Below are 72,089 nucleotides of genomic sequence, written 5' to 3'. Positions count from 1 at the left end.
TAGAGCCTACCTTCAAATAGTATCGAGAAATGTAGTTTCAATATTGAAAATCTCTGTGATAGCCTTAAAATATAGTTTCATATTTATTTATAAAGGTTAAAGCTTCAAAAATAGTGTAGATTGACATATCTATAAAAATTTGAAAATCTTGAAAATTGACGGTCCAAAAATGCGTTACAAAATACACTATTTTCAAAACCTGCAATCCATTTTTTTCTTATGTCCATGTATTTTGATGTCAAGATGATCAATTTGAAGATATTTGGGCATTACAACAGCCTCTTCTAGTGAAATTTTTGAGGTAGGCTCAAATTTGATTGTTTAGAGCCTCGACTATGTATAAACTTTTTCCCTTCTTTTTTTGAGAGTATGCAATAGCTATTTCATTAAGGTAATGAAGTGATACAAAAAAAGCAAAACAAAAAGGAAACAAAAACAAAGAAAGGAAGAGAAAAGAAAGAAAGAGCACCATGAAACACAAGTCGGACCCTAGGCACTAGCGGCTTTTACAAGACAGTCAGCTGCTATGTTGAAGCCTCTCTTGACATGGGCGAAAATAATTTTGCGGGAACCAGCACCAGAATGATAGCATCCATAACATAACTATGGTTCCACGACATAAGGTCCAACTGAAGGCACCATTTGATGGTGTTCGCTAAATCTCTGATTGAAGGCACCATTTGATGACGTTCACTGAATCTCCTTCAATAACCACCTTAAGATGATTAGGGGCAAGACGGTCTACTCCCATTTTAAGTGCCCAAAGCTTTGCCTCATTAATCTCACACGCATGCAATCTCCCTTGATAAGACCAAATAGTCGATCCAGAGTTGTCATAAAGAAATCTACCATAACCGTTAACATCGCATCGAACACTACTGCCAAAATTGAGCTTTACCCAGCCCATCGGAGGCTCTAACTAGGAACAATTGAGTCGTCGGCGAGACTTCTCCAAAAAATACAATATCTTATACATAGGAAAGTAAATGTCCTTGAAGAAAGAAAGCACTAGGAACGTCACAAAAATCCACATAATGGACGATCTCTTAATATAATCAATAAGGGAGGGAAGATCTTTGGAGCAACCCTCAAACGTCCTCCTTTCTTTCCAAAGACTCCAGAGCACAACATCAACAACAATTCTCCACAAAGCGATACTCAAAGAGGAAAATGGTGAGGTCCAAATTTGTTGCATCAGTTCAGAGATACCCTCGGGACAATAAATACAGCACGAGATAGTGCTTAGCCAATCCCAAATTCTTTCCACAAAAGGGCATCGCAAGAAATGTGTTTATAGATTATTCTGCATTTTTACAAAACAGACATATGCTTGACAGGCATAACCCCAAACTCCTTAAACTGTCACCAGTGAGCAGCCGTTTGTATCCAAGCAGCCACAAGAAAGATTTCACCTTGCTTGGTGCTTTACAGCTCCAGAACTTTGCAAGGTGGTTGTGGCTCTGAATGAATCGATCCCTGAAGAGCACCTCGTACAGAGACTTAACAGAAAAGGATCCACCTGGTTCCAAAGGCCAGATAATTCTATCACGCTTTGTAGGCAAATAATAGAAATTGTATAAAGATGACAATAGATAAGTATAGTTGTCCACCACCCCTAGGTTTACTCTTCGCATATCAAGCAGTATGTTCCTTACATGTGTCCCTTCCTCCTAAGAGATAAAGGTCGACACCATCTCCTATTTTTGAACAGATCTGGAATAAACAACATGGTAAACTAATTTTAATGGATAATCCCCAAACCATTTGGCATGCCAGAATCTAGAATCTAGTGCTACTCCCATCTCCCACTAACATTCTAGTGTAAGACAAAAATAGATTGCGAACCTGATTGATGTCATGCCAGATAAGTGACAGTGTTGTGGATCTCAAACAACGTCTAGTAATTTGATTAGGGTCACATCCATACTTCCCTGAAATAAATCTATCTCCCTTTCCATCACATCAACATTTCTCTCATATGTGAAGCCCGGGAGTTAAGGAGGGCCAAGTATTATCTCTTTACATATCTTAACCCACTCTCTCATATGTAAATCCCATGAATCAAGGCTTCATGATCGTATTCAAATCAACCAAGCCTAACTTATCCTTCTCTCATTAAAACCAACCAAGCATTAACTTATCCTAGAAACCCAACTCTGTGATTATATCAAAAAAAATCTCAGGTCACACCCAATTCCTAAAAAACAATTAATCTATTAAAAAAATAAAATTTTGATAACCCAATTTTTATTTACATAGGACCCCAAAATAAAAACACGATAAGTGATTCAAGGAGAAACCTGCCTTAGTTTAAAGGGCCTGACATGGTCAATAGTCATTGGAAGCACATTATTATTGGAATTGGAATTGGAACTGATGGTGATTCCACCAATATAACATGCGTAATGTTTTGAAGTATATAAAAGCAAACGAGTCTTTCTAATAATAATGAAGTGCGCCTTAATTGGATTGTTTAAAGTTGCTACACTTTTTTAAGATTGAAACCACACCTTTCTAAAAAAACGACCCTAAAATACGTAGCAATGTCAATATAGGATAGGCGCCGATTTCCCATGAAACAAACATGAGAAAGCAGTCAGGTGTGAATATTCTAAATTCATGTGGGCAACATGTGCAAAGCATCAATGTTACGGTTTCAGGATACTTAAAGTTTAGTCACTCATTTAAATCTATGCAACATTCAATCTACTCAACAAACATCTATCCCTTCAAAGTTCAAACATCCCCACATCCTTAAGAACGGCTTAGGGCTTATTTTTTAGTTAGGGAAAGCCTTGGAATCAGGAGCCATTATTAATGACTCATAACCAGTGTTGGTAAAATCGAACCAGGATGTTTAACCGGACATGGGCCTGGAAGCAATTTAATCGGTCTAACCGGTAAACAGGTCGATTCAACTACTCTAACCGGGCAAGTCTCGAACGATAAAAAAAGAGTCGAAAAAAATAAAAAAGATACAAAAAAAGATCTACTAAAATATGAAAAACATATAAAGAATGTGATTAAAACAAAACACACTCAAATGAAGTTGAAAATTATTGAAAAAAATGGACTTTAACGAATCGATATAGAGATATTTTTTAAAATTTTCCGAAAAAGATGAGAAAATATAAAAGTGAGTATCAATGACCACAATTTTTTTAAATCTTTACCATAATGTAAATAATATTAAAAAATCGACTTGACCAACTCTTTTTTTAAAAGAAAATGAAAAAAATTAAGTTATATACAATATAGATCACTCTTTTTGTACCTAGTAAATGACATATCGGTTAATAGATCTAGTAGGCAACTAAATAATATATGGTGCATTGGTTAGTGGGTTTAATAACAAATTATTTCTTTACAACTTTCAAGTTCGATTCATGTGGGCAAGTAAATTTTTTGAACTTCTTACCAATGTAATGAATTCTTAGAATTGTTAATATTGGTAATGAATTCTTAGAATGGTTAAAATGATCCCCACAAATGTTTATGGTTAATAGATCTAATAGGCAACGAAATAGTATATAGTGCGTTGGTTAGTGGGTTTAATAACAAATTATTTCGAACTTTCAAGTTCGATTCATGTGGGCAAGTAAATATTTTGAACTTCTTACTAATGTAATGAATTCTTAGAATTACGGTTTTGCGAACACTGCTCATAACATACCTGTGTAACTTAGACTTGAACAACCAATCTCTCAATTAGTTCAAACTTTGTACTTTATCTATGAATTTTGCCAGCTAACAAGTAGCTCGATCTACTTCTCTATTTCTTTTGGAAAAACTTACTATACTTTCCCACCCGTATACATCTTTTCTACACTCCTGATCTCAAAGCCGTGAGATGGGATGGACAACTGAGATGACCCCAATTATAATGTCCTGCCGATATACTATTTATTTTTAATTTTTTTTCTACGTAACATTTTGACACCAAAATTGGGGCGTCCACTCCTCTCTTAAACTCACACATCCAAAAATATATAAAAAATAAATATTTTAATAAAATAAAATAACTAAAATACCCCAAAAGTTTAGAGGGTATTTTGGTCATTTTATTTTAAAATGTATTTTTAAATTTTTTTTAGATGTGCCGTGGTGAGGTGATGACACATGCCAAATTTCATTTTCCTATTATTTGTAAAAATAAATTAAAAATAAAATATTATGTGATGTCAGATCTAAGATCAAACAGTCACTAGCTCACTTGCAACATTATAGTTGAAACCATCCACTGAGATAAAAAAGCACGTAGAGTGGGGGATCCACTCAAATAAAAAAGCTGGTAGAGGAGGGAAATCTCCAAGGTATTTCTAGCAATTTTTATTGTGAAAGTACATAATGAGACCATTTACTTTTTACACAAGATGGTCACAATTAATCTGGACCATTGGATGTCAAATCTGGTTGTATTTATTTCATTGACCAAGCTCAAAGTTCAAAAAGAAAAATTATCGAACTCTATAACAAACTTAAACTATCAGATTTTATATCAAATGGTTGTAAGTAATTGTAACCTCTATGTACAAAAGGTAATTGGTTGCATTGTATACAATCCCATTTTTATTACCAATATTAGTAATTGGCAACTCACTTTTATATATATATATATATATATATATGATGCTACGGTATGCCGACGGTCTTACTGGAGAGAATACGCCCAACGACCTAAATTGAATCTGGGCCGATCTGACGCTCACAGATATTCAATAGTATTTGAATTTAATTTTTTCTTCTACAAATCATATTATCTTGAACTTTTTTTTCCTGTGTTCATAAAAATAGGAGAATCTATGAAAAATATCAAAAAAATATTTTACATGAAACAAATTGATAAAAATACCCCCCAAATTTTTTCAAGGGTATTTAGGTCACTTTTTTCATGTAAAATATTTTTTTGATATTTTTCGTAGATTTCTCTATTTTTGATGAACACACGGAAAAAATTTTAGGTCAATCCAATTTGTAAAAAAAACAAATTCAAATTCAAATACAATTGAATATCTGTGAGCGACAAATCGGCCCAGATTCAATCTGGGCCGTTGGGCACATTCTCTACGGTAAGCCCATGGGCGTACATGAGTTTTTTCCATATATATATATATATATATATATATATATATATATATATATATATATATATATATATATATATATATATATATATATATATATATATATATATATATATATATATATATATATATATATATATATATATACTAATACATCTCATGCATCTCACAAATCAAAACAAAAAACCTCAATGGACTTAGTTCCTTTTTCATCTGAGCCTCCTGTGCTCAGCCAACCTTTTTTACCAATACAACCAATGTCTCCCCTAAGATCCACCAATGTACCAGAATATTTTATTCAAAGTCCAAAACATAATACACCAAGTCTTGCTTTGTCTCCAGCCCAAACCCCAAATAAGCCAACCTCCTCAGTACCTAAATCCACTTATATAGATAATGCTTTCCTAGCTGATATTCCCATCGATGACAAACACATTCATATTAACTCACATAAATTAGCTCACATTTACCTTCAAAACCATTTAAACCCAATCAATGGTATCAAAACCCGTGAATGGTATAAATCCGTTTTAATGGAAACAGGATCAGTTTCCATAGTTCATTTCTTTCAAGGAAATACAAACCTGTATGCTTATTCTAAGCTACAGATCAAAAAATTACTTACTTATGAGGATTGGGATAATAACCCCACGCAAGGGAAAAAACTATTAAATACTGAATACCAATACAAATATTTTCGGTATGCTGAATACATTGAAGCCTGGCATAAAGTCTTTTTATACCAGAATCATAATAATACTCATTCAGTTCAAAATGCCTATCCTTGAAAGGTTTCCTAGCTGGTTCCGTCATTGATTCCTTATCTAGGGATCTTCTACCCAAATACTACCAGACAACTTCCAAGCCTTCCAAAATAAATTTGCTGAGCATAATACTTGTACAGATTTGATAGATTACCATCTTTATTTCATGTCCATATATCAAATACCTTGGATTTGCAAATGGGAGTATGCTATTTCTGAAAATAATTCGAATAATTATTCATACATTCCCCGTCTTGGAAAAACAATTAAAATCAAATGGTGGGATATATTTAGCACAGACCCACGTACTTATTCTCTCAAAAGGATTCCTCCATCCTCTGAGGTGTATAATACTTCTGCTCATAATACTGCACCCAATACGATTGACCTACATACTTTCTCTTCTTACATTCAGCAAATGAAACAAGGCTATCCTCATGCTACTATTGCTGAATTAGAACAACAACTCTTTGGAATTTTTGCTGAACCGTCTACAGTACCGGCGACATCAGAAGAAACAGTCCAATCTGGTAATCCCTTACTACAGGATTTCAGTAAAAAACCAGACCCGTAGGCCCAATAATCCATAATATCTTATCTCCATAATATCTTAACTACAACATATCCCAGATCTGATATGACCCTCTTTTTCACTGGATAAGACTTGATATGACTTGCTAAACAGTAAAAGCAAGATTCCTTCGTACGATAAGACCGCTTCATAGTAAACTCTTTACCCTAGTTATCGCCACGTATCAAGACAAGACCCCAAATACAGTGTTACAAGATTTCGTTTTGATTTGACTAAATATTTGTCACATCAATACCTTCATCGATCCTTCATCGACCAATGAGAAACAACCAAGTTCCCGACAAGGCCCCGACATTTCTGCGTCACGACAATAGCCCTTATCCATACAACATCTTTACATCATATCACCGACGCGTCCTCACTCCTTCTCCTTCGGCCATCACCGTCAACCAGCTCACCTGAAGATAAGGATGAATCACATACGCATCCCAGCCGTCCACCTGTTGCACATCGACGCATCCCTGATCCTTCAACAAAGAAAGCAGGTCGAGTTTCAAGGACGCCATACGAGAAGACCTTCTTCATCACATCCCTGAGTCATCTCTTCCTCATCTGTTTTCTCTTTCTCCTTTCTTTACTACTGTAAATTCTCATACAGTAGGTTTGCTTTCATAACAGTCCTATATAAGCAACATACAGTTGGTAACCTCTATTACTCTGTAATTTTAAATGTGTGATTGTAATATCCCTTCTCTTCCCTCTTACTGTCTTTCTGAATGGAGTATCTTCTCCAGTTATTGTCTTTGTAAACAGTGAGTTGCAATATTCTATTAAGTTTTTATATGATCACTCTGTTTATTCTTCATGCAATTTAAAATAGTATTCAGTATTAAAATTAGGAATTCAACGCATACGTCGTAGATTGTCTTAGATATTTCTTTAATCTCTGCTGTCTTTCTAATTGTTTTATTCTTTTATTATGTAGGAATCTTACAACAATTAATCAATTATAATTATACTCTGTTCATGTTCCTACGATAGAATTTTTAAATAGATTTTTAAATAGATTTGTAAGTGGTAATCTAAACTGGTTGATCTCGGCACGTTATGGTATCAAAGCCATACCAGTTCACACTTGTTCACTGTTCATAGTTGGTAGAGGATCATTAGTCTGAAAAACAACTTCATCTTAGGAAATCTAAGAAAATTATCCATTTAAGAAAGTTGGTCCGAGAGTTGGGGTTAGAGACGCTCAGACACCCAGTCTAAAGACCGTTAAGGCCAGAAGAGCCGCTGTGGTCGAAACAGACATAAGAGCTAGTCAAAGATGACTGTCATGATAACACTGATTCGTAACCTACAAATGGAAAATTTTATTAGAAATCTCACATGTAAAGCTGTTAGTCAAACTAATAATACTCTACGAATTAAGAACAAAGAAGAAGTAGTGATAAATGATATTGAAAACCAAATACAAAATCGGAATATACTAAAAGTACCCATCTCTAATATTTATAAAAAAGGAACATTTGATTTAAAAATAGGTTATGCTATAATTAAATGGAGAGTAATAGTATAAATTAGTGTATTAACAACATCACTTTTTGTATACAAGACATCTTGGTTTTGTTCATTTTTTACAGTCCATTGTCGTGTATTATTTAATATTTGTTTTTTAATCGATTCTGGAAGGTAAAAATCCCACCATCCACGTAACCATCCTGTAAAACCACAGATTATGGCTTTTGCTATTTCTTGATCATGGGTTCCTACCATTTTGCATGCAGATGCATACATTGTCATATGTCTCATAGTATCTAAGATTTGATGTTCAGAAATTCCATCTATATTCCAGTTTACTAAGGTTATTCTTGAATAGGAAGAAGTATTAGATATGAAAGCTTCTTCGAATTGGATATCAACAGGTGTTGGTCTTCTACAACATGGTAAGGCTGTTGCAGGTTTCCAATTTTTGGAATATGTAATTCTGTGGATTTCATCTGTATGTGAACTAGATGTCATAGACTGATTAAATGCTTGTTCTCTATTTTCAATTGTATCATTTAGAGATTCATCAAATTCTTCCTGAAGCATTAAGGTTTCATGTTCAGGAACCCTTTCTTTAGCTTTATTTGTAATATCAAGTTTAGATAAATTTGATATTAATTGATCCATTAATGTTTTATTATGATCTCCAATAAGAAATTTTCTTTATTTAATTCGGGATGAGGTTTGAATAGTAATTGTTTTATTCTTTTATTATACAGGAATCTTACAACAATTAATCAATTATAACTATACTCTGTTCATGTTCCTACGATAGAATTTTTAAATAGATTTATAAGTGGTAATCTAAACTGGTTGATCTCTGCGCGTTACGGTCTTTAGACTGGGTGTCTGAGCGTCTCTAACGCCAACTCTCGAACCAATATTATTAAATGGACAATTTTCTTAGATTTCCTAAGATGAAGTTGTTTTCCAGACTAATGATCCTCCACCTACTATGAACAATGAAAAAGTGTGAACTGGTATGGCTTTGATACCATAAGGCGCCGAGATCAACCAGTTTAGATTACCACTTACAAATCTATTTAAAAATCTATTTAAAAATTCTATCGTAGGAACATGAACATAGTATAATTATAATTGATTAATTGTTGTAAGATTCCTATATAATAAAAGAATAAAACAATTATAAAGACAGCAGAGATTAAAGAAATATCTAAGACAATCCACGACGTATGCGTTGAATTCCTAATTTTAATACTGAATACTATTTTAAATTGCATGAAGAATAAACAGAGTGATCATATAAAAACTTAATAGAATATTGCAACTCACTATTTACAAAGATAATAACTAGAGAAGATACTCCATTCAGAAGGACAGTAAGAGGGAAGAGAAGGGATATTACAATCATACATTTAAAATTACAGAGTAATAGAGGTTACCAACTGTATGTTGCTTATACAGGACTGTTATGAAAGCAAACCTACTGTATGAGAATTTACAGTAGTAAAGAAAGGAGAAAGAGAAAAGAGATGAGGAAGAGATGACTCAGGGATGTGATGAAGACGGTCTTCTCGTATGGCGTCCTTGAAACTCGACCTGCTTTCTTTGTTGAAGGATCAGGGATGCGTCGATGTGCAACAGGTGGACGGCTGGGATGCGTATGTGATTCATCCTTATCTTTAGGTGAGCTGGCTGACGGTGATGGCCGAAGGAGAAGGAGTGACGACGCGTCGGTGATGTGATGTAAAGATGCTGTATGGATAAGGGCTATTGTCGTGATCTAGAAATGTCGGGGCCTTGTCGGGAACGTGGTTGTTTCTCATTGGTCGATGAAGGATCGATGAAGGTATTGATGTGACAAATATTTAGTCAAATCAAAACGGAATCTTGTAACACTGTATTTGGGGTCTTGTCTTGATACGTGGCGATTATTGGGGTAAAGAGTTTACTATGAAGCGGTCTTATCATACGAAGGAATCTTGCTTTTACTGTTTAGCAGGTCATATCAAGTCTTATCCAATGAAAAAGAGGGACATATCAGATCTGGGATATGTTGTAGATAAGATATTATGGAGATAAGATATTATGGATTATTGGGCCTACGGGTCTGGTTTTTTACTGAAATCCTGTAGTAAGGGATTACCAGATTGGACTGTTTCTTCTAATGTCGCCGGTACTGTAGACGGTTCAGCAAAAATTCCAAAGAGCTGTTGTCTAATTCAGCAAGAGTAGCATGAGGATAGGCTTGTTTCATTTGCTTAATATAAGAAGAGAAAGTATGTAGGTCAATCATATTATGAGCAGAAGCATTATACACCTTAGAGGATGGAGGAATCCTTTTGAGAGAATAAGTACGTGGGTCTATGCTAAATATATCCCACCATTTGATTTTAATTGGTTTTCCAAGACCGGGAATGTATGAATAATTATTCGAATTCTTTTCAGAAATAGCATACTCCCATTTGCAAATCCAAGGTATTTGATATATGGACATGAAATAAATATAGTAATCTACTAAATCTATACAAGTATTATGCTCAGCAAATTTATTTTGGAAGGCTTGGAAGTTGTCTGGTAGTATTTGGGTAGAAGATCCCCAGATAAGGAACCAATGACGGAACCAGCTAAGAAACCTTTCAAGGATAGGCATTTTTAACTGTATGTACCAGGAATGAGTATTATTAGGATTCTGGTATAAAAAGACTTTATGCCAGGCTTCAATGTATTCAGCATACCGAAAATATTTGTATTGGTATTCAATATTTAATAGTTTCTTCCCTTGCGTGGGGTTATTACCCCAATCCTCATAAGTAAGTAATTTTTTGATCTGTAGTTTAGAATAAGCATACATGTTTGTATTTCCTTGAAAGAAATGAACAATGGAAACTGATCCTGTTTCCATTAAAATGGATTCATACCATTCACGGGTTTTGATATCATTGATTGGGTTTAAATGGTTTTGAAAGGGAACTAATTTATGTGAGTTAATATGAATGTGTTTGTCATCGATGGGAATATCAGCTAGGAAAGCATTATCTATATTAGGGGCTTTAGGTACTGAGGAGGTTGGCTTATTTGGGGTTTGGGCTGGAGACAAAGCAGGAGTTGGTGCATTATGTTTTGGACTTTGAACAAAATATTCTAGTACATTGGTGGATCTTAGTGGAGACATTGGTTGTATTGGTAAAAAAGGTTGGCTGAGCATAGGAGGCTCAAATGAAAAAGGAACTAAGTCCATTGAGGTTTTTTGTTTTGATTTGTGAGATGCATGAGATGTATTAGTATTCATATTCATATGAAAAAGTTGTAATCCGTAAGGGAGTGGCTCTTCAGGTGGAAGAGGTGGTAATGTACGGCCCCCCTGCAAAAATTCACGGGTAATAAAATCAGGTAAAGAGTTAGAAGCACCGTAAAAATGTTCGATGGAGAAATCAAAAGAAGATAAAATAGCTTGCCAACGGGCAAAGATTTGTTTGGAAACGAGATTTTGAACATCCTTTTGCAGGATATCTTTGGCAGCTTTGCAATCAGTACGAATAAGAAAATGTTGATTAAGAATATCACTTTGAAATTTAGTAACACAATGAATAATAGCAAGTAATTCTTTTTTTATAGTAGAATAATTCTTTTGCGTAGGATTCCATGCTTTCGAGGTAAAGTGAATGAGTTGTTATGTGGAATCTATAGATTGTTTCAATATTCCGCCTAATCCTATGTTAGAAGCATCACATTCAATTATTTTAAAGGCAGTTGGATTAAGTAGAGTTAAACAAGGCAATTCTTTAGCTTTCAACTTAAGTCATTGAACAACAATTATATGAAGATCCGTCAAAGGTGGAGGATTCTTTTTGAGTCTATCATATAAAGGTTTTGCATCAATAGCAAGATTTTGATAAAAATCACTAATATAATTTAAACATCCTAAAAATCTTTGAAGTTCGGTTTTATCGAGGATTTTATCAGGGAATTTATCAGCAAATAAAATAGATCTATCAATGGGAATGATAGTGCCTTGATCAATATTATGTCCTAAAAATCTTATTTTTGTTTGAAATAAATTGATCTTTTTAGCAGAAACAACTAATCCAGCATGTTTCACGGTATTGATAAAAGTATTCAGATGTTTAAAATGTTGATCCAGCGTTTTAAAAAACGCCGAGTCGAACCGGAATCGCCCGGTTCGACTCGGAAATAGTGAAAAAGGAACCGGATCGCCCAAAAATCGGAAATCGTCCGGTTCTAGAGAGAACCGGACGATTCTGTACAGTGAATCGCCGATTCACTGTACGGAATCGGCGAGTCCGAACAGTGAATCGGCGATTCCGTACGGAATTTTTTATTTTTATTTTTATTTTTATTTTTTATTTTTTATTTTTTATTTTTTATTTTTTATTTTTTATTTTTTTTATTTTTTTTTTGTAATCCATGATAGATTTTTTTGTAATCCATGATCGAATTTTTTGGTTTTTTGTAACCCATAATAGAATTTTTTGTAATCCATGATCGAAATGTTTGTTTTCTTTTCTTGTAATCCATGATCGATTGTTTTTTTTTTTTTTTTTTTTTTGTAACCCATGATAGAATTTTTTGTAATCCATGATCGAATGTTTTGTAATATATGATCGAAATGTTTGTTTTTTTTTTGTAATCCATGATCGAAATGTTTGGTTGTTTTTTTTTAATCCATGATTGAATTTTTTGTTTTTTGCTTTTTTTGTAACCCATGATAGAGTTTTTTGTAATCCATGATTGAATTTTTGTAATCCATGATCGAACTATTTTTTTCTTTTTTTGTAATCCACGATTGAATTTTTTGTTTTTTTTGTTTGTTTTTTTTTGTAATCCATGATTGAATTTTATGTAATCCATGATCGAATTTTATGTAATCCATGATCGAATTTTATGTAATCCATGATCGAATTTTATGTAATCCATGATTGAATTTTTTGAAAATTTGTGATTTTTTTTGTTTAATCCATGATCGAATTTTTTTTTGTAATCCATGATAGAATTTTTTGAAAATTTGTGATTTTTTTTTTAATCCATGATCGATTTTTTTGAAAATTTGTTTTTTTTTTTTTTAATCCATATTATTCAAAGAGAAAACGAGAGAGATGATGATTCTGAAGCCACCCTATCCTAGCCATATTATTCACATATCGAGTCCCAACAGCAACAGTGTAGGGATGAGCACGAAATACTGTAAATTAAATGCTGAATGGCGGTTCATGCAGGGAAAGAACATATCAATATTCGCATATTCATTCAAAAACATGAAAATTCTTAATGGAGTACCCTCATTTTTTATTGAATTCCTAAAAACCAATATTTATAATGAATTTTAATAATTTTTTCGGATTTTTTTGAAGCTTTATTCTGACCGATTCACCCGATTCCGATCCGGATCGCCTATTCGCCGATCCGGATCACCGATTCGCCGATCCGGATCGGTTTTTGAAAAGCCCGATCCGGGTCACCGATCCGGTTTTTAAACCATTGTGTTGATCTATTGAATCAGAGAATATTAATACATCATCAATGTAGACTATCATAAATTTATGATAAGGATTAAATACATCATTCATTATTTTTTGAAATTCAGATGGAGCATTTTTAAGACCAAAAGGCATGACATTCCATTCAAATTGGCCGAATGGTACATTAAATGTTGTTTTGTATTTATCTTCTTCTTTAATTTGTATTTGTCAAAACTCAGACTTCATATCAAATTTAGAAAAGATGATTGCATTTACAAGTCTGTCTAATAAATCTTTTTTTATTAGGAATTGGATATCTAATCCATTGTAGAACTTTATTAAGAGGTTTATAATTAATAACTAAACAAGGAACTCCTCTTTTTTTTTCAGCATTTTTATTTACATAAAAAGCTGAACAACTCCAAGGAGATTGACTAGGTTTTATGAATTTTTTCTGTAATAGATCTTCTATTTTTGCTTTACATGTTTGTACTAGTTCAGTATTCATTTGAATTGGTCTAGCCTTTGTTGGTATTTTCTTTTCATCAAAATCAGGCTCATAGGGTAAACTAATAATATGTTGCTTCCTATTCCAAAATGCATTAGGTAAATTATTGCATATTTTTTTTTCTATTAATGTTTTAAGGGACTGTATTTTTTGCATTACTTCAGGGGTTTGTAATTTCTCACATATTATTTTATATCGGATTTCTGTTTGTAAAGAACATAGAAAGTGTTCTTTTTGTTTTATAATTGTTTTGACAGTGTTGATTCCTTTGATTTTGGGTTTATTTAGGAATTCAAATTGGATTGGAGTACCATGTATATGTGTTTCTATTCCTGTATGAGTAATTGTCATGAGATAAAGTAAAGTCAGAAAAGGTACACCAAAGATAACGGTTTGACTTAATCCTTTAACCATGATATAAGAGGTTGGAAAACAATGTCCATTATTGCAGATCATGGCATTTGATAATTTATATTTAATATATAATCGACTACCATTAGCAGTGTTTAATATTTGAGTTGTTTTATCAAAATATTTAGTAGGTATTAATCCTTCATTGAGACAGTTTAAATATGTTCCAGAGTCTATTAAGGCTAAGGATTGGAAATCATACTCATTATTGATTACAATTTTGATTAATACAAACCATTTTTTAGTAATTACCTTATTAAGTATATTGACAGATGTAGTATCGTCTTTTTTTATTTTGACTCTTGAAGATTCAAGTGTGTTTTTATGATTATAAGTATGGACTAAATTATTAAATTCAATATCATCATTTTCAATTGCAGCTTTTGAAGCGTTATTTTGTAACTCAAGTATTTGTATCCTATGTTTTAATTGAGATACTTCACTTTTAATATTATTGACCTCTGTTTTGAGGTCGGGTTCTTTATGAAGAACTTCATGCTGGCTGATTCTTTTCATTATAGTAGAAAAATTATATTTATTTGGAGGTTTGATTAAAGCAACTGGTTTGGGTTTTTCTTTAGTTAAATTAATAAATTGTGTGATAACTTGCCCTTTATCATCAGGATCTGATATTTTTTCTATCAGATCGAGAATAAAATTATCTTCTTTTGTCAAGGTATGAAGACTATGAGTTGGAATTCTACTATAACAAGTTGGAGTTTTACTAGAGCATTGTTCGCATGGATCATTATCAGATTCATCTGATGTATCTGACCAAATAAGATTTTCATCTTGTATATTTCCTAGTAATGACATATTACTAATGGATTGAGAGTCTGTATCAGAATTAGTCGAAGAATTATATATTTGTACTAAGTCAAATAGCTTATTTCTTACGGATTCATCTAATATAAGAGTTTCAATTTTTTTCTTGACTTTACATTGGCTTTTATAATGGCCAACTTTGCCACACTTATAGCAGACAGGTAATTTTCTTTTGCCTTTTTTCTTAAAGGCAGAATATTTAGGAGCAAATCGTTTGATAAATTTATCTCTTTTTTCTCTATGTTTATATTTCTTAGAATGATATTTTTCTTTTTGTTTAGATCTATCTATTTTTTTATGAGATTTATGAATTTTATCTTTTTCTATATGGTAGCCAAATTGTTCACAAAAATCGCCTAATTCTTTTCTACCAGTCATTTTTTGTTTATCAAGTTGTTTCTTTAATTTCATATATGTGCATAATGCTAATCCTTCAGCACATATTTTAGCAGATAATTCTCCCAGCGTATATTTAGAATAATTTATTATACCACCATTTTTATTTTTAAGACGTTCTTTTACCTTTTCAGCAAATAAATATGGTAATCCAGCTATGAATTTTTCTTTCCAATGTTCAAGCTGACTATCTTCTCTAATTAATAAATGGGAAAAAAATACATCTTTATACCATTTATAATGGGATAGAGTTGGACATCGTAAATTTGATAAAAGATATTCGAATCTAGATGCTAAGACAGCTGTATTTCCTATAAAATGGAGAGTAATAGTATAAATTAGTGTATTAACAACATCACTTTCTGTATACAGGACATCTTGGTTTTGTTCATTTTTTACAGTCCATTGTCGTGTATTATTTAATATTTGTTTTTTAATGAATTCTGGGAGGTGAAAATCCCACCATCCACGTAACCATCCTGTAAAACCACAGGTTATAGTTTTTGCTATTTCTTGATTATGGGTTCCTGCCATTTTGCATGCAGATGCATACATTGTCATATGTCTCATAGTATCTAAGATTTGATGTTCAGAAATTCCATCTATATTCGAGTTTACTAAAGTTCTTCCTGAATAGGAAGAAGTATTAGATATGAAAGCTTCTTCAAATTGGATATCAACAGGTGTTGGTCTTCTATGATATGGTAAGGCTGTTACAGGTTTCCAATTTTTGGAATATGTAATTCTATGGATTTCATCTGTATGTGGACTAGATGTCATAGACTGATTAAATGCTTGTTCTCTATTTTCAATTGTATCATTTAGAGATTCATCAAATTCTTCCTGAAGCATTAAGGTTTCATGTTCAGGAACCCTTTCTTTAGTTTTATTTGTAATATCAAGTTTAGATAATTTTAATATTAATTGATCCATTAATGTTTTATTATCATCTCCAATAAGAAATTTTTCTTTATTTAGTTAGGGAGGAGGTTTGAATAGTAATTGTTTTGGTACAGGAATGGATGGAGCTGGAGATAAAAGATTTTCAATTCGTACAGTTTGTTTACCTAATGTTTGTAAGTAAAGATTTGTATTATTATTTTGTTCAATTATATGAGGAAGTAAGTCAAATCTTGTGACATCTGAAGTAGTTAATTTATATGGGGTTGCTGTAGTTTCGTATACAATGATTTGAGTAGAACTACTTGATTCCTCGACATCTTTTTCTGAAGGTTGTTTACTAACGCCTTTAATGGTGAGACTTTGTTCTGGAGGATGGATACAAGTAATTTCTTTGCCACTAGTAGTATTAAATTTAGTAAATTGGGATTCAAGAGTATTTACTTCAAAATCAGATATTTTAATATTTTTCTCAGTACATATTTTTTTGAACCAATCAAAGAAATATATTGTTGTTTTCTCTTTTTTAATGAATGTATTAAACTTTATATATATATATATATATTAATGATACTATGAGACCCTCCCACACCCAAGTGTGTAGGACCTCAAAGGATCACCATTAAATTTGGTACAAAGTCAAGTTCCACACCTATGTGATAATGTTTTTAGAGATTTTTGCCAAATTTAATGGTGATCATTTGGGTCTTACACACATGGGTGTGAGACTTGACTTTTTTAGAGATCTGTGTTAAATTTAATGGTGATCTTTTGGGGTCCTACACACATGGGTGTGGGAGGGTCTCATAGGACTATATATATATATATATATATATATATATATATATATATATATATATATATATATATATATATATATATATATATATATATATATATATATATATATATATATATATGGCTTTGTCTAGAGTTAAGAATCCCTCAAAATACAAAGGTTCTAGTTAAAAGGGGTTGTGATGGGTGTATTTGTCAAAACAATCATTATTTTTTTATTAAAAAATTATTTAAATAGGTAACATTACCAGTAGGTAATGACAAATTTGAAATTTTCATAAAAGTACAATGGCATTTTGGAAATTAATGTTTGGAACTTTATTTGTAAAGTGCTCTTGTCCTTTAGTTAAAATTTCAATTTTACCTCTTATAGAGATGACAAAAATTCCCTTTGTCTAGTAGTAACATTTACAAATTTGCCCCCACAAAAGTAACTTTTTTAAAAAAATAGACAACAAAATTAATAAATCCACCTTTTACAGCTCTCTTTATCTTGAACCTGCATAATTTGAAGGGTTGTGAAGTTTAGAATATTCCATATATATGAAAAAAAGCTGGAATTAGCCCATTAGTGTTAAGGGTGGACTCATGTCGTAAAAATAAGAAGAGCCCCTTATTCTATAGAGATTATAAGATACATTACCAACATTAGAGGAAGAGAGAGATAGAATACAACTAAATGAGAAAGAGAAAAAGAGAATATATATATATATATATATATATATATATATATATATATATATATAGAAAAGATGATATTAGCCTACTTGCTCATATGAACATATGAGCCCAACGATCCAGATTGAATCTGGGCCGATCTGACAATCACGAATGTCTGGTAGTGTTTGAATTTTTTTTTTTTTTTTACAAATCCAAATCACTTGAAATTTTAGGTGTGTATTTTTCTCGTCATGACGCACCTAATAAAAATATAAAAAAAATTATCCGTAAAACAAAATGACCAAAATAGCCCCTGAAGAATTTTAGGGGTATTTTGGTCAATTTATTTCTTGTAAAATATGTTTTTGATATTTTTCAAAGATTCATCTATTTTTTATGAACACACGCGTAAAATTTCAAGTGATTTGGATTTGTAAAAAAAAAAATTACAATTCAAATACTACCGGACATCCGTGATCGTCAGATCGAGCTAGATTCAATCTGAGCCGTTGGGCTCATATGTTCATATGAGCTAGTGGGCTAATCCCATCTTTTCCTATATATATATATATATATATATATATATATATATATATATATATATATATATATATATATATATATTAGACTACATTATTAAGCTAGTGTTAAGGGTGGACTCATGTCCCAAAAATTAAAAGAGCCCCTAATTCTATAGAGATTGTAAGACCCATTCCTAACTTTAGAGGAAGAAAGAGATAGAATACAACTAAATGAGAAAGAAATATTTCCATATAATCATTATCAACACTGGTTCTAAGTCTAAATCAAAGAGAGAGAAAGATTTCCATATCTATGCTTATCTTGACATTGCTTCCTATCTCAGTTTGAGAGAAAGAATAACTATTTCCATATCTATGTTTGAAAAAGAGAGATTGTTTTCATATCTTAATTTAAAGCATACGGTTAGTATGAGGGTGAGCCGCATAATGTGGAAATGTGGGTTTACCAATAAATATATTTTTAAATATAATTTAATCCTAATTTTTAAAAAATATATAGTATTTAACATAGATGTCATGAATATAAATAAAATTAAAAATTAAAAATTAAAAATAATAATTATATTAAAAAAATATTTAGACCAGATGAATGCTTTATACCTGTGAACCGACCACGGTCCAGCAAGCATGAAACAATCGTTAGTAATTTAAAAGTGGGACTAGGCACGAGGGAGAGATTCTTTCCACGTCTTAATAACAAAGGCAGAGTGCGCGCACAAAATAGTGCATCTTGTATAAGTAAATCTCAACACGCGCATTTCAAAAACACACCACCACGCCTCCGTTTTCCGTCTCTCATTTCTCAGGCGCTCACCCTTCTCTCTCTCTAACTCCTCTCTCTCTCTAGATTTCACAAAACCAATAATACCCGCGCGCTTACTCTCTCCTCCATTGCACATGTCCCGACTCTATAAAGGCTTCCCTTTCTCAAGCAAAAGACAACCTCCTGTGATTTGATTCCATAAAGAAAGAGAAACACAGGGAGCAATGGACCGCTCTAACAGGCGGCCCTCTACCTCTTGCTTCAGAGGAGTGCTCAGTTCTTACTGGCCCTGCATCATCACCCTTTGCCTTTTCGGTCTAGCCGTTTTTGTCGTCTCCAACTTCCACAAAGGTATACTCTCTCTCTCTCTCTCTCTCTCTCGTCTTTCTCGCTCTTTTTCTGCTCGATTTGGATCGAGCTCCTCTTTCTCTCACTTCATTTCTGTTTTCTCTGAAACTTTTCTCTGTAACCTTTGTGAACAGGTCCAGATACTGGAAAACCGGTACGTTTCCGACTTTTTTTTTTTCTTTTCATGTGGATTTTCTGCTTCTTTTATCTTGATTTTCGATGAATTACTCATTCTTGTGCTGATTATGGAGTCTGTTCTTGATGGCCTATATTCTTTGTCTTTGATTAATTTCTGGAATATAATAGTGTGAATTATTACAAATTGAATGAGGACTAGCTTACTGAGAGTTGTTTTCGAAAGAAGATTAAATCGCTACGAATTCAAATCTTTCAGTGTGTCTGTGATGTTCCGCTACTCTAGATTAGAGGTTGAATTTGATGTTTAAATCTCCAGTGGATGATATGATGCCTGCTTCATTTTTATTTCGTTTTAATCCAAAAACACCAGGTGATTTCTTGATTAACAATTGGGAAAAACTTCTTGGCTATCTTTCATTATCGAGATGTTCTAAAATCTTGCTCCACAGAAAGATCAATAGGGATTACTTGCAAGCATCTTGTGCCATTCTTTTTTTGAGCATGTGCATCTTGTGCCATTCTTAAGAAACTCTGTAGAGAGTTTTGTGGATATATTTGAAGTATATATCAAATTTCTTTGCAATGTTCCTCTTTCCAATCAGCTCTAGATTTTTTTAAAAAACTTTGATCATTTTTCAGAATAGAGCCATTCTTTTTTTTGAGACTCTACATCTTGTGCCATTCTTGAGAAACTCTGGAGAGTGTTTTGTGGATATATTTGAAATATATATCAAATTTCTTTGGAATGTTCCTCTTTCTAATCAGTTCTAGATTTTTTTAAAAAAATTCTGGTCATTTTTCAGAATAGAAATTTTTTCTCATTCCAGTACTGCTGAGTCTTTTTATTTGTGTTAGTGGTTTCCTTACAACGCTTTTTGACAATTACTATTGTGAATTAGGTTGGATAAATTAGCTATCAATCTTAAGGTGCCTTGAGCTCTTTTTGTCTTCTGATTCTCTCGCTAGGTTAATCCTGGCAGTCAAATGTGAACCTTAGGCTCAATCATGTTACCTGCCTGATGTTTTTGCAATCTGTTCTAATTTATGTGTTTTTTTTGGCAACTATCTCTATGTCTTGAATTTCTTGATTGCCTCTTTTGTTGAAGATTTGTTTCTATTACAAGGAAATGATTGCCTCTTGCGTTGAAGATTTATTTCTATTACAAGGAAATATCATTCTGTGTTGATAGCGGAAGCAACAGGTTCATTTGGATGACCATTAGCTGAATTTGGTGCTTACCAGATGTGTGATTTCTCCATTGACTTCATACTGATTTCCACTTGTCAAATGATGGATTAATTATCTAGAAATGTTATTGTTCTACTCAATTTTTATTTATTTTTCTCATTGAATATCATGTTTGGACAATAGTAACTTGGTCTTGTGCTAGCATTTTTTGTATCTCTTCTAGAATTTAGAGCCATTTGTATGTTGACCAGATGCGAAAGCATTCGGATTTTTCTAACAGCTAAAGATCAAGGTTATGGTTCCTTTGTGGTGTGCCTTGGATAACACTTGAATATCTGCTTTATGTGGATCATATGCGGACAAATCAAGGGATCTTTTGAATGTCCATCTGTTTGTAAAAATTGAGTTTCGTTGGATGTTTTGTAGAAGTCGGTCATTCATTTTCCCCTTGGGAATATGTAAGACTTCAAACTCATTAAGAGGGGAGTCGGCAATTGACTTGTTTCTGTGACATTAAGGCATATGGCAATTCTTTAGCTGTTCAATGGTGTTGAGAATGGTATCTCTAGTATAGCCTCTCAAGAATCTTGAGGTAATCTGATGGGATACAAAGATTTCTTTTATTTGGGTTTGCAAGCTAATTACTCTTGTTATAAAGATCTTCACATAAGCTGAAGAATTGTTTTTTAACTGCTTGTGACAACTTCTTGGACTGAAATTTCAGTGAAATCGATTGCTCGATTATGTTCTGTTTGGGGATGTTTGGGGAGGTGGTATGCTCTGACCAAATGGCTTTTCCCTGGGTTCGAATATGAAAAGAAGAATCCCAAACTAAGGCTCATAAGGGTAGCTCTCAGTCATGTTTAGAACTTGGTTCCTCCTATCATATTCCTGGCAAATGAGCTTTGTTTGATTAATCTCAGGAATCATAAAGTAAAAATGTTGTGATATGTTACGCAAGAGAAAATTTGTTGGATATAGTGAACCTCTTCAACACATTAAAACATACCATTTTTATTTCTGATGGAGATAACAGTAAATTAATATGCTTATAATAATTACAAAAACTCACGAGGAGTGAGTAAAGGATGCCCAGATGTTGAAATACACTTATTGCAAACTTATAGAAACTGGTGCTAGGTTTTATAACCCCCCTTGTTCAAGAAGTGAAAATCACTGGAAAGCATATGGAAGAGTAGTGATAAACGTCTTTATTGAGCTATGAATCCCCAATCATTGTGGGAAATAAATTGCTACTGACAATCCACAACTTCCTCTCCCTTTCCCTCAATTGCAAAGAGGCACTTTCTCCATATGTCTTATCCTGTTGTGCAATGTTGGTTTTGTAAATTCACCTTGCTCAGGAAAAGAAAAATCACTGGAAAGCTTATCTAGGAGTGGTGATAAACCTCTTTCTTTCGAGCAATGTACCCCAATCATTAAGGGGAAAAAATTGCTACTGATGATCCTCTACCTTCCACTCCCTTTTCCTCACTGGCAAAGAGGCACTTTCTTCATCTCCCTTCTCCTGTGTGTACAATGTCAGTTTGATGACCATTGAACACTTATTCCATCGTTTTGAAAAGAAAAAAGGTCAAGTTCCTTCTTTCCCATCTTCCATGATCTCATTTTGCTTTGTTTATGTCACAGATTGTAAGTTATTGTAAATTATTGTGATTGCTCATAGTAATCATAAAATGAAGAAGGCAGGTTAATTTTTGGAAGTATTTATTCAATCTTTGTAATTTTACAAACTGTGGTCATCTCTACATCATTTATTTCATAATATTACACTTCATAGTTATATTTAGTAGTCCATACTTTGTCAAAAAAGTGCTTCATACTCCAATTTCCTATATTGAGAATCATGATGGGTTAAAGTATAACAGTTCATGAGAAATTTCAATGGACAAGATTGTATGTCAATTGCCTTATGTTTATGTGCAACTATAATGCGGATCTCGACAGTTTGATAAATTATATTTTGATACTGTTGAGATTTTTGATATTTTGTGGTAGTATATGGCAGAGAATTTGTTTGTTCATAGTTACATCATGTACGACGTAAAACATATGCAAGCATAAACTTTTGATGGTATATAATATGGTCAGAACTTCAGAAGTACTACGTGGGATCTAACATCAACCAAAGACCGTCCTTTGGAGAATAGAAACAAATATGTCTGGCTTCTTCCCTATGTAGGGATAATCATACTGTTCACCATATCCATTTCAATTTGTCGGGCTTCTTCCCTATTCCTTGTTGACAGGATCCATGCCGATGACCAATAAGGCCATGAGATCCCAAAAACATGAGTAGGTGTAATCAGTATGCTCCAAACGTCCTAATCAAACAGGCAAACACCATTGACTGTGTTGTCCTCTGTGACCATTGGTTCAAAAAGTGAAACCCACAAAGTTCTTATTTGTTCGAGGACCCCTGTAATATCTCCCAAGTTACCATATGCCAATATGATGCCTAATCCCCATGGTTACCATCCCTTTGGGTTACTTCTCAAGCTCCCATGGAAGGGGGGGGGGAGGAAATTCAGCTTAAGAACCTTGAATCGAGGGAGGCTGCAAATTTTCAGATTTTCATGTTAAAGAGAAAGGGCACTGAGCTCAACCAGTCGTTCTCCAAGTTGTTTGTGCCATCTTAGCATCAGACGCTGGCTCAAATCAGGATATCTAAATGTAAAGAACAAATTGCAGCCATCAAAATTAGGCAACCTTTATGGAACCATGTGTCCTCTTTCTAGGCATAATAAAATGTGGCAAGAGGCCCAAAGACCACTACAGCTATCCTTTCACAATGCATACCCTAGAGACCCACTGAAGAAATTGTTGTGCGTGCGGAAGCTATAAACCCAATTGGTTGATTTTTGACAAATAAAGTATGAAACACATACAACAAGAACACAAAGATTTATGTGGTTCACCTAAGAAGGGCTACATCCACGGGCTTGGCAAACATAAATCCACTATTCCAATGAAAGTTACATCAATGATTTTGGAACAAACCTCAGCAAAAAACCCCAAGTCCAGCAAACCCCTTTAAACAACTCTCTATTCCTTCTCCTTACTTTTGGCAATATCGACAACACCAGATAGAGACGTGAGAGCAACGAAAACTGTCTTTTTCTCTAACTAAAAGGAGATAGAGATGTGAGAGCAACGAAAACTGTCTTTTTCTCTAACTAAAAGGAGAACCACCCGAACGGGAACCGCTTCTCTACAAGAAACAAGCCTCTCAATCTTCAGAAGTCCAAACGAGGCACCATCACAATGTTTCTGTCCAAAGGAAGCTCTTTTCTCTAGGAGGAAATCGCATCTTATGCACATGAGGCTCTACCTCCCCTTCTCTTTAGAAGAACCACTATTCCCATATGGTGACCCAGGGCACACTAAAATTCTCTGCACTTTCATCCCATATATATAATTAGGAATCCACACAAAATAGGAAACTTTCTATTGATATAACATATATCTCAAAAGACTAAGAGATAAATCCAAGAGTCTTAATCTTTTTGGATTTCTATTTCTTTTAGGAAACTTATCAAATATCAATCTCAATCCCATATGGGAATATCTCAATCCCACATAATATGGGAATATCTCACTCAATCCCACAAAATATGGGATTTCCTTATGTTGGTGATTTTGGATAGCACAAAATCCAACAATCTCCACCTTGATATCAAAATCACTTGTTCACCATGCCAACATCTATTAGATAGCTTCATGGATTCTTCATCTTTTGCAATAAGTGGTATTAGAGCCTGGTTTGGGGTTTTTGGTAAGGCAATAAAGGTTTTGAATGCAAAATTCGAGGTAGAGTAATTTGATGGAAAGCACTATTTTTCAGCAAGAATAATGAAGGAATTTTATTTGGCAAAAGATGAAGAATCCATAAAGCTATCCGATGGATGTTGGTATGGTTAGCAGGTGATTTTGATATCAAGGTGGAGATTGTTAGATTTAGTGCTATTCAAAATCACCCACATAAGGATATCTCATATTTTGTGGGATTCATTGAGATTTTCCCATATTTTGTGGGATTGAGATATTCTCCTATTTTATGGGATTGATTGAGATTTTCTCATATTTTGTGGGATTGATATTGATAAGTTTCCTAAAGGGGAATCGAAATCCAAAAGATTAGGACTCTTGGATGGATATATCTCTTGGACTTTTGAAATATATGTTATATCAATAGGAAGTTTCCTATTTTCGGTGGATTCCTAATTATATATATGGGATGAAAGTGCAGAGAATTGGTGTGCTCAATTTGGGTCACCATATGGGAATGGTGGTTCCTCTAGAGAGAGAGGGAGGTAGAGCCTCTTGTGCATAAGATGTGATTTTCTCTTAGAGAAAAGAGCTTCTTTTGGACAGAAATACTGTGATGGTGCTTCTTTTGGACTCACGAAGATTGAGAGACTTGTTTGTTTCTTGTAGAGTAGCAGTTCCCATAGAGATTTTGGGTTGTTCCCCTTTTAGTTAGAGAGAAAGTCAGTTTCTCGTTGCTCTCGCGTCTCTTATCTGGTGTTGTCGATATTGCCAGAAGTAAAGAGAAGGAAGGGACAGCGGTTGAAAAGGGTTTGCTCAACTTGGGTTTTTTGTCAAGGTTTGTTCCAAAATCTTTGATGTAAGTTTCATTGGTATAGTGGATTTTAGTTTGCCGTGCTTGTAGATGTAGCCCTTCTAGGGTGAACCACGTAAATCTCTGTGTTCTTGTTGTATGTGTTTCATGCTTTATTTCTCAGAGCACAATAAGTGGTGTCAGAGCTCTACAGAAATGCCCCTCAACATAAACCAGTGGATTCCTTTCCTTAATGACTAGGGCAGTAGGTGATCCATGCCCATATGTAGGGTCACAAAGTCATAATCAATCAGGTTCTAGGCCACAATTAATCTAGCCCTCATGCATAGCTTACAATTTTGTGTAATTGGAATCATCTTTAATCAATACAATTTCCTATGTCTGATCCCACATGGATAATCACTTGAAGGTAGAAGGTCTTGAGGCACTAAACCCTTCAACATATACCATGAAAATATTTCCTTTAATGTTGCCAGATACAAATAAGGTATCAGGTGGATACATTCCAGATTCCTCTTCCGCACCATTTGATCATCATCCCCATTCCCCTTATTTTGTTAAACTGATGGGCATCCCTATCAACTCCTCCATCTCTTACTGCCTTCATTTAGGGCTCTAGACAACTTGCCTCAAGTATTTTGGAGACAATCAATTGTAGTGGCCACTCATAGCTGTTATTTTTCAGTGACTAGTGTAGCCTTCAAAAATGTTTATCAAAAGTGGAAATTCACTATTTCTTGTCTCTCCTAGAATGAAGCAGAATCCCATCACAACTGGAGCTGGACCATGCAAGGAACTGATCTGGAGACTTAATCAAAGGATACTAAATTCGGAAACCCTTCAATCCCACCTTCCCAGGCATATCTGCCTATCTTAAACCCTCTTTTGAAATCCTTTCCTTCACCATTTATCTAATTATCGTACAGTATGATATAAAAAATATAACAAATTTGACGTCTTAGAACATGCATTTCTGATTGTCCATATGCAAGATAAATAGACCCAAGTACTAAAGCCGGATATCTAATCATCGCCAAATTAATGCTAACTTAGTTCCTGAGCATTTGCATTACTACCAGTGGTGTAAATTGCACATGACATTCCTAAAGGACTTACAAGTTCAAGATATGTTTGTCAAGGTTTCTATTTAAGTTTTCAAACATACATTATGTAGGTCTTTGACTATTAGTCCATGTTTCAAGAAATTGGATGGTTGGACTCATATCATGTCCCATATCAGTTCTATTGGTCCATTCTTGTTGCTTCTGAACCATGTTTTGTGAGAAAATAGAACAGAGTCTTGATAGCTCACCGACATATGAAGCTTACAGTATTTATATTCATTCCAAATGATAGCATTTGCCCCTAATTGAGCGTCTTTTCCATTTTCCTCAATAATTTTAACCTTCCTAAATCAACCTAGGGCCTCTGTTTTCCAAGATTTTAACCTTTCCAGCTTTCCATAGTTTCATCTTCTCCTGAAATCCAAATATCTCAACCCTCAACCTTAGACCAAGTTCTCATCAAATTTCTTAGACTGAGGTATCTCAACCATAATTGGAATCTAGAACTAAGTGCCCAAAACCTCTACGTTAGTGTCAATGATGATAGGCCCACGGGAGTCAGTTGATGTAGGAGAATGAATCAGACCCTTCAATGCTTCACTTTTTTATCTCAAAGGGAGGGTAGTTGCTAACTGGTATTGCCGTGATGATTTATTGGATCCTGTATTTGCTTCTGTAGAAACCTAACCTTTCACCTTGCTCCTATAATACAAACAAGGGACCTTCAGGCTTTGAAGGAGTAGCACTACTCCAAGATGTTCAGAAGCATCCTTTGCAGTCTTGGTGGAATGTATGAAGACCACCTCCGGGATTCCTGTTGCAAAAGCATCACCTTCAAAAATGATTTAGGAGTGTTGAGATGCTATATTGGGTTTAGATCTGATAATTATGCTTCGCTTTTTCCCTTCTCTTTGGAAAAAGGGATTGTACACACAAATAGGGCTAATGGCAAAAAAAATTTTACTGAAAAGAAAAACATACAGCCAGAACTACATTCTAATAAAACTTTATTTGCCCTTGTGGAATATACCATACCATACACATGTAACATGTCAATACTCCCTGATATATTGACATTAGTTGTTAACTAAAGATTCATTTATCCTGGGGTCACTGCATTGGTGAAAAGCTCAGATAATTAAAGCTTAGTGGAATGAGGTATATGTGTCTCTAGTAGCGAATTGATGTTGGACAAAGTGAAAATCTGCTGTTAGGTTTTTGTTCAATAGTAATGATCAGAAGAAAACAATGGAGCTTAGTGGAATGAGGTATATGTGTGGACAAAGTGAAATTTTGCTGTTAGGTTTTTGTTCAGTAGTAATGATCCAAAGAAAACAAAGGAAGCTATCAAGGGTTGGTTAGGCTATAGGAGATAAGGTGGAAGCAGAAATCCTAGATTTTATAGTTTAGAGGAGGGTATCATAATGCTATTCTTTGTAAGGAGGCTATTGAACGAAGCAGAATAATAACTAATCTGGTATAAAGTGGAAGGGGGGACCTTTTGAGAGATTTGGAAGAGCAGAGGCTGAAAACCTGAAGTTTTAGGATTATATAGAACTGGACTATGGGAAAATTACATAAATCGCCTAAAAGAATGGAAGGATGAAAAGTTGCCACTAAGAAAGGGACAATTGAGAGACTGTAAGAATATGTACTTATACATAATTTTGGAATTTACTCTTACACTGCAATAGACAATTGTAACCCTATTATATAAACATGCACAGGGGACTCCAACTCGTACATGGGGTTGAGAGAAAGAGTCATATAGATATGTCTGTATGCATTTATTCATATGATGAAAGCATTTTATGCTAGCATTTGGGTTTCAAACAATTTGCTATGACCTCCCCAACCACCAGATGTGAAGAAGGGGTGGTTGGGCCACTAGGGTGCACGTGATTCCTCCCCTCAAAGCTGGAGGAGTGACTATGAGTTAACCTGACTAATTGAAGTTGATTTTGAAACTCTTGGAAAGTCCAGAATATAGTGGCAATCGTCTTAGGCTATCCTAGTTAAGATTATCTAGAGATGCTTTTGTTTGCCGTTATTTGTACAAGATGATGAATGACACCCTATCTTGTTTCTGATATCCCAATAGTTCTTCTACTTCATTTATTTGGAGGTATGGTTCATGACATGATGGACTTGATTTGACCGTCTCCTCATGTGACCACAGGACTGGAGTTTTACACGCAATTTTAAGGAGCAAGTTGGTCTACTTAAATCAAATGAGGTGAATGGAAGAAATCCATCCCCAATTGTTTTGCATATTGTGTTATACATTTTATCATTTTTTCAATGGTATGACACATCGCATTTACTTGTATGTATTTGACATGCAGAATGCTGAGTTACGTATGATATATGTAGATGCATCTGGTAATCTTCGTGTTTACAAAACGAAAGTAAAGGATCTGTCTCCATCTTGGATTCCGCGGGATCGCTCTGATGTACAGAATAAGCCTTCAGCATATCATAAGGTGCTCATTATTTTTATTACCAGCAATTTCATATATTAGTTTTTTTTTTTTTTTGCTTTTCTGCTTCTGTAGTGCTCCTAACAGTGGCAAAAGGCAAGATTGACAACTTCGCTGCTGCAATAACTGAAATGTATAGACTAAGCATGTTTATGTTGGTACATTAAGTTGCTTGACCTGAGCTTAAATTTATTGCATGCATGTCAGATTAGGGTTTTGGGAGTTTCTAGAGAACTATTGACAAGAGATTATGTTTTCTAAAATGTATGTGAGATAAAATTCCTGCAAGATGAAACTGAGGAAATTGTTCCATCATCATGCACCTGGATGGAACTTCAATTTTTTTTTTTTTTAAATGCTGTTCTATATATTGTTTAATTATTGCAACTAAATAATGAGTCGGTTGAGGTCAATTATTATAAGCTTGCAAACAGCATAATGAGAGTGTACTATTTTTGGAATATTTATTATGACCCTAGGTCATTTATCCAAAAAGAACAAAAGGAACAAATAAAAGAAATGATGTAAATTTTGCGATGCCAATGCCTGCGTCTGACTCTTTTATGGGGTCCCTGTGCCTGTGGTGTGCAGAGCGGAGAAGAGGTGTCACTTGAGAATGCTGAAAGTAAACTAGATGGCAGTGATCAGAATACCATCTTTGTAGAAGGATATGGCAATATCTCACTGACAAACCAAACTAATCCGGTTAAACTGGAACGTCGGGTGAGGGAGTGAACCGTCTCATCCTAATGCCAATATGCTTGAAATAAAATATTTTGTTCTTATTCTTGAAAACCAAATTTGTGCAGTACAACCGAACTTTAAGGAAGGAAAAACGGACTGCGTTTCTCACGTCATTGGATGATTATACAGTGCATAAGATGCAGATTTCAGCAATAGAGCTTGCGAAGAAATTCAATGTGACATCCCAGCCAAGATATGGCATATGGAGGCCAGACTACTCGAACTCAAGCACGACGACTCTGAAGCTTTTGCGGGATCAGCTCATAATGGCCAAAGTCTATTTAAGCATTGCTCAATCCAAGAAACATGATCCCCTTCGTAAAGCATTGCTGACCCGTATTAGAGATATCCGGCCTCTTGTAAGAGAAGCAACTTCAGATGCTGAACTGAAGCCAAGGTAACCTAAAATCAGGTGTCCATGAATACAAATTCTTGTTTTTCCTTTTTTTTTTGGGAGGGGAGAGAATTTTTCCTTTTTTTTTGGGGAGGGGGAGAGGGGGAGGAGGGGGGAGGGGAGAGAGGGACCAAGATGCTGAACTGCACCCAATATATGATTAACTCATGGTTTTGATAGGGATTGTATGTTACAAGGTTATTCACGTGTTTGATAGGGATTGTATGCTACAAGGTTGTTTACCTGTGGCACACGGTTACGACCAATGCTAGGTGTTATATGTGAAATTGGGCGTCTAGGTGTGTATCATTTTTTCGCACAATTAGAGAACTTCTCTAGGAATTTGAGCTTGGTCAATGGTATACCTCCAACTGCCCAGCTAATGGTGATTGTGGTCTCTCTCTCTCTCTCCCTCTCTCTCTCTCTCTCTCTATATATATATATATAGAGAGAGAGAGAGAGAGAGAAAGAGAGAGAGAACACTACAAAATGCCTTTAGGTGAAGTTCTACAGTACTTCACCTATGGCTTTATCACCGCATATATATGAAACACACACTACAAAATGCCTATAGATGAAGTTCTACAATACTTCACCTATCGCTTTATCACCTTATATATATGGAAAACACTAGAAAATGCTTATAGGTGAAGTTCTACAGTACTTCACCTATGGCTTTATCACCGTTCAAAGTTTGTCACAAGGTCACAGATGTTTGATAGTGTTTTAATTTTAACATTTTTTTTAAAAATCATAATGATCTGAAATTTTGTAGGTGTGTGCACCTTAGTGAGATGCACATAATTAAATTATAAAAGAAATAATTTGAATGATAAAAATTATGCAAAATACGATTATAAAGTTTCAAAGGTAATTTCGTCATTTTATTTTATATCTATTATTTTTTTTAATATTTTATTTTGGTGCGACTCGGTCATATGTACATACGCCCTAAATTTTAGATAAATTTGATCAGTACAATAATTATAAAAATTCGATCTGGACAACTGGGACCGTGTGATGAACTTTGGACGGTGATGAGGTGTAGGTGAAGTACGTTAGAACTTCACCTATAAGCGTTTTGTAGATGCTTCCATATATATATATATAGAAAAAAGCTAAGATTAGCCCACTAGCTCATATGAACATATGAGCCCAACGTCCCAGATTCAATCTGGGCCGATCTGACAATCACAAATGTCCGGTAGTTTTTTAATTTAATTTTTTTTCTACAAATCCAAATCACTTGAAATTTTATGCATGTGTTCATCAAAAATAATTGAATCTTCGAAAAATATCAAAAAAATATTTTACATGAAATGAATTGATCAAAATACCCTTGAAAAGTTTCGGGGGTACTTTGGTTTTTTTTGTCACGAATACTTTTTTTTATATTTTTATTAGATGCGTCTTGATGAGAAGAACACACGTCTAAAATTTCAAGTGATTTAGATTCGTAGAAAAAAAAATTAAAATTCAAACACGAAATGAGGTCGTGACCGTTAGATCGGTCCAGATTCAATCTGGGCCGTTGGGTTCATATGTTCATATGAGCTAGTGGGCTAATCCCAGCTTTTTTCATATATATATATATATATAGGGTCTGTAAAGGTAAGGTGCACCTTAATTTTGATGTAAAATGTTCTTAGGATTATCTCAAAATCTATTTTTACATCTAATTATAAAATTTTAAATTTCAAAAAATGGTTAAAATCAAGTAGATCTATAAACATATGAAAATCTTGAAAATGGACGGTGTAGATAATATGTTGTAAAATGCACTATTTCTGAAACTTAAAATCTTTTTATTTTTCATGCTCATACATCTCGATGTCGAGATGATCAATCAAGGGATTTTTCAACATTAAAACTACCTTTTCCAATGGATTTTTGATGTGCATCCGTAGTTCTACATTCTAAGGTTGTATCCTTATATAAACTTTTTCCATATAATATATATATATATATATATATATATATATATATATATATATAGAAGGGATAGAGAAAGAAGTGAATTCAGCTCAGGTCTCTCATTATCTATATATATGTTGATTTGTTTATTTATTTATCTATAGAGAGAGGTTCCTTCACAGACGAGTATAGATTGTTAGATAGAGAGATACAAGCTGTTTGATTTCTCTTTTACGTGTTCAGTGTGTCAGTTGCACTGGATCAAGCAAAACAGATGGGTCGTGTGTTGGCTTGGGCCAAGAAGGATCTCGAGGATTACAGTCTCGTGGCAAGGAAGTTGAGGGCCATGCTTCAGATTGCAGAAGAATCAGTTACAGCTTTCAAGAAGGAAAGCATGTTCTTGACCCAAGTTGCTGCGAAGCTAATCCCAAAGCCTATTCATTGTCTCTCACTGAGGCTTACAACAGAATATTTCCTTATGTTTCCTACTGACCAGGACTCGAAAGCGAAGGACCCACGAATTGATGACCCAAGCCTCTATCACTATGCTTTGTTCTCTGATAATGTGCTTGCTACTTCAGTTGTTGTAAACTCTACTTTGACAAGTGCAAAGCAACCTGAGAAACATGTTTTCCATATAGTCACCGACAAGCTGAACTTCGCAGCCATGAAGATGTGGTTCCTCACAAACCCACCTGGAGATGCTTCTGTTTATGTCGAGAATGTGGATGATTTCAAGTGGCTCAATTCATCGTATTGCCCAGTTTTGCGCCAACTTGAATCTGAGGCACTGAAGGCATATTACTTTAAGGCTGAGCACCCTACCACTATCGCGGCTGCTGATACAAATCTCAAGTATAGGAATCCAAAGTATTTGTCAATGCTTAATCATCTGAGGTTCTATCTTCCTCAAGTGTACCCCAAGCTTGAGAAGGTTTTGTTTTTGGATGATGATATTGTGGTGCAAAAGGATTTGACGCCTTTATGGGACGTTGACATGAAGGGAATGGTGAATGGGGCAGTTGAGACCTGCAAGGAGAGCTTCCATAGATTTGACAAGTATCTCAACTTCTCGAACCCGATTATCTCCCAGAACTTCGATCCAAATGCATGTGGCTGGGCATTTGGGATGAACATGTTCGACCTCAAGGAGTGGAGGAAGAGGGATATGACAAGCATATACCACCGGTGGCAAAATTTGGTGAGTTATGGAATCTCTCTCTCTCACTCTCTCTCTCTCTATCTCTATGCACATGCACCAGTCTCCAGCTTACCCTCTCACCCCCACAACATGGAAAGGATCTCTCTCTCTCTCTCTCTCATCTGTCATTGTGGACTATTTGGTGTAGAATGAAAACCGAACGCTTTGGAAGCTTGGATCGTTGCCCCCAGGACTGATTACCTTCTATAACCTGACATATCCCATGGACAAGTCATGGCATGTTTTGGGGCTCGGTTATGATGCAACAGTGAATGAGACTGATATTCATGATGCGGGCGTCATCCATTACAATGGAAACTTGAAGCCATGGCTTGAGCTTGCAATTTCCAAGTTCATTCCCTTCTGGACCAAGTATGTACCGGTTGACCATCCTTATCTTCAACAGTGCAACGTTGTCTAGCAAGAGGACCCCATCGCAAGTTTTCCAATTTTCTCTAATGGGATGGGCATTCTTTACCTTCATTCTTTCAATTCGATCTGGGTGTACGTGTTACAGTGATACCCCATCATGTAAATTTTGAGAACCATTAACACCACAATTCAAAGGAATTGAACAATTTGTACACATCATTCATTTGAGACTGAAATTCAATTTGTACATGATTTAACATTCTTTTTTTTTTTTTTTTTTTTCTCCTTGTTTTGCATAAATTTATTGTTACAGGGTTCAGAACTTTACATCTGTATCCTCTAGACTTGTGGAGAATTTCATTCTCTTCGAGCAGTAGTTTTGGGACCTTTTAGTGAAGCTATAGCATCGATGGTTTCCCAAGTAACGATCCTGATAGCGATTGGACTATTTAGTGGCTTCAGTTCAGAGGTGGTGTTTAATAATTGTTCTAGGTGCTGGCCTTCTGAAAGCATTGGATGGGCAATGATTTAATTCTACAAGCAGAAGACAGTATTGTTTAAAAAACCGGCGATAGTGCTTTCGCTCTTATCCCCAATAGGGATGCGACTCAAAACAGAATGCCTCCTAAATGGCTTCCTTTGGTTCATCTTTTATTTATAATTTTGAGATAAATCAAAACAGCCAATAATACTTGTAAAATGAGATGTGAGCCGTGTTGGGTGAGTGGCCGTTTAAAGCTTTATGAATGTTTGTAAAATATATATATATATATATATATATATATAGATAAATCAAAACAGCCAATAATACTTGTAAAATGAGATGTGAGCCGTGTTGGGTGAGTGGCCGTTTAAAGCTTTATGAATGTTTGTAAAATGTATATATATATATATATATATATATATATATATATATATATATGGAAAAAGCTGGGGTTAGCCTACTGGTTCATATGAACATATGAGTCTAACGGTTCAGATTGAATTTGGGTCGATTTGATGATCACGGATGTTTGGTAGTATTTGGATTTTATTTACTTTTTTTATAAATCTAAATTACTTTAAATTTTAGGTGTGTGTTCTTTTCATCAAGGTGCACTTAATAAAAAAATAAAAAAAATTATTTACTAAAATAAATATGATCAAAGTAGCATTCAATGTACCATTCGGCCAATTTGAATGGAATGTCATGCCTTTTGGTCTTAAAAATGCTCCATCTGAATTCCAAAAAATAATGAATGATGTATTTAATCCTTATCATAAATTTATGATAGTCTACATTGATGATGTATTAATATTCTTAGATTCGATAGATCAACATTTTAAATATCTTAACACTTTTATCAATATCGTGAAACATGCTGGATTAGTTGTTTCTTCTAAAAAGATCAATTTATTTCAAACTAAAATAAGGTTTTTAGGCCATAACATTAATCAAGGCACTATCATCCCTATAGATCGATCTATTTTATTTGCTGACAAATTTCCAGATAAAATCTTAGATAAAACCGAACTTCAAAGATTTTTAGAATGTCTTAATAATATTAGTGATTTTTATAAAAATCTTGCTCTTGATGCAAAACCGTTATATGATAGACTCAAAAAGAATCCTTCACCTTGGACAGATCTGCATACAATTGCTGTTCAACGCCTTAAGTTGAAAGCTAAAGAATTGCCTTGTTTAACGTTACCGAATCCAACTGCCTTTAAAATAATTGAATGTGATGCTTCAGACATAGGATTAGGCGGAATATTAAAACAATCTATAGATTCCAAAGAACAACTCATTCGCTTTACCTCGAAAGCATGGAATCCCACGCAAAAGAATTATTCTACTGTCAAAAAAGAATTACTTGCTATTATTCATTATGTTACCAAATTTCAAATTGATATTCTTAATCAACATTTTCTTGTTCGTACTGATTGCAAACTGCCAAAGATATCCTGCAAAAGGATGTTCACAATCTTGTTTCCAAACAAATCTTAACCCGTTGGCAAGCCATTTTATCTGTTTTTGATTTCTCCATTGAACATCTTCACGGTGCTTCCACCTCTTTACCTGATTTTCTTACCCGTGAATTTTTGCAGGGGGGTCGTATATTACCATCTCTTCCACCTGAAGAGCCACTCCCTTACGGATTGCAACTGTTTCATACGAATAAGAATATGCATACTAATATATCTCAAAAATCTATAGGGAAAACCTCTATGGACTTAGTTCCTTTACATCCATCTGAGCTCTCAGTGCTCAGCCAACTTTTTTTACCAATGTAACCCATGTCTTCATTACGATCTACCAATGTACCCGAATATTTTATCCAAAGTCCATAACATAATACATCCGCTAGTCCTGCTTTTTCTCCAGCCCAAATCCCATATAAATCATCCTCCTCGTCTACCAAGTCAGTATATATTGACAATACTTTCATTGCTGATATTGTCATTGATGACAAACATGTTCATATCAACCCAAATAAATTAGCTCCCCTGTATCTTCAAAACCATTTAAGTCCTCTTAATGGCATCAAAACTAGAGAATGGTATCAAAATTAGAGAATGGTATGAGTCTGTTTTAATGGAAACAGGTTCAGTATCAATTGTCCACTTTTTCCAAGGCAATACCAATTTATATGCTTGCTCCAAATTACAAATCAAAAAGTTCTTGACCTATGAAGATTAGGGTAATAACCCCACACAAAGAAAAAAATTATTAAATACGGAATATCAACATAAATATTATCGATATGCAGAATATCTTGAAGCTTGGCATAAAGTCTTCTTTTACCAAATCCAAATAATTCTCACTCATAGTATATTCAATTCAAAATGCCCATACTTGAAAGGTTCCCCAGTTGGTTCTGTCATTGGTTTTTTATTTGGGGGTCTTCTACCCAAATCCTATCTAATTCCTTTCAAGCCTTCCAAACTAAATTATGTGAGCATAATACTTGTTCTGACCAAGTCGACTACCATTTGTATTTTATGGACATATACCAGATCCCATGGATTGTCAAATGGGAATATGCTATTAATGAAAATACTTCAAATAACTTTGAATACATTCCCCGCCTTGGGAAAACTATAAAAATTAAATGGTGGGATATAATCAGCACTAACCCACAATCTCTTCCACTCAAGAGGATTCCTCCTTCCTCAGAGTTCTGTGATAATACTCCTACGAATAATACTGTTACCCTGAATACATTCTCTTTGTATATTCAAAAAATGAAACAAGCTCATCCCCATGCTACACTCGAAGATATAGAAAAACAACTCTTTGCAATCTTTGTCGATCCTTCAACAATACCTACCACATCAGAAGAAACAGTTCAGTCTGGTAATCCTCTCCTCGAAGATTTTAGCCAAAAACCCGAAGGCTGAACCGAAGACCCGACTCATCGGAAGATAAGACCGATATGACCTAACGCTGATATAACCTCAGCTTTATCTTTACTTTTGTTTGATATGACCAAAAGCATATTTCTTTTTAGTTGACAAGACCCTAACTACAGTAAATATTTCCTTGCATAGTAACTCCTTACCTCAGCGACCGCCATGTATCACGAAAAGACTCCAACTATAGTGTCAAAGATTATGTTTTGATTTGACTAAATATTTGTCACATCAGCGCCTTCGTCGATCGTTCTTCGACAAATGAGAAACGACCACGTCCCCGACATTTTTGAGCCACGACAACAACCCTTATCCATAAAGCATCTTTACATCCACATCACCGACGCTCCATCGCCACCGACACTCCATCTCCTTTGTCTATCACCTTTAGCCAGCCCACCTGAAGATAAGGATGAACCACGGACGCATCCCAGCCGTCCACCTGTCGCACATCTGCACATCCCTGCATCTATAAATACCACCTCCCTCAACAAAGAAGGCAGGTCGAGTTTCAAGGACGCCGTACGAGAAGACCTTCTTCATCACATCCCTGAGTCATCTCTTCCTCATCTCTCTTTCTCTTTCTCCTTTCTTTACTACTGTAAATTCTCATACAGTAGGTTTGCTTTCATAACAGTCCTGTATAAGCGACATACAGTTGGTAACCTCTAATACTCTATAATTTTAGATGTGTGATTGCAATATCCCTTCTCTTCCCTCTTACTGTCCTTCTGAATGGAGTTTCTTCTCCAGTTATTATATTTGTAAACAGTGAGTTGCAATATTCTAGAAGTTTTTATAAGATCACTTTGTTTATTCTTCATGCAATTTAAATTAGTATTCAGTATTAAAATTAAGAATTCAACTCATACTTCGTGGATTGTCTTAGATATTTCTTTAATCTCTGCTGTCTTTATAATATTTTTATTCTTTTATTATATAGGAATCTTACAACAATTAATCAATTATAATTATACTCTGTTCATGTTCCTAAGATAGAGTTTTAAAAAAAGATTTATAGGTCGTAATTTAAACTGGTTGATCTTGGCGCGTTTATGGTATCAGAGCCATACCAGTTCACACTTGTTCACTGTTCTTACCTGTTAGAGACTCATTAGTTTGACAAACAACTTTATTATAAGAAATCTAAGAAAATTATTCATTAAAGAAAGTTGGTCCGAGAGTTGAGGTTAGAGACGCTCAGACACCCAGTCTAAAGACCGTTAAGGCCAAGAGAGCCGCTGAGGTCGAAACAGATATAAGAGGTAGTCAAGGAGGACTGTCCAGATAACACTCATCCGCAACCTAATAATGGAAAATTTTATTAGAAATCTTACTGATAAAGCTGTTGGACAAACTAGTAATACTCTAAGAATTAAGAATTAAGAATAAAGAAGAAGTGATTATAAATGATATTGAAAACCAAATACAAAATTGGAATATACCAAAAGTACCTATATCTAATATTTATAAAAAAGGAACATTCAATTTAAAAATAAGATATGCTATAAAAACTGTAGAACAGATCTTGTCTGTTACCACGAATCAGGAAGACTTTCAACTCTTATCAAATAAAATACTACAAGAACATAAAAATAAGCATTATAAATATTTACATATTGGCTTAATATAAATAGCAGTTAAACCATTAACACGATTAGGACTATGCCTAAGAGATACAAGGCATAATAGGTTTACTGATTCACTACTTGGAATGGTAGAATCCAGTCTGTGTAGTGGACCAATTTATTTTAATTGTTTTCCTAACTATTCTGTATCTTTAACAGATCCTAATATTTTAAATGTTTTATCTTTAAACCTGAAAACACAGGGATTTGATATGAGAATAGGATCGCAAAATATTGTCATAATATATCGACTTTATTATAAAGTTATGACTACTTTATGTCCTAATGTACTTTAAGTAGATACGAGAGGACAAACTATATTATTTCAAACAAATATAGAAAAATCTAATACTATTGTCCCCAGAACTATATCATGGTCAGAAATAGTTATATATATATATATATATATATATATATATATATATATATATATATATATATATATATATATATATATATATATATATATATATATATATATATATATATATATATATAAAGATGAACCCAATGGCAGTGTGGTCCCTTGTGGATCATATTAAGTAAACAATATTTGCTGATACTAGACTGTGCTTGACCTGCTAGGTCAATGTGGTTGGAGAAAACTCATGTTGCCTGGGCTCTGAGAATCGAGGGTTATATGGGTTATCCCTTGATGATGCCGTAGTATACCCAAATGAGTATGCCAAGGGACTGCATGACCCTTGTATGTGATGGAGGCCTTCAGGGACGAGGCCAAAACCTCATTATTTGTGCCATCACGCAACATGCACATCGATAGCCATTTTCGAGAAAGCGCACCACCTTTCAAGATAAGCATGTACATATGCGAGAGATACCCCTTGTACACCATCGAGCTTTGGATATCATCAGGTCAGGATGACCTTGTGTTTCGTCTCTAGGGGGGATCTGAAATCTATATACTAAGACTGCGACCCCTTACCCATTGGCTAGACTTATGTGACCTACTGATGATTCCCTGCATAGATGCCATCACACAACATGCACATCGTTAGCTGTTTTCGAGAAAACGTACAACTTTTCAAGGTGAAGCTATATATGTGCGAGAGATACCCATTGTGCACTATCAAGCTATGGATTGCATTAGGGCAGGATGACCTTATGTTTCATCTCAGGGAGATCTGAAATCTGTATACTGAGACTGCAACCCCTTGCCTATTGGGTAGACTTTGGTGACCCACTGATGATCCCCTGCATAGACTGTGGGTTATGTATGGGCAACGCTGAGTCGGTTTGAGAAAGCATGTGTGGTTCGTAGTTCACAGTTGGACATGGGGTGCCCCAGTGAATATTTTTCTAGACCACATGGATCATTTTCTCATCAAGGTTTTAATTTTGTTTTTTTTTTAACTATATTTTATTTTAAAATTGTTATTTGAATTTTTCTAAATCTCAAGATATTTTATTTATCATATTTGGATTTATAAAAATAGAGATATTAATTTTATAATGATTTAAATATTCAAATAATAATTTTATGTATTTTTAAAATTATAAAATTAACTTAAAATGCATAGGAGACCCATCAATTGTGTGATGGGTGCGGCCCATTATGTGCCACCCATCCTATGGCATCTTTCTTATTTGGTGTTCAAGCTTTGAGGCTTGAGGGTTTTGTATTGTTTGGGAAAGTTTGAAGCAATTGTCGCAAAATCGAACCGGAACGGTTAACCGGTCATGAGGCTGGGAGCAGTTTGAACTGGAACCGGACTAACCGGTCAAGTAGATTTTTTTTTAAAAAAAAGGGTCAAAATCCACAAAATAATTTAAAAATAAATAGAAAAACTTAGAATAAGTATACACCATCATATTACATACAATTATCTTATAAAAAAATTTGATACAACTTTTTATATAATTTACTATTTGAATTTTATGAAAATATGCAAGACAATTTATAATTTCACATAAATTCAATGGGTGAAGTTACAAAGTCCAACTAACAATGGATGATGATGCAACAATCTATGCTTCTATATTGTTTTAATGTTGATGTTGAAAAATGTTGTTTTAATATTGAAAAACCCTTTAATACGGTTTAGAATTGGGTTTTTGAGCGTATTTTTTGGTAGCATGATGTTCCCAGCTTTTCGAAGGGTTGTGAGTGAAGGTAGTAAGAGAGAGCACCTCATTTGCTTAGTAACTTGGTTATCAAATGTAGGGTGTGGGTCAAGGTGTTAAGTGCTGCTTCAAATGGCCAAATCGCATATTTAAAAAAAATATGGCCAAGTCGACTTTCAAACGGCCAAATTGATTTTGAAATGACCAAATTGATTTTGAAATGGCCAAACCTCATTTACTCAGTAACCATTTGAGTTGGGTTTTAACATGACAATATATATATATATATATATATATATATATATATATATATATAAGATGGCAACTTTAAAATGTAGAACTAAGATGCATATTTTTTTAAAAAAAAAAACAGGTTAAGTTTTTATCCATTTCAGCATGTGGAAACATGAGAGATGAGTAAAACACTTTTTAGTTTCTACCTCTTTTATTCATAGAGGCAAATAAACAGATTTAAGGAGTATGACGTTGCAACAAATGATAGATAGCTTGTAACAAATAAAAAAACAAATTAGAAGAAAATGTCACAACTAAACAAGAAGTTGAGAACACAGACATCAGTAACATACACCAAAAATAACCTTAAAAAGAAATAATTTTTTTCTCATATTCATCACAAAATAATATTTTTATAAAAAAATATATTAAACATTAAAAACAATCCAACAAGCTCACCAAAAACGTATAATATTAAAAACAATCCAACAAGCTCACCAAAAATATATAATTTATTCATCACAAATTTCAAATTTTTATAAAAACAAAACATAATTTTATTTTTTAAAAAATTGTTTTAAGAACGCTAAAATCGAGCCAAAGAATACAAAAGCTTTAGAGTCAAAATCAACCCCCAAATCTTTCATTTTTTGAACAAATTGATATGGGGATATGATAGATACTTCAATTAAGATTCAAATGCTCCAAATTTCATGAAAACTTATTCACTATTGAGATCTTTATTCAAAAAATTGTGAATTTTTTGCTTCACGAAAATTTCAGGAAAAAGCGCAGCAAAAAAAAATCGATATAAAAAACTTTAATCAATAGTAAATCAAACTAATTAGTTTCTTTGATAGATAAGGACTTTATGATCAAACTTCAGTGATTAATTCGATAAAAATCGATCAATTGATCGATCAGAAATCAATTTGTTTGGATAAAAACAGTTCTTCGAGTAGCAGTACTTCGAGCCTAAAAAAACCTCAAATCTTCATCGTTTTGGAAAAATTGAAATATGTAAACATTGAATCCTTCAACAATCAATCAAAGCCCTCCATTTTATAAAAATCTATGAGGTATTAAAGCTGCATTTGATACAATGGCAGAAATTTCTAATTTTCAAAAATCCCCATTGCAATCCGCCAAGAACTCTTTGTTTTTCAACCTTTGATTGAATAATAGATAATAGATAGAAACTTTACGGTGTATAACATCAATAGTTGCTTAAAAAAACAAAAAAAAAAATACAAAATGGAAAAAAAGCTGCAAAATCTTTATCTATGAAAATAACGGGCCTGTGTCAAATAACGACCGTTATTTGATGAGTTATAACAGCATTATAACAGACGAAAACAATAGTAAACAGGACCGGTTAGGAAAACTAGCCGGTTTTGAAGAAAAATTGCTAGTTTGACATTGAACCGGTAGGTTTAGGTCCCGATTTTTTTTTGGAGAGTTCCGTCTTACCATGTATACCGTAAAACCGGCCATAACCGGAATTGCCACCCCACCAATAGCGATCCAACTGGTCGGTTCTGATTCTAATCGACCGGTTTTGCGAACACTGGTTTGAAGCCTTGAGGATTATTTGATTAATATTTTGGAATGTGTGATAAAACTTATGGATAAAAATAAGAAATGCTAATATTATGATATGTTAATTTTTTATTTAAATTATTTAATGGGAAAATAGTTTAGGAAGTGGGGGATAATAGTCTAGAACCATTCATATGATGTTGATGGCCCTTATATGAAATGGAGAGCTTAGATCTCTCACCCCATAAGTCACCCAAGATAAATGGTTCATATTCAATCTCATGTGAGTAGAAAACCAAGGAAAACCCTTGGAAACCCTAATCCTATTCATGCTCTATAAAAAAAGGATTGCCTCTACCCAAATCTCTACACACTTAGAATTATCCTTATCTCTCTCTCTTACAACCTACCATAGGGGGCACATCCCACTTAAAAATCTCTCTCTCTCTCTTGATAGCCCAAAGGGGGCACGCCCCACTCTCTCTTCCATGCTCTCTCTCATGGTGTTTTCTCTCATGTCTCATTGGCATTCTAAGATTATAGGGTTATGGTAGTACGAGGATCATCTCTCTCTCAAATTAAGTCCCTATGGGGATTCATCTAGGGGTTTTGAGTTTTGCAATAAGGGGTTCATATTCCATTGGTGTGGCTTGTTCAAACTTATTTTTCCGGTTGAGATTGAAGGTTGACATTAGATCTCACGTCTGAGAATGAAGGTTGACCATTAGATCACACGCCATCGAAAGGTGGTGACTCGGTATTTGTTTTACCTCAATTTCACTCTTTTTTGTTTCTTACTTATTTGATTTATGTGCTTTCTTCATTCCCAAGCATAGATTGTCCTTTTTTCTTTGTTAATGAAAAGTGTGGTTTAAATGTCTTCAAGTTCTTAAAATCTTATTATATTCTTTTTTTTTTATTATTCGAAATTATTTTATTGTAAAATGATCAATTGTTAGTGATTCAGACGGTGACGAATAGAAAAAGAATTGAAAAAAAAGAAAAACTCACAGCTCGGTTTTCCCGTTGAACATTTATTTGTTGAGTTCCATTCCGATGCCTTCCCATTCACTTGCCAATCCAAATTAAGAAAGCAAAGAAAATACTCATTTGCTCCATATATAGTTGAAAATTTTTTATATAAGCCTGAAATCTTATATAGTTGGAAAAAGTTTAAATAAGCTTGCAAAAGTAAGGTTGGTCTATTTTATTTGGACAATATTTTACGGTGCAGATTAAACATCATCCTAAAACATGTGCCATGTATTAACATTATCTCAAAAGACACATGAGTTCTACATTGTTCATATTTCCTTTTGCACATAGGGTCAACAACGTTAAAACAACATTAATACATGTATTTTCACTAAAACTATTAAACCGTAAAGTTTGCATCACCCAGGGAGATTTACTCAAAAGTCAAACATATAATTTTGTGCATCTACGATGCAATTTATTTGATAGGATCTAACCTTGTTCAAACCATTACCAACAGCATGTCTGTATTCAACTTCGATTACGTAGGTTTCGATCAAGGGTGCTGTTTTGTATAGACTCGAGGCTCTAAACAATCAAAATAAAACGTATCATGTCGAGAAATGTGGTTTCAATATTGAAAATCTTTGTGATAGCCTTAAAATATATTTTTATATTTAATTATAAAATTTAAAGCTTCAAAAATAGTGTACATGGAGCACATATATGAAAACTTGAAAATTAACGGTCCAAAAATACATTATAAGATGCACTATTTCCAAAACTTGAAATCTATTTTTTTCTCGTGTCCATGCATCTTGATGTTGAAATGATCAATTTTAGGATATTTGGGAATCAAAACACTTTTTCTAGTGAAATGTTTTTAGGTGGGCTCTAATTTGATTGTTTGAGCCTCAGCTCTACACTTCATGAGTCATGTTATTAGTTAGGGAAATACAAGTAAATATCTCTTAATTTTTTGGTACTTAAAAAATATTGCTCACTTGTCATATTTTATGCTTAAGTAATTTTTTTTCGTGTTTTTTATTTTTCTCAAGGCACCCACGAGTTGAAAATAGGGTAGAGATCGGTTGAAACTACAAGTTTTGGACTGATTTCTTCGTACACCAAGTTCCAAAACCGGTCTATGTTTCCATTTGCACTTACGCATTTCAAAGCTGCTAGTTATTTCTAAAAATCGTTAGGGTCCTGTATTCTCTACTGATCTACCCAAAAAAAAAAAAAAACACTTCAGTTTGAAACTTTGAGTTTTTAATCAGGAGTATTTTGAGAAATAAAAATAAAAAATAAAAAAAACACGAGCATAAAATATAAAATTAGGAGACATTTAAATAATACCACAATAAAATAAAGGACATGAGCATGAATTTCCTTTTAGTCGTTATAGGTGCAATTTGCAGGAGTCAACTTTAAACAATAAAAAAAAGGCATACCTCCAATCCAACCTTAAACAATCAAAATAAGACATGCCTCCTAATAGAAACTTTTACTTTGATTTGAAATTCTATTTCCAGCCAATCAAACAAATCTATAAACATTTAAAAATCTTGATATTGACAGCTTCGAAAATATTATGTTAGAATATGCATTATTTTTTCACTTAAAATCCCATATCCCCAAGTCAAGATTATCACTTGGAGTGATCTCTAGCATGGAAACAACCTTTTTCAATGGACTTCTTAGGTACGCCTTATATAGTATAAAGTTGATTAATTAGGGTCAGTTTGACAAAATAAAATCAGAATATTTAAATTTATAAAAATTTGAATAAAGCCATTGCCAAATATAATTATACATTATACTGATATATATGTGTTTTTCTGTACATGTTTGATTGTATTTTATAAAAAAATGGGGGGTGCAAGCAATATGCATCATGACTCCCATGTCTTTCCTCTCTAAAAAGGCGGCATCTCGTAACCACAAGTCCCATAATGCGATCTTTCTTTCTCTAACACCCATTGCCAGACTTCAGAGAGGCATTTTCTTTGCATTGTCGTCGCGTTCTTTCTGATGGTTGGCTCTAATTCCATGATTATCGATTTTTGATGGCTTCAAATTTTACTGAATTTGGGTGCTTTATGGCTTGTTGCAACTTTTGCTGCATTCTGCAACTTTTATGATTACATCGCTGAGAAGCTTGTGTTCCACTATTAGTGGCTTTTTAGAGGAATTTTTTAATAGAGGGGACCAATGCTGTTTGTTATGTATAGAGAAATGTGAAAAAAAGATTGGAGCAACATCAATGTTGGAGTTGTATAGGAAGCTCTGATGAAAAAAAAGAACCCATTATGCCTTCACTACAAAGAAATTAATTAGGTTTTGGAACTTTGTTAACGTGCATAGGGGCAATAGCAGGTTTTTGAGCTATGAAACATGGATTTATCGTAATAGCTGCAGTAGCTCCACTGATGGCAGATTTGCAGAGCAATTTCTAACATAAAAGGATAAAACCACATTTTATGCAGAGAAATGATTTGGGTTCTCATAAAGCAAGCAACGTTCAATCTCAAGCTTCATCCTCAACCACTCTACTTTCATGGTTTCCTCCCCCAAAACCGGTCAAACATATATTTTTTTATGGGTTCTCTATTTTATTGGTACACAGACAGAGATCCCTAAAAACCAAGGTTTAAAAACAAACCACCGGGCCCTAGCTTCAATGCAAGCTTGTAGTAGGGGTGGCCTTAGCGATGGGCCTTGCTTCGATACAAACTTGAAGTACGGTGGCCATGACGATGAGGCTTCTGGTTTGGTGAAGAACCTGCATCAGAGCAGGCTCCTGGTTTGGCAATGGGGCCCTACTTCAATGCAAGCTTGAAGTAGAGGTGGCCATGGCCATGGGGCTTCTGGTTTGGTCTCCACTGACAGAGGGAGCTTTTCTATCAAACATGGTATGCAAATTTATATAAGGAAAAAGTTTATATAAGGATGCAACTTTATAATGTAGAACTACGGATGCACCTCAAAAATCCATCGAAAAAGGTAGTTTTAATGTTGAAAAACCCTTCGATTTATCATCTCGACATCAAGACATATGACCATAAAAATAAAAATAAAAATTAAATCTCAAAAATAGTGCATTTTACAACATATTATGTATACCGTCCTTTTTCAAGATTTTCATATGTTTATAGATCTACTTGATTTTAACCATTTTTGAAATTTAAAATTGTATAATTAGATATAAAAATAGATTTTGAGATAATCTTAAGAACATTTTACATCAAAATTATATACCATGATAAAATTTGAAAGTGCACCTTACCTCTATAGCTACGGATGCATCCGTATGCCAACTGCATCTATTATATAATTTCAATTATTGAAGATTCCATATTATCTAAAAATATTAGAATATTAGGGTGCTAACAAACATACCTTTATATATTAGGCCGAGAATTTATGCATGATGTTTTGCGGTATACTTTTGATCCCACATTTAGTGTTCGACCGAATACACTATGGTTAAGTGCCATTTATTTGTCAGAAAAGGAAAACTGAGAGGACTCGCCGTACATAAGATTCACCAATACTCAGTCTACTAAAAATTGTGCACATGGGGGAACCTAATTCTTAAATGCCATTCACCGTGCCACAATATTTGTTCACAATCTTAAACTTCGCAGTCCATTCAATTCGCTCATTTGAGGATTTTAAGCTTGCATCCGTTTTGCTAATTTGCAAAATGGTGGAAAAAATGAAAATTCAGAGGCATGAAGCCCCACAAACTCTGTAGTATTTTTAAGAGAGCATAAAAGCTGCCCTTTTGCAGCTTATTTCTCACCAATAAATCACATCTATAGGGCAAAATCAAATTACAGCAATGTCAGCCGCATAACAATGAGGATGCAAATATTGAAACTATGTGCAATCAATTTACTTACGGTACGCTTTTGGCCTTTCAAATTCCTCAAATCAAGAGTCACGAGTTTCCACCAACTTGTTAAGCTCATTTTTCACAATGATTCCATAAGTAGTGCTACGAAGCTCGAGCCCACTCCTAACGGTCGAGGTGATTTATCAAATCGTCAAAGCTTAAAACCAACCAGTCAGCTTTGGCGGCCACATTCTCACGAAGTTGAACTCCTCCATAGCAGATAAAGAAGTCTGCACCACCAGGACGACGGGCCTGCAGAAGATGAAGATAGTAACGTATATAAATTTAGAGTAAGCATGGCCTAGCATATAATACCTGCTTAGTTTACATAATCATACGTTGCAACCAGTCTACAGCAGTTTACAGAATCACACATTGCAACCAGTCTACAGCCCGTGCATTGTACATGGGGAGAGAGAGAGAGAGAGAGAGAGAGAGAGAGAGAGAGAGAGAGAGGTGTTAAGGCACGATATAGGATTGGAGATGAGTAAAATGATAGATACAATGGAGAGTCTAGGAGACCGATCTTCCGTATTTCATAAATTATTGGATTTGACTCTAATAGTTAGTAATATATAGCAGGCAAACTTGGGGAAAATACCCTCTTTTTTTTGTTGGGCAGGGGGAGAGCATTCAATAATCATAAGTAAATGATGAGATAATGCCCAACAACTACCGATTACCAAAGTCTTAGAACCCAGACCTAGCTTCAGACTTCAGATCAGGTCCAAGTAAAGCCGCTTCCTAAGAGAATAAGGAGAAAGCACAAAACAACATATCTGCTTGCTTATTTTTTTTTTTTTTTATAATTAATTTCCTGAACAAGGGTTCTCTTTTTACATGTTTTAGATTGTTTTACATATTCTTTGTTATCCCTAGTGCCTCGTCTTTTGTATTATCTAATGCAATGCTTTGACAAGAAAACCTACAATTGCATTTTTTTCCTATCATCCATTGGAGAGAAAAAATTCGGCCTTTGTTGTCCCCATGCCGGTCATGCTAGTCCCAAGCGCAGGTAAAGGAGAAGGGTTATGGTACGTAACAAGCAGCATAAAATTTCGCCAGATTTTTTCATGAATTCTGAATGGCAGAACAAGATTTGTGTGGCCGACCCCAAATAGTTGGGATAAGGTTTGGGTGATGATGATGATCCATTAGAGAGAGAATTCATCAAACTATTTCAACTTGATATGCGCCCCTGGGATTCATGAAATACTGGCATAACCATGAGCATGTCTCTAGGCATTTCGGCGCATGCTATCACTCAGCAACATAACAGTACTTCAGCCATTTCATGCCATATATAGCACGAGTAATTTGATGCCATATATATAGCATGCAAGCCTGCACTTTATGACAACACACACGCACGCATGCACACACACAGGGACGGTAAGGAGAAAAAAAATGCACTTCATTGCCTATTTAAGGAAGCTTCAGGGTTTTAGTAGTTCAAGGAGTTAGTGGAAAACTTCCTAGTTTTTTTTTAGTTAATCCTTCCTAGTTCCCAGTTAATGCAGAGCATTATCACAATATATTTGGATAGGTTTAATTTAAAAAATGCAACCAAAAGATTTACCTCAAGGTCTGTTGCACCATCTCCCACCATAGCTAAAACCTTGTGCCCATGCACCTGAAGATCCAAAAATTGTAAGAATGGAAAACGATATCACCGTTAATCACAATGGGATTTGGAAGCATAAAAACATATAACACAGAACCTCAGACATTACCCTCTTAATGAGCTCCACAGCAGTTGCTTTCCCTCCACTTCGAGAAGTTGGTTCCTCAGTGTCAAACCCCACAAACTCCCCCGACTTACCAAACAGTAATTGATTTGCATATATATTATCGGGAGGAATGCCAAGCGCTGATGCAACAGGCTTCATGACAAGTTGCTGTAGTTAATAAGTCTGAAGAGTACAAGAATACGGTTTCCCAGCAATACATGAATTAGAAACAAAAAACTATACCTTAAACTAGATAATCTTTACTCAGCCATCAAATTATGTTATAAAGGATCTGATTCCGTAGAAAGGACAAACCATACAAGTCCGAGAGATGCCTTTCTCCATAAACATTTATAAGAAAATAGAAGTTTATCACTTTATCTTGCTCTTTTTCATAGATGACAGGATTATGTTATAGTTACATAGCCACTACAAGAAACATTTTGACCGCCCAACTTGACTGATTTATCATATGGCTTCCACAACTAACATAAAAATTAAGTCCAAGAGTTAAACTGGATCTGGGTATTAATTAATTTACCTTTTCTTTAATTGTTATATTATTAATTGACCTTGTATTAACGCTTAACAAGACAATTTTGTAGGTATTCTCAATAACACTTCAGTTGTCCAGCAAGTACCAGAATAACACCATGTTGGTGGAGAAGTTTCTTTTGTTTTTTTTGGCTATCAATCCTGTTTTTGGAGTCCTTGTTAGAATCACAGCAAGATGGAAAGAGGAAGAGTCCATACTTCTCCATTCACATATGGTGGACAAATGCAACAGAAATTTGTGACGAAATGGTTAGCCAGGATAGGAAACATATTGCTTCAGTGGATCAGTATGATTAGATTTTTAAGGCTTGAAATAGAGCTCAATGACTAGGCACTGCTCTAATAAACAAATTGAGTCAGGTTATAGTGGAACTTGAGGAGTGCAAATGTGATGAGCAGGCAAGAGACCAATAAAGCAGCCAGAGGGAATGCAAGTATGTTAAGCATTATCAAGCTTTGATTGCAAAATTCAGCATCTTAAAACAACAAAAAGAAAACAAAAGGTAGGAACTCAGCCTTTCTAGTCAGGTTTAATATATCATATTTCCTTAGATGGAGAGAGCATTAAAAAGCGGGCCGATGCACCACATTGAAGTGGGCCAAAACAAATCCACTACTATATCTAGGTCAAGGTAAATTGCCAAGGTCAGGTCTGCCCTAATGTGGGGGCCTCAGCCCCTCTTAGGTGTGCTTCACCTCAGGACAAAAAATACCCTCATGTGACAACCCCCCACACACCCCACCCCACCCCCAAATAACAACCAAAACCCTGTCCCCACCCAACCACCCAAACCTTCTCCTTCTCTTAACCAATTGCTCTCTAAACTCATGTTTAGGACTTGAGATCCAGATCAAACTCAGAATTTGAATTCTATTTTTCGAATTTGTAAAATTTTCTGATGACAATGGAATTGAATCCAATCAGTAATCTGCAAAACATCAAGAGAAGTTCGAAGAGGTCACGCAGCCTACAACAGTCTGTCTTTCACACCAAACTGTCGAATGAAGCTCATAATGGTAAGAAAGTGGGTTTTTTAGCTATGGGCCTAGCAAAAGAAAAATTGGGATAAGTTCCCATAGAATCCTCCCCTCAAAATCGGATGTGAAGGTTTTCTCTCATCCGGCGCCAGTAGTTGTACAGATTTAGCAAAAACGATCAATTTTTCATTGAAATATTATTGTATTTCGAACTAGTAATCTCGTTCCAGTGCTCTAGGAAAGGGATTCAATTTTAAAATTTTGGGATCTCAATCTCCACTATTAGGGATCCTGATTCCTATTGTTAGGGACCTCGATCCCAATCTTAAAAACCAAGACAACCACCACACTAATGATTTTCTTTATTTATAGCCAGCTAGCAACACAACTATACTTTTAATAGAGTTGCATTGCTTACTAGCTATAGATAAAGAGATCTCTACTTTAAAGAGTGTATATAGTCCTAGACTATACATACTCTTTAAACGTTTGGTTTGCAGGAAAATGTTTTCTAGAAAACATTTTCACATAAAAAAATTCTCTCATGCGGTCAAGTGTGAATATTTTTATATCAATTAGTCGCAAATTGGTGTGAAAAGATGCACTGAGACCAACTGGTATGAAAATATTACCACAATTGACCACATGAGAGTTTTTTTTTATGCGAAAATGTCACGCGAACCAAATGTGCACTAAAGTTGGGATCAAGTTCCCTAAAAGAATGGGATCTAGATCCTTGACATTTGGGGATCCAGATCCCCAACATATGCATTATACAGACGACACTCCCAACTATAGGAATCTTCTATCATTTACGATCCGCTAGTCCTGCTCTTGGTCCCAACAATTATAATTTTGAATTTCAAGCATAAAGGAATGCCTGTCCATGGAGGGACACCGAGGTAAATGAATGATAAGTCATCCACCATGCCCTTATGAAGCTAGTCACCTCCTAATTGTCGTCTTTTGCACTCTCTATTGTTCTAGTTCCCCTCAAGTTTAACTTTCTTCCGAACCCATCTAAAAATCATTTGCTACAAAAAGATGAAGAATGCTCCACCAAGGACATACAAAAGCAATCATCATCCAAAACTACACATGGAAAACCATTACTATATTCCACCATGAAGAAAACCTTTAATAGGGCTGTCTTCACTCTTCAACCACTCCTTTTAGTAATTTGTCAAGAAATTCCATCATGATAGTGAAAGAGGTGAAAGAAAAGAGAAAATGCAGATCCCCTTGTCTTAAACCTTTCAAGATCCAAAAGAAAATTTTAGGATAACTATAAATAGAGATCTAAAAGGAATCCATAGGAATGAATACACTTATTCAACTTAATTGTCGCCATCCAAATCCAATCCTTTCCAACACATAACCTAAAATATTTTATATCCATCTTTGCAGTCAGAGATTTCCTATTTGGCCCCCTAATATACAATGCACGGCTTGCTTGTTCTTTTCTTAATGCCAAAATGCAGGCAAGATTTGAATCTCTCACAAAATCACCAAGGAAGGGAGAGACGAAGTATCTTTGTAATGCCTTGAAAGAAACTTTATTTCCACAATTACAAATTCCTCCCACCATACTGAACGACTTGAAAGTTGCAGCACTCAATCTTCATATGTAGATTAAACAAGGATGCAGGACTACCAAAGACCATCCCATAGATTTAAGTACCTCATAACCTTCAAATATTGTCTCACTCAAAAAACAAACTTGATTAATGTGGCTTCAACCCTCAATGATGTCCAACAAGTGTTAAAGTTCATGAAATCTGTCCACACAATTCTCTAATAAAGTAAGTAAGCCTTGGGATGAATCTTCATGGTCCATGCGATTCTGATGGTTATGGTTTCAAATGCTACAGATGGTTCACACATAGTACCCCTTTTGGTCTTTTTGTATGTGACAAATCAATTTTTTTTTTTTTTATGGAAGAGAACAGTTCCTATCAAAATTTAATTTAGAAGACCAATATTGGGTTGTTGATCAAAATACTTGAGTTAATTGAATGATCTGATGTACACTTGTCGCACATACAAGAGTTGTAATCCTATAAATATGTAACAATGGACTTGGGGATGGAAGCATTTCTGAGATTTAGCTGAAAAGGCCCTTAGTAGAGTCAACGTAGGGTTTATAAGTTTAGAGTTCGCTTTGAGAATGAGTACTTCCATGAGTAATACTGACAAAATATAAAAAATGACAGAAATATCTAATACATGCACAAATACAGAGTACATGCACATACATGAAAGGTCTACTGATATAGAGCTTCTAAGCATTATCAAACTTTTCTATCTTGGAATTCCTTGAGTAGTCTTTCTCTGTCCTTCTCCAAGGATTCCCATTTTGTTAGAAGTAATGAACTTCGCTTTAAGAATCTTCCCTTTTGTGAAGCATAAAATATTTCCTTCATAATCAAGCGAACTATGACATTCTAACCACAACATGCATTTTCCATTCCTTTTTTAATATTTTCTAGAGATTTCCAAAGGATTTCTGAGGAAAAAAACGCACTTTGTATTACTTGAACAAGATTTGCTATATATTACTTGAACAAGATTTGCTAAGCAGGAGATTGCCACTGTGTAAGAGAACAATATATTTCCAACCTCAGGCATTCGTTAGGAGCACTTTGTATAACCATTTGGATTTTGAGTAGCCTGTAAACCTATTCAAGAGTGAAAGTACAACAATTAACCTCTCACAGCTTGTAAGAAATATAGAAGTTTGTGAGAGGCTGCTAAGTGAACTCAAAAATTTCTCAACCTTCTCCAAATCTGAAATTGCACATACCTAATGTCATTTTCAATGCTTATAAGGTACCTTTTCAATTGCTGGAAGAATAAAAACAGAATAATTTGATATTTCCTGTCCAAGAAAGGGTTGAGCAAGGCCAGGTCTAACTTGTATCTGGTAAAAACTAACCGTGCAAGGAAACCAGCTAAAATTACACTTGGAAAAGTGAAAGTGTATATTAAGTATGACAACTCAAAGACAACACAAGGAACCTACCTAGAATGATATATCTCGCTCAAACAAGGTTGTATGCTAATGATACGATGTTACCAACGCCTATGTGAAGGACTTGAAAAGGACTAAAACAAATTATTCTTATACAGGGTTGACACTCTAAGCCCTGCAGTTGGTATACAAATGCCGAGGCAATTTCTTTCAAATTTTGCTGCCACCATATTTTTATTCAAGTATGACTCCTATGCCCACACTAAAGGCAAGTCTAACTTTTTGAACTTAAGCATAGGCAACCAAACCAACTATTAAACCATATTATATCAGTGATACAAAACTTGGCCGAATCGACTCGAATTCAGTCGAGTAACTAATGCAGGGAGAAAAAATAACCAACCAAAAAATAAAAATAAAATAAAATTTTAAGAGATTATACACTCTCTGAAGGTCTGCAAGGGAGTCCACCTCAAAAACAATCTTTTCACAAGATCAACTGTACTCAATTCAGATCTTTTCACCATATCAACTTTTCTGAATTCAGATCTTTTCATAAGATCAACTTTTCCCAGTTCTCATTCTTTGATCATTCTTTTATCATTTACAATGAAGAGATATCTCCCTTTAAATAGACTAAAAAAAGATAAACAATAACTAAAAAAAGACCTCTCTCTCTCTCTCTAACTTGTACGTTTTTTCCCAAGCTCCCTATTTTCTCTCTTTATCTCCCTATTTTCTCTCTTCCTCCTTCCTTTTTTTTCGTTCATTTAAACTTTCTCTGCCCATCACGTGGAGTCCCATGAATCAAGAAAACTCCCCCATCTTCACGTACTCCATTTATCCTTGCTATATCTAAATTATATATCTTTCTCATATTTAAATCCCCCTTAAATCTTTTACTAAATCTACAATAAGCTTAAAAAAAACTAACTCACACTACTCATTTCTAAAATCATAAATTTTAAAAATAACAAAATTACTATTCTAAATTTTTCCTACTTTTTATCTGCATCAGTCTCCCGGGGCTGGGAAAAGCTCGACCTCGAGCTTGAAGCCAATCAAGCTCGAATATTGATGATGTAATCCCTCCATGCGCCTTGGAACTTTTTCTTCAATTTCTTCATTAAACTGATTCATCAAAGGCTTTGTGCTTATCTCGAAGTAGAACATTGGGATATTGGGCTCAATCTTGATTTCTCCTTCAGACTCACAAGGTTGGATTTCGAATACTGCATCACACATATCCTCCTCTTAGTATTTGATTTTCAAAATTTCTTCTTTTTCTTCACAATTAATATTTGAAATTTCTTGCACATTTGGTTTATCGGTGTCGCCTTTTGTATTGAGATCTATCTCTTCATATTCTTCTTCCTCTTGTTTCGATTGCAATCTATGAAATAAATCTTGTAGACTTTGTTCTACTACTTTGCTAATGCGCTCTCCTAGGTCTTCTTTGAGTCTCTCAAATCTTTGATCCAATCGCTGCAACCGCCGATTCATGTCACAAACTTCGCTTCGAACATCTTCTAAGATCTCAAGGCTCTCCATAACAGTATGATCTTAGGGCTCTGATACCAACTGATACAGGGAGAAAATAATAACCAATCAAAATATAAAAATAAAATAAAAGTTCAAGAGATTATACCCTCTCTCAAGGTATACAAGGGAGTCCACCCCAAAAACGATCTTTTCACAAGATCAACTTTACTCAATTCAGGTCTTTTCACCATATCAACTTTACTCAATTCAGATCTTTTCATAAGATTAACTTTTCTCAGTTCTCATTCTTTGATCATTCTCTGATCCTTTACAATGAAGGGATATCTCCCTTTAAATAGAATAAAAAAATATAAACAATAACTAAAAAAAAGACCTCTCTCGAACTTACACTTTTTTTCCCAAGGTCTTTATTTTCTCTCTTCCTCCTTCCTTTTTTTTAGTTCATTTAAACTCTCTCTATCCATCAAGTGGAGTCCCTTGAATCAAGGAACCTCCCCCATCTTCACGTACTCCCCTTATTCTTCCCATATCTAAATCTCATATATTTCTCATATTTAAATCCCCCTTAAATCTCTCACTAAATCTAAGATAAGCTTTAAAAAAACTAACTCACACCAAGATTTACCTTTCCTAAAACTCACGCTACCCATTCCCCAAATGATAAACTCAAAAAAAAAACAAAATTACTATTCTGAATTTTTCCTAATTTTTATCTGCATCAATAACTCAACCTCAACACCCAGCTGCGGTGAATTTTTTATACAAACTCGGGTTTGCTAAAATAACTTTGAGACCATTCATTCTTGGTACAGGAAGGTCACACCTTTTCTTAGCCATTGGATGTGAAATCTAACATATTCAAATGTATCACAGCTTGCGAGAAAATTTGTTTTGGACTTTGTGCCCAATTAGTGAGACATCACCACCTATCCAAATTCACATCCAATGTTTGACAATGATTGTGACCTTCTTGAATCAAAAGTAAATAGTCTCATCATATATATTTCCTTTTATTATTATATGCCCTAATTCTCTATTTTCCTATTTTTTAGATTTTTGTGAGTTGTTTCAAGCTATCAATCAATTTTTTATAATCCGTCTCCCATGTACTCTTTTCCATGTTTTATAGGACTTTTACTGATGGCGCAGCAAAAGCGTGGCGAGCCCAAGTCCCGCACAGGTCCAAGGATCGAAACCTGACTCTAATATGAGAAAAGCTTCTTGATGATTTTAGCCGATCCCAAATATTTGGGAAAAGGCTTGGATGATGATGAATATAGACTTTTAATGATGCTTAGAACTTCTTCTGCTTTTTGCTATTTATAGCAAAACTTCATATTTTTTTGGCAATTTTGGAGCTTTTTTTGAGCTCATGTAGAACTTGGGCGCCTCCACTTGGACTTGCCCAAGTTACACAATTCAGGCAGGGGTCAATTCCCAAGTTCAGGCCTAGTTTTTTTAAAATTGTATTATATGAATCCACAGTTAATTAGAAGCAATTATAGTGCTAATGGATAGAGCATTTTCTAGACAATTGAAAACAAATTCAATAGAAAAAAAAAGGTTCTATCAATGTAATAAAGGTCCAGCATACGTTGATCATTTGACGAAACCCTCCAGAAACCAAGTAAACATTAATCTTATTAGCTTTCAACTTTTTCATCAACTCAGGTATGCCAGGAGAAATCCTACAAAGAGAAAAAAAGGAAAACAAATATCAAAACATGTCACAATTTGAATAGAATAAAATATACAGTTGTCACAATGATCACAAGACTCAAAGCCCTAAATCACATATTTTCTTAAACAAGTGTTACAGATTTTGATTAGCAAATTTTCCAAGAAATAAATGTCCCTTCAATTTGACCAGGATTTCACAGTCACGTTTGGACACTGGTGAGAGTGCATAAAAACCGAATCACATATACTTGGAGTACAACTATGTTGAAAACTCAAGACAATACAACTTGAATTTTACACAATACACTTGAAATTAAGCATACAACTTTAAATTATAGCAACCTTACTGTGATTACAATGAACAAATGACTCAAAAATAGAGGATACAACTTAATTAGGGTCCCTTGTCCATCAACAAATCCAACTACTCAAGGAGATCATCAAACAACACAAGTATGAGGTGCTTTTGAAAATTCTGCACCACTCAAAATTATACATCAATAAACTTCATAAAACTATATGACATAATCTCCAACATTACAAAATACATATGTTCAAGTATATAATGCAACATATCCATGGGAAGCCGATTAGAGCTCTCAAGTGTCCGGTTTAGGGCCTTGGGTCTTAACTATGTGTCATTGGCCGACATGTGATGGCAACTCAAAATTCGGCCAAATTCATCATCTCAAGAGTGGGAAGCCAATCATCTATTGATATACGCTTGAAACATGAAAGGGTTTGCAGAGATCAAATGATCAAAACAAGTGGCAAAAAAGTGGGAGAAATCGTGGCTCTTGGATCACAAAACCGGTTTATAGAGTTTCAAATCAGCCACATAAAATGAAGATCTAATTGACTGATTTGGTTGTGAAAATCTCAAGAAAGTATCACTTAAAAATGCTCCAAAAATCACAATAACAGCTCATGAAAAAACTAGATCAAATGTGCATGGATGATGCCTTCAACTATATGGTCAAAGTAGATCTATAAAATCAATTATCTAACATCAAATTGATGAAGGAAGCTTACTGTAATTAGGAATTCACATTAATAAGAATCAGCTAGAATCAATGAAAAATGATGAGATCTTATTTAATTGATAAAGGCCTTAAGACTAGATCATCCATTGCTTGAATTTGAGGCAACCACCACTAATAGAGCTTCTATGGAGCTTTCTCTCACATCACCTTCATTCACACTTTTGAAGAGAGAAAGGGAGAAGAGATTGCCTAGGGTGTGCCACACTAAGGAGCTAGAGAGAGAGTGGCATTCCACTTAGAGAGAGAGAGAGTGAGTGAACTCAAGTGTGTAGTATGAAGGCTTAAGGGGATTTATAGGCTTCTAACCATCAAGTATATAGATGCTTCTAGATACATGAATCTAAGCCTTTAATGCCATCATCCAATGTCTACAAAGAGAGGCTTAATCTTAACCCATCATCCATCATCATGCTATCAAGATTAGTGGTACAAATTTATACATATTTATCCTCTTTTTTATTTAATCATAATTCACTCCAATTTCCCTTGTATAAATTGCACGTGCACAATCCCCTTGTTTTTCACACGTGCACAATCCCCTTGTTTTTCACATTTAACATGGGCTCAAAACATTTTTCCAAAATCACAAAATTCCATAAAATATCGTAATACATTGCCTCATTTGAGTGAATAATACAAAAAGGACATGGGGGTCCCAAAGGGGGTTTGACATCACCCTCCACATGGGCGGATGTGGGACCCCCTAGGCCACCATGTGGACACCCATAGGCCATTTGGGTGTCCCGTGTGGGTCCCGGGGAACTGTCCTCAATAGGCATTTAGCCCAAACAATTCGAAAATATGCATTTTCTTGTTCAAAAAATTCCCAAAAATCCACAAAAATTATCTTTATGATTTTTCATTATAATAAATCATTTTAACACCATTTAAAAATATTTACAATGGAAATTAGAATCCTTGGAGCTGAATTAGGAATTGAAGCACTCCACTTGGCTAGACCCAAAATCCGAGGCCACCTTCTTAGTATGACCCAACAGACTCATGACCCACAGTGCATAATCAGGGGCTCATGATATCAAATACAAACCAATGAGTAACCTGAATCCCCAAGTATAAGTAAAATTTCAGGTGCACCCCTGGAGGATATGCACCACCCCCACATTGTGTAGGGGTTCCTCTCTTGGCACACGTGCATACCTCTTACCAGTGGATCCCCAGAATAGTGGCTTCCCATGTATTGCGACTGTTTATGCACATGCTACGAGAAGGTTCTAAGAGTCAAGGATTTAGGCCAATGCCCTCTATTGGGCCTAGCCTTCCAGCACAAGTCTATCTCATCACCGTACTTATATCACATAATCACATAACTTGCATCACCCTGGCCCATCACACAGTCATGAGGTACAAACATGACAACTGATCCTGACTAATAGGTAACCCTTAACCCTCTCGGTACCTTCCATATACACAAATCCTCATCATGACTCACTCGCAATTCTATGACTCTTGGTTCCAGTATGCCAAGATCCTAGAGTCATGTCGCTCTATAAACCCACTGAAGTTAAGAGCTATCCAAAATGTCAGAATTGCAGACCTTGAAAGGGTATAATTCCAACATCTGGTACTCACTCACAAATGGTACCAAGAAATAGGACCAAGACCCCAATTTGGGTTTAATAGGAACTCAAACATGTCACAAACAAGACTCATTAAAATAATTTTTTTCCCGCTGGGCTTTTTCCTGCTGTGGGATATGGATCTATAGTTTACAAGCCTATAAAGGATTGGAACCATTCAAGTATAACATTCCATAGATCTTGTTTCCAATCACAATCAAGAATGTTATTGCATGATTGCATCAAAAATTGGTAAACCATGTTCCACAATCGTAGTTGATAAAACCTTGTTTACCACTTGACCCAACAATAACAAGAACATGATCTAACCAAAAAAATCTTACGTAAATAATAAAACAAAATTCACGAGACCTAATATATAGATTTTGTCTGTGCAATATATTTCACTATTTTATGTAAAAAAGATGGACAAGTATGAATGAGGCTATAAAAAATAGAACGAATTTACAGATTGTACAAAACTCAAAATGTGATAAAATCAATTCTTCAAGAATCCTGATTTATAACCACAAAAGGGATAGGAACAAAAGGGATAGGAAGGGCTTCTCACAGAACTCAACAAAATAATGTCTCTAATAACCATATCTTTTGAGATTTTGTAATAGGAAGGTTTCCATTTGTATCGAGCACGCAACCTGTGGGTTGCCTTCGCCCACATCTTGTGAGTATTCTTATAAATAGTATTGTAACATCAGTATATATTGTTACCTTCATCAAGAAAAAAAAACCATAGGGTATGCTGCATTATGAGATGTGGGGGGAAGGGGAGTTCCTTCCAGTACCATATCAGCGACATGGAACTCCACCTTCCCCATACTATGCAATGAAAATAAAGAAAGGGAGAGGATGAATGGAGCTGAAGATAGCCAGCTGCAACCACCTTCCCCTTGTTCCGCCTTCACCCATAAATCTACCATCCCCTTCACCACCACTAAGCTCCAACCACCACCACCACCAAAATCCAGCCAAAAATCCCCATCCAAAACCCTCTCCCAGAAGCCACCAAACCTGGTCGAACATATACCACACATTTCCCACAACCTAGACATGTAGATGGGAAGATAATAGTCGTCCTAGACAAAGACCAGGTGCTACTAGCATAGAAGAATTCAAGAGTTACTCGGTGGGATACTTCATGGGGCCATGGCTACAATTGGGGTTTAAATACAAGGCAGCTCAACATCATACCTAAAGGAAGCCACCACATAATCTGTCATTTTGAATTGAAGGAGGATTGCAGAAGGTCATGAAAGGAGGAAACTGGATTGTAGGACGAAAGGCATTAAATCAAGAGTGATAGCATGGGGGCAAACCCCCACCAATCTCAAAGCTCACAATCATCCCAATGTGGGTTCAATTACCAGGTCCTCGTGAGTTCTGCTGGATCCAAAACATCTTTGGACTGAGAGCTACTGCCATTAGTAAGCCACTGTCCATGTAATGCAACCGATGGGGCGAAAACAAATGGACTGCACTTGGATGAGTGCTGAGATTCAACCAAACACCTCCCACAGCCGACAGAAATTAATGGGGTATGCTAAAACCTTCTCTTAGCATGTTGAGTATGAAAAGGCCTTGATGTCTCAGAATTAGCAATAACAGTTCTCCAACAAATCAAAAAGAGAGAAAAGCTACTGCACTATTTTGACTAAAAGACAAAGTGAACAAAAGAAGAGTACTCTTCAGAAAGAACAGCGAGTAGCCGAGTAGTTCAAAAAATAGGCAAGACGAAAAACAGTGCTGGGCAAGACATCAGATGAAACAACGCCGCATTCCTCAGCAAGCTAGACTATAGCATGCCTGCTAAAGCTCCCATAAGTATGAGGTTCGATAAGCTAGAAACAGAAACAGCAGGTGATGAAGAAACAGGTGGCTTAAGCAAAGAATCAGGAGGTCTAGGTGAAGAATTAGGGGGTCTAGGTGGAAAAATAGTGGAGAGAGACAGCTTCAGCAAAGAGAAAGAGGTGGAAGAAATAGAGGCAATTAACAGGATACTTTGAAAAACCAATCCCAAAAATCACAAAGATGCGATTAACAAATCTGTGCAGAAAAGGGAGAAAAAACAGGGGCAAAAAACTCAGGGAGCAAATCCTGGCACATGTCCAAACAAGCATTACATCCACCCATATGTAGACCCCTACCTCCCATTTGCACACCTCCAGTAATTGAAGCTCCCCATTTCGCTCATTCAAACCCCTCCACAGTAGATCCAAGCCTTCGATTGTTGATTCAAACCCATTGTCAAGGCAATAGGCCTTACCTTTCAAGGTCGCCAAAGCTTGCGGAGGGTTCATCATCATCAAATCTTTTTCCCAAGTAATTGGGGTCGGCTACATGAATCCTGATCCGTCATTCTGTTCTATTAAGGGCCATAACCTCAGCTTGCGGAGGGTTCAAAACACAAAATTTTTTACTTCATTACAAAATCTGGAAATTCACATATTAAAATTGTACAGTATGCAAGAAGAGAAAGCTCCAATAGCATGCCACCTTGCAACAACAGGCCATGATGATACAGGTACAACCAGCAAAAAAAAAAGAACAGTGCTATTTATAAAACACTCAGGATAAAAATGTTAAACATATGATGGCAGCAAACAATCTCGTACAAGATTGCTACCAAAACAAAAGGCGTCAATGATAAAGAAAAGATGAGAAAGAAATGGATTTTGTGGATATTGTATACTTTCATATCATTGGAGCAGAAAAGATGGCAGAATTGGAAATGCAATGTGGACAGGAGTGTCGATGGCAGAAATGAGTATACATAAACAAAATATACATCACAAGCACACCATGTAATCACTTGGATTGAAGTATGGAGTTAGGCGTCATGACATGATTTTTTGTGCTCACTAACAACTGGACTACAAACCACAGAGTTTCTATTCATGGACCTAATGTATACACTTTTTCATACTACTTCAACTGTTGGGGTTCCTGTAGAAACTCCAACTAGTCTAGTGAAGGAAGAAAAGAGTATGCGTACTATGAACCTCCCGAAACATCAATGAAATTCTATAGAACTCAGAAAATGCAAGTTTCCTGTGGCTTGAATAAGCATAAAAGATTCCATTTCAAACATATCTATTACAGTGAAAAGCTGTTTCCATTTTTCACTTTTCACCAGCAAAAGAAGTGTGAGTAAGGAAATAAGATGTGTGCTCCTAAAGCACAACAAAAACTCCAAATAGGTAAAAGGAAAAGATGCCATTTATCATGTTATTAGTGGAGTTGTCTGCAGTTATCTAAGTTATGATATAATCACAAGTATGAAATGTTCTTCTTCCTCTTCCTTTTATTTTTTTTGTTGTTGTTGTGGAGAATACGATAACTATAGAAAGTACCACTGCAAGATATGAAATACAATTATTTATGCATCATCATCTCTTCCAAATATTGTTGGGAAAAACAAGTTAGCATCTGAATTATGCAGAGTACCAGTTAAAAGCAGGAGCTGTTCCACCTGGTAAAGCTCATATGAACTGCAGTTATAGGACTTAAAAACATCTTTTTTCATTACTTCTAATATCACACATTACCAAAACACCTTGAATGTGATGAGCATATTAATTCTTGTGACAAACAAAACTGAATAAAATAAGGGATTGTATACAATGAGACCATTTATTTTTGTAAAAGGTGGTCACAATTATGTACAACCATCCGATGTGAAAACTGATAGATTGATTGTGTCACAAAGTTCAAGAAAATTTTCTTTGAAGTTTGAGCTTGGTCAATGGAATAAATGCAGCCGTCTAATTTCACATCCAATGGTCAAGATTAATTGCGACCACCTTGTACCAAAGATAAATGGTCTCAATTGTATACTTTGACATAAAATAAAGCTACACTATGGACAAACAGATTCATCCTGGATGAGAATCATTGAAAAGACAGAAAAGTACTTATTTGTTCTTTCCATTTTTTTGTTGAGTTTGAATCAAGCGGAACCAGCTGAATGCTCGTATTTTCTTTCATATAATTCATGATACTAAAGGCTAGTTCCAACAAAACAAAACAAAACATAATAAAATAAGGGATTGTATACAATGAGACCATTTACTTTTGTAAAAGGTGGTCACAATTATGTACAACCATCCGACGTGAAAACTGATAGATTGAGTGTGTCACAAAGTTCAAGAAAATTTTCTTTGAAGTTTGAGCTTGGTCAATGGAATAAATGCAGCCATTTAATTTCACATCCAATGGTCAAGATTAATTATGACCACCTTGTACCAAAGATAAATGGTCTCAATTGTATACTTTTACATAAAATAAAGCTACACTATGGACAAACAGATTCATCCTGGATGAGAATCATTGAAAAGACAGAAAAGTACTTATTTGTTCTTTCCATTGTTTTGCTGAGTTTGAATCAAGCGGAACCAGCTGAATGCTCGTGTTTTCTTTCATATAATTCATGATACTAAAGGCTAGTTCCAAAAAACCAAAACAAAACATAATAAAATAAGGAATTGTGTACAATGAGACCATTTACTTTTGTAAAAGGTGGTCACAATTATGTACAACCATCCGCTGTGAAAACTGATAGATTGAGTGTCACAAAGTTCAAGAAAATTTTCTTTGAAGTTTGAGCTTGGTCAATGGAATAAATGCAGCCATCTAATTTCACATTCAATGGTCAAGATTAATTGCGACCACCTTGTACCAAAGATAAATGGTCTCAATTGTATACTTTTACATAAAATAAAGCTACACTATGGACAAACAGATTCATCCTGGATGAGAATCATTGAAAAGACAGAAAAGTACTTATTTGTTCTTTCCATTTTTTTGCTGAGTTTGAATCAAGCGGAACCACCTAAATGCTCGTGTTTTCTTTCATATAATTCATGATACTAAAGGCTAGTTCCAACAAAACAAAACAAAACATAATAAAATAAGGGATTGTATACAATGAGACCATTTACTTTTGTAAAAGGTGGTCACAATTATGTACAACCATCCGATGTGAAAACTGATAGATTGAGTGTGTCACAAAGTTCAAGAAAATTTTCTTTGAAGTTTGAGCTTGGTCAATGGAATAAATGCAGCCGTCTAATTTGACATCCAATGGTCAAGATTAATTGCAACCACCTTGTACCAAAGATAAATGGTCTCAATTGTATACTTTTACATAAAATAAAGCTACACTATGGACAAACAGATTCATCCTGGATGAGAATCATTGAAAAGACAGAAAACTACTTATTTGTTCTTTCCATTTTTTTGCTGAGTTTGAATCAAGCGGAACCAGCTGAATGCTCATGTTTTCTTTCATATAATTCATGATACTAAAGGCTAGTTCCAACAAAACAAAACAAAACATAATAAAATAAGGGATTGTATATAATGAGACCATTTACTTTTGTAAAAGGAGGTCACAATTATGTACAACCATCCGATGTGAAAACTGATAGATTGAGTGTCACAAAGTTCGAGAAAATTTTCTTTGAAGTTTGAGCTTGGTCAATGGAATAAATGCAGCCATCTAATTTCATATCCAATGGTCAAGATTAATTGCGACCACCTTGTACCAAAGATAAATGGTCTCAATTGTATACTTTTACATAAAATAAAGCTACACTATGGACAAACAGATTCATCCTGAATGAGAATCGTTGAAACGACAGCAAAGTACTTATTTGTTCTTTCCATTTTTTTGCTGAGTTTGAATCAAGCGGAACCAGCTGAATGCTCGTGTTTTCTTTCATATAATTCATGATACTAAAGGCTAGTACCAACAAAACAAAATAAAACATAATAAAATAAGGGATTGTATACAATGAGACCATTTACTTTTGTAAAAGGTGGTCACAATTATGTACAACCATCCGATGTGAAAACTGATAGATTGAGTGTGTCACAAAGTGCAAGAAAATTTTCTTTGAGGTTTGAGCTTGGTCAATGGAATAAATGCAGCCATCTAATTTTACATCCAATAGTCAAGATTAATTGAGACCACCTTGTACCAAAGATAAATGGTCTCAATTGTATACTTTTACATAAAATAAAGCTACACTATGGACAAATAGATTCATCCTGGATGAGAATCATTGAAAAGACAGAAAAGTACTTATTTGTTCTTTCCATTTTTTTGCTGAGTTTGAATCAAGCGGAACCAGCTGAATGCTCGTGTTTTCTTTCATATAATTCATGATACTAAAGGCTAGCTCCAACAATAGATATTCCAAATGCGCACAATAATCCACAGCAACGAACTCAATTTAATACCATTTCAATAATAATTAACAAAGATTGATACCTTGGAGGTCTTTTCTCGAGAAATCCATTGACCTGATTCAACGAAGGCTTAAAAAGAGAAAGCCTGGCAGCCAGTGCATCCTCAAAGCGAACAGAACCATTCATTGCCCTGCACCAATGAAACTGAAACTTAAAAACCACTCTACTTAGGGGAAATAAATGGGAAACCCGCAAAATAGAAAACTCACAAAGCAGAACAAAATCTAGTGACAGAAAGCAAACAAAGACCAGTATAAATTGAGAGCTCAGAAAGCATCTCCTAGAGATAGAAAAGTGGAATTTTTTATTATCAAAGATCAGAACCTGGCAGTCCATTGGGCGACAACTTCCCCTGCTCCACAGAATGCAGCCAGCTCGTCAATGCCCTCGTCCAGGCAGACAGTGCTGTCCACATCGAAGCATACGGCATCAACACTGCGCCATACTTTCAACACCTCTGCATACATAAAAAGTCTCATCGAAAACAAGGGAATTGAATTAAGACGACAGAGAAATTATGCGCCTCTCTTAGAGAGAGAGGGGGGAAGTAAATTGAAAATCAGGACATGAGAGAGAAAGGAGAGATCTCTGAGAGAAAGAGATCACCCTCACATAACAGTGAAACAAATTGCAAAGAAAGGGAAGAGAGAGTGAAGGGACCTGGAGAAGGGGGACTGCTTGATCTGGAGAGATGTTGTTGATGTAGGGAGGTAGCCATGACGACCAGCCTGCGTGTCCTCAATGGAGCAACAATGACAGGGAAATGAACACCCACTCTGGCTCTGCTTATATCGGATCTAGAGAGAGAAAGTAAGAGGCGGCGAGAAGACGAGGCGGATCCGTACACAGAAGTCGTGGGACAAGAGAGTCCCGCCATTAAAGCAGAGGGTTTTCCTTCCTCTTCTTCACTGGTTTTAGATAGAAAAAAGAGAAGGAAGAGAGATTGAAAAAAGGCAAAGGAGGGTGAGAAGATTTAAATGTGAAGAAACGGTGGTCGTTGGAGGAAATGGCGGGCTAGATGCGTCCAGGACTCGAGGTACAATTCGAGTTGGGTTTTGGGTAGATAGGAGTACCCATCAGGGTGAAAATTAATTTATATTTCACCATTAATTTAGTTTTTTTTTTTGTCAAACAAAATTTTTTATTTAATTAATTTTTTTTGGTGATCCAGTGGGGATATCGGACCCTGCCCGTTTTACTAACAAAATAAAAATGTTACATAAACGAGCAACGGTAAAATGAAAAAGTCTCGAAAGCGAGCATGCCACACCATTGCTTCATTCATGAAAACCGTTGTATTGGCCAAAGAATAAGCAACCATAAACAATTTTTATACAACACTTTACAAGGGTACACTAACAACATCAGATAAAATGAAAAAATCTAGGAGGCGAGCATGCCAAACCATTGCTTTATTCATAAAAACCGTTGCATTGGTCAAAAAATTAGCAACCATATTAGCCTCTCTATGACTCCCTTGATAATTAGCAAACAATGTAAGTTTTCGTATACAATTAGTCCTCATTATACGTAATCTCCACAAAAATTTACAAATGCGATACTTAGAATCAACAAGAAGCTTAGAGTCAGTTTTAATGACAAGAGGTACACAGGTCAAATCCCTTGCCAAGGTCATACACAAGAAGGTACATCAGGGGGGAATTTAATTTAGGTTTTCTATACGGCGATCCATATAAGAATAACTTTTATTTGAAAAATATTGAAATTTAAAGTTTTAAACAATTTGATCTGTCGGTCCAAAATTTGGATTCTCTTTCTTCAATCTTATTTTACTATTTTTTAGGAGGAATTTATTAGTTGTTAGCGTCCCCGGTCCTCAACTTAGGTGGCTAAATAACATCTAGGTGTGATCAAAGATTTCAGAGGCTTACACTTGGAAGAATGTGTTGTAGGCAGTAATTTTACCTACGGTGATGAAGAATTTGTCAATAATTCTTCAAGTTTAAGGATCTTAATGAACCCCCGGTTACTTTTAAAGCATAATAATAATAATAATAAATATCAACTCATGATTTATCGAATTCAAAAGTGGTTAAAAGCAAAGAGAATTTGGGCATTACTCGACCATGAACATAGGCATTTAGGAAAAGTTTATATAAGGATGCTACCTTATAATGTGGGACTACAAATGGCTCTCAAAAATCTATTGGAAAAGGTAGTTTTAATGTTGAAAAACCCATTGATTGATCATCTCGACATCGAGATGTATAACTGTAAAAAATAAAAAGATTTCAAGTCTAAGAAATAGTACATTTTACAACATACTATCTACGCCGTTCATTTTCAAGATTTTCATATGTTGATATATCTACTTGATTTTAAATATTTTTTAAATTTAAAATTTTATAATTAGATATAAAAATAGATTTTGAGATAATCCTAATAGCATTTTACATCAAAATTATATACCATGATAAAATTTGAAGGGTACCGTACCTCTACACCTACTGAGGCATCCGTATGGAAACTACACCCATATTATAAATCCATAAGCATGTTTGTATCCGTAGAAATAAACTATAATGTTCACCACTTAAAAAATAACTTTTTAGGAATATAAAGCTCCAAAAGCACCGCCAAATAATCATCCTCCAAGTAGATTTGGTTTTTTTAAGTAGATCAGTGGGGAATACGAGCCCATACCCGTTTATAGAAATAGCAAGTGGTTTTCAAAAGCATTAGTGGGAATAAAAACCTAAACCGGTAGCTAAGACTCAAGTGGTGCTATCACCATGAAATCAACCTTATTTCTAAATAGTTTTGGTTAGAACTCCAAAAAACACCTATATATCGTGTCGATCCACTGTCCATTTAAAATGGATGGCTGAGATTTAGCTATAAGGGTTTTGAGCATTTTTGGAACTGAAGCCAAATTTTCGGTCTCTTTATTCTTTTTCTTCTTCTTCCTTTTGGTTTTTAGTAAGGAGATTGTTTTTAGAGTGACTTCTTGTTTTTAGAGTGACTTCTTGCAATAAGATTTGAATCTAAGCATTAGAAATAACCCTTTTCTGATGAATGCCTTTTAGTTGTGACTAGATTTGTAGCATTCTTATGCTTAAAGTCAAGTTTATTTTCAGGATTGGTTTTGGAGAGGTCGAGACCTACGAAACTCTTTGTAATTTCAATCACCCAATTTAAACAGTGGGTTTTGAGCTGGGAAAAAATTATAATTTTGTATTCCTATGGACACAAAATCTTTCCCTTGGATGGGTGAACCCCATGGGGCACATGATTTAAATGCAGAGAGCATACGCTATAGATCATAATTATCAAGATCAAAGATGTCTGGTTGTTGTTAGAATGGTTGGACCACGCACATCTACTTTAGATTAATCATCACTAAGTGGTGCCTTAATCTATGCCTTAGTGGCCCAGTTCCAAAAAAAAATAAAAATAAAAAAAGAGGAAGGAAGGAGGTGGTTTTGGTTAAAGAAAAAGTTTATACAAGTGCGATGCTCTAAACAATCAAATTAACGTTCACCTCAAAAATTTCACTAGAAGAGGATGTTGTGATGCTCAACTCAAAGATCATCTCAACCTCAAGATGTAGGGATATGAGAAAAAAAAATTTCAAGTTTTGGAAATTGTATACTTGTAATGCATTTGCACCATCATATATTTGCTTGATCTACGCTATTTTTGAAGCTTTAAATTTTATAATTGGAAATGAAAATATATTTTAAGGCAATCACAAAGATTTCTTGTATTGAAACTATATTTCTCGACACTATGGGTGCATTTGTTTTTTTGAAAGATATCTTCGGGAAAGTTGAATATTTTTAAATCTTCTGGAAAGTTGAATGTTTTATTTTGAACAGTTTAAATAAGTTATGGGTATTGTGTTTGATAACATATACATATTAACCATATAAATATAAATCTATAACATATATAACATAATATAATATATTTTATTAATGTATATTTGTATTTTATTAATATATATTTGTATAACATATAATATAAATTTTATTATAACATAATATAAGATATTTATATATTATTTATTACATATAATATAATATTTATATATATATATATATATATATATATATATAATATAATAATATAAATATTATATAAAGTAATAAATATATATTATATACATTATGTTTATTTATATAAAATAATAAATATATATTATATATATTATGTATAATATATATTATATATATTATGTATATTATATAGTATAATATAAGATATTTATATATAATGTATATAATATTTATATTATTATTTATTATATTATAGAAAAAATGGTATTATATAAGATATATATATATATATATATATATATATATATATATATAATGTATAATACAATAATATAAATATTGCATACAATATATTTAATATAATAAATATATATTATACTTATAGATAATGTATAATATTTATATTATATTATATATAATATGATAAATATATATTATATATAATATTTAGTCTAATATTATGTATTTGTATTAAGAAAAAGTTTATATAAGGATGCAACCTTATAATGTAGAACTACATATGCACCTCAAATATCCATCAGAAAAAGTAGTTTTAATGTTGAAAAACCCTCTGATTGATCATCTTGACATCGAGATGTATGACCATGGAAAATAAAAAGATTTTAAGTCTCGGAAATAGTACATTTTACAACATATTATCTACACCGTCCATTTTCAAGATATTTATATGTTTATAGATCTATTTGATTTTAACCATTTTTGAAATTTAAAATTTTATAATTAGATATAAAATAGATTTTGAGATAATCCTAAGAACATTTTACATCAAAATTATATACTAAGATAAAATTTGAAGGTGCACCATACCTCTACAGCTATGGATGCATCTGTATGCCAATTGCACCATTTATATTATGCATAGTGAATAGTGATCAGCAAAAAAAGTTCGAAAAAATTAAGTTCCTACCCCCCCCTAAGAACTTAATCTTTCACTTTTTAACGAAAGAATGTGAACTTTTGTTGAAAGATTCGTTTTTTAACTTTTCATGAAAAGTGCAAAACAAACGCGGAACTTGTTCAAAATCTGAAAGAATAGTTTATGAAAGATTACTTTCATAAAAACAAACATGCTCTATATGAAGGTGCACTTTACTTTGAATATCCTCTGTCATTCTCACACACATACTCTTTCTCTCTTTGTATTTTTCTTTTTTTGACAAGAGTACCGAATACTATTAAGTAAATAGAATAATTACATTGATAATGTTAAAATAAAGAAGACAACCAAAGAATCTACTGAACCACTCTTCTTAACTAAGTCGTCTGCCATAGAATTTGCTTCTCTATAGATATGCTTAAGAGTAAAATTGATCCCCAACATTAAATCCCTAACTTGCGGCCATAAAGAACAAAATTGCACCAATTGATAACATTGATAGTATCTTCTTCTATGAGTAAACTATTCCCCATGCCTTTCTCTCTCCAAATCAGTAAACTATTCCCCATGCCTTTCTCTCTCCAAATAAGCAAACCTTGCAGCAAAGCCTTCATCTCCACATGGTTAGTACTGCCCTCGTCACATTGGGCAGCATAACAAAAAAAGATATTACCCTCATAGTCTTGACATACTCCTCCCACCCCTGTATGTACTGGATTCCAAGTGAAGAGGCATCAAAGTTAAGTTTATAATCACCCATAACTGGTGGAACCTATAAACATCGTGGCCTTACCCAGATAGGTCTATGAAGTATCAAAATAGCAAGATTATGCTCCACATCAGCCCTTGAAATTCCCCATCCTTCCTTTTGTCACCCTAAACCAATTCCAAGTAGTGAATAAAATTTTGTTTTTAAGATCCATCAACTCTAACGCCATCTCATAAAAAACTCGGTGCTTTCTCTCTAACCATAATTCCCACAAAAGTACACCTCTTAGAATATCCCACGCTTTCGGCATTGCACACATTTTCATATGCCTGACGAGATGGAACACTGAGGAAGCAAGTGGCATAAGCACACCCACTTGTTGCATTGCCCAACACCACAATTGAAAAGTGTATGGGCAGTGCAAAAAGAGGTGATCAACAGTCTCCTCATCCTATTCGCAAAATATACACACAGATATAATCATCATACCTCTTTTCCTTAAATTATCAATCGTTAGAATTTTGCTTTGTGCACGAATCCAAATGAAGATTTGAACTTTAAGAGATATACGCCATTTCTAAACATCTTTAAAATTAGGTTGATTCCAACGAATAGAAACAATATGTGATATGCATAAGAAATTGAGTAGATATCATCAGTTTCTAATTTCCATATAGCCTCGTCATTTGTAAAGTTAAAAATATGAATTCCATCTGATGTTTGTAAGAGTGTTTTATACTGATCCAAGGCCTGAAGAGGTAATATGCTGTGAATACAATTAATACTCC

The 72,089-nt window shown here is 34.5% G+C and overlaps 2 protein-coding genes and 1 long non-coding RNA gene across 6 annotated transcripts; 2 read left to right on the top strand and 1 right to left on the bottom strand.

Annotated features, from left to right (window-relative positions):
• The first annotated feature begins 19,463 nt into the window (after positions 1 to 19,463).
• Positions 19,464 to 21,182, top strand: LOC148781072 (uncharacterized). The gene is made up of 3 exons (XR_016061158.1): positions 19,464 to 19,523; positions 19,655 to 19,674; positions 21,099 to 21,182. It is a non-coding gene; the product is annotated as an uncharacterized LOC148781072 (long non-coding RNA).
• An 8,816-nt stretch (positions 21,183 to 29,998) lies between these two features.
• LOC18433385 (polygalacturonate 4-alpha-galacturonosyltransferase) lies at positions 29,999 to 33,881 on the top strand. Its single transcript, XM_088874344.1, has 3 exons — positions 29,999 to 30,135; positions 32,290 to 33,247; positions 33,396 to 33,881. Exons 1-3 carry the CDS (start codon positions 30,005 to 30,007, stop codon positions 33,666 to 33,668), a joined length of 1,362 nt encoding a protein of 453 aa, XP_088730470.1. The 5' UTR covers positions 29,999 to 30,004; the 3' UTR covers positions 33,669 to 33,881.
• A 13,213-nt stretch (positions 33,882 to 47,094) lies between these two features.
• PSP (3-phosphoserine phosphatase) lies at positions 47,095 to 66,869 on the bottom strand. 4 transcript variants are annotated; one of them, XR_016061157.1, is made up of 7 exons: positions 66,336 to 66,740; positions 66,000 to 66,132; positions 65,698 to 65,805; positions 56,703 to 56,796; positions 49,105 to 49,284; positions 48,951 to 49,004; positions 47,095 to 47,623 (listed from the first exon to the last, which is right to left on the bottom strand). XR_016061157.1 is itself a non-coding variant. In XM_006843474.4 (7 exons), the coding sequence occupies exons 1-7, from the start codon at positions 66,550 to 66,552 to the stop codon at positions 47,495 to 47,497; spliced, it is 885 nt and encodes a 294-aa protein (XP_006843537.1). In that variant the 5' UTR covers positions 66,553 to 66,869; the 3' UTR covers positions 47,095 to 47,494. The 4 variants fall into 4 exon arrangements, 3 of the variants coding, with proteins under 3 accessions (XP_006843537.1, XP_088730467.1, XP_088730469.1); XM_006843474.4 differs by having other exon boundaries at positions 49,105 to 49,254; positions 66,336 to 66,869; XM_088874341.1 differs by lacking the exon at positions 56,703 to 56,796 and having other exon boundaries at positions 49,105 to 49,254.
• Between the last annotated feature and the right edge of the window lie 5,220 nt (positions 66,870 to 72,089).

The sequence above is a fragment of the Amborella trichopoda genome, chromosome 8 (genome assembly GCF_054954075.1).
Source record: "Amborella trichopoda isolate Santa Cruz 75 chromosome 8, AtrichopodaSantaCruz75HAP2 v2.0, whole genome shotgun sequence".
Lineage (NCBI taxonomy): Eukaryota > Viridiplantae > Streptophyta > Magnoliopsida > Amborellales > Amborellaceae > Amborella > Amborella trichopoda.
This window is presented reverse-complemented; position numbering and strand designations above follow the sequence as displayed.

Bases quoted from the DNA above. Each gene is read 5' to 3' on its own strand.
- LOC18433385 (XM_088874344.1), top strand. From the start codon at position 30,005: ATGGCCAAAGTCTATTTAAGCATTGCTCAATCCAAGAAACATGATCCC. The intron at 30,136-32,289 runs GTAACCTAAAAT...TTACGTGTTCAG, and splicing joins GATGCTGAACTGAAGCCAAG to TGTGTCAGTTGCACTGGATC. The intron at 33,248-33,395 runs GTGAGTTATGGA...TATTTGGTGTAG, and splicing joins ACCACCGGTGGCAAAATTTG to AATGAAAACCGAACGCTTTG.
- PSP (XM_006843474.4), bottom strand. From the start codon at position 66,552: ATGGCGGGACTCTCTTGTCCCACGACTTCTGTGTACGGATCCGCCTCG. The intron at 65,806-65,999 runs GTTCTGATCTTT...TCATTGGTGCAG, and splicing joins GTCGCCCAATGGACTGCCAG to GGCAATGAATGGTTCTGTTC. The intron at 47,624-48,950 runs GTAAATCTTTTG...CATCTTCTGCAG, and splicing joins ATGGTGCAACAGACCTTGAG to GCCCGTCGTCCTGGTGGTGC.